Here is a 72,089-nt window from a genome sequence, read left to right on the forward strand (position 1 = left end):
CTATCTGTGCTAAGGAGAAAAATTAGTCTGCTCAATTTTCATTGCAGAATTGCTGGGTTCTGTTTTCCTCCATCCACTATAAGGCATTCAATTTGTGTCCAAGATCTTCCTCATTGTCTTCAATGCCATCACTTCTAGCTTAAGGAAGAATCCAACAAAACAGTGGTGGGAAGTGAGGGTGTGAAATAGAGAAAGCTGCTGAAGTGTTTTGTTTCTGGGTTTTAAATCTCTCTGTTCTTTGCATTTGGGAACATGACAGCGTCAGAACTGTAGAGATGCTGCAGGTTACTCAGAAGAAAAATGTATTTCAGACTAAGCTTCCCCATATAACATTGTGTTTGCCCCCAAGGTGAAGATGAAAAGCTAATCAATGGTACAAAGGTGTATGAACTAAGGCAAATGTGTCTGAAACCCTGGCCCTTAGTTGCCTTGTTCAGAAGCACCTGCACTGAGGGCAGTGAAAACTGGCAGCTATAGCAAAGGCCTGTGTAAATGAGGCTACTTTCTGAGAACAGCATAAAGAGAAAGACTAATGTCAAAGCAAGCAGCTTTTCTCCCACTGTATGTCAGCTTCTGGTTGTCATGGGCTCTGACCTCTTCAACCAGAGAAGGTGTCTTCTTTCCTTATGGTCTGTGAACTTTTCACCCCTGAATATGTCTAGCAGTTTTTGAAGATTAGGTTTTAAACAGGTTAAAAGTACCCTGTGTCAGTGATTATAACTCAATCAAACTACATTTCCTTATGTCCAGAACCTGGCCCTGATTGGCTTGAACACCATGCACAATGCGGAGCAGGAGCAGAGGCCTATTACTCACTTTACATAAGAGCCTTCCTCTGAATTCGACATTAAAATCATGTTCCATCCTCTTTGAGCCCAGCTGTGCACTGAGATCTGCAAGCATCTTAGTAGCTTTGACACCTACAATTGCTCTGTATCTGCTTTTGGCAATTAGTGGTGCATCAGCTGCAGTTACAGGGTGACATTTTGCTGGCACCCATAGAGACAGATGTTATCCAGTCTCTTGGTGAAGACTGGATTCAGGTCTATACCCACACACAACTCAGAAGAAGGAGAGATAGGATGGTTGCTCTCAAACCATCCTATTTGGCTTAATTTTTCTGAGAATTTAGCTTAATTTTTCTGAGCTCACCAGAAGTCCATTGTAATCACCATCAAGAGACAAGGAGTCGAACTGACACTGAAGGCTTTGGCAGAGCAAACTTAGGCAGAGCTGAGGCAGAGCCTATTTCTGAATCGTTACAGCTCACAGCATCATCTCCTTTTTTTGGCAGATCCCAGTAGTGAATACTCATAAGACAAGAAGTACTACCAGGCGTACTTCTCAAGTAATATTGAATCAAAATAGCAAGTAGCAATTTTGCATATTTGGCTGTCTGATATGGAGAGAGATGGCACACATTTGGGAACATCAAGTCCTAAGTGTCTCACAGAAAACAAGTGAGTTGGGCACAAGGCAGATTTGACACAGAAAGATTGCCAGCTGTTTTATTAGATCACCACTCCTAATAGTATGCTTATCTCACCACTGCCAGCTTCTGAAATCTAGACAGCTCACAAAGGAAAAAGCACTAGTTGCAGTCTCCATTTTGTTGGATGAGTACTCTTTTACCCTGCAAGACAGAAAGGCTTGTCTGTGACCACAAATAAGGAGATAAGCTTTATATTCATTACAATAAATTCAAATCCTTTATCCCCTGGTATATCCTTAATAGCGTTTTGGAAACAGATTTAGTTTTTAATTGGAATCTCAGGAATTTAAAATTGCATTGCTGTCAATGGAGCCAAGCAGCTGTCTCTCTCAAGAAAGAAAAGAATCAAAGAAAGTTGTCCTAGCTTTGTTACAGATACACTAAGTAGCCACAGTTCTGCAGATGCCTTCTCTGAAAAGCAGCAATATTAGGTGGGGTGGTTGCTGACTTTGAATAGTTCTCAAATAGTCAAGGGCTTTGAAGCAGGATGAAATGTCTTGTGAGAAATCAAAGACATCAACAGAATGGCATTTGGCATAACTTTAAACAATGAGGCTTAGCCTCAGCTAATCTGCCTGGGACCAGGAAAATTAGGTCCTGCTTTCTCCCCCATAACCCACACGAGCAACAAAAGGTGTCTCCTTCCCTGCCTCAGGTTTCACATCCATTGATGTTGGTCCTAATAAGTGTTCACACTTTGAGATGCAGAATCATGGTGTTTTCCTACAGCAACCTCTTGAAGTGGTATTTTTAGAGGAGGCTGAACTGCTCCAATTCTGTTCTTACTGCAGTCGGCCAGAATTTTACTGGTAGAACTGTTAGCAGTCGGGCAAACCAGAACTTGATTGCAGCTGTCAGAGAGTGAAGTTAGGCCAGTGCTGTGAGGCTTTAAAATGCAACCCATGGTATCATAAGAGAAGACAAAAGCAAGAGGGGAGGAGGGAAGTAACACACAAGCAATCCAGCCACATGTCTGTTCTCCTACATGGAGTTCATAACATGGGCAGCAGCAAAATAATTAATTTATTACGGATGTATCATTCACAGGAATAGGGTAAATTTGATAAATTTAATAGTGGACCCTCAACACTTCCTCTCTTTTCTTTCTTCTTCTAGGACCCTGCCATATCTAAGAACTCTTGTTATAGGAGTTGTTTTCAAACTATGGTTTCTGACTGTTGTATGGCCCCTGAAGACTGTGAGAGTCACATCTGCCAACTCTGGAAAATAGAAAAGGGAAAAACAAGGAGTTTTGCTAGTTATATCAGACCTCTCTAATTTTCCCTCTCCTCAGTGGTACAATCTGAGTACTGAAATCTGTGGTCACCTCTTCATTGTCCTCTCCCAGATTAAAGGAATCTGTTCTGGCTCAGGAGAAGCTTTGAATCTATGAGCAGGAATCCTGCTGTGGTAGTAGTGGATCTCTGCTGAGACATCTTCACTGCAGTTCTGTGTATGAGCCTGATGCTCCAGTGAAGACAGCTCTGTCTCCAGTCCTGAGCAGCACAGTGTCCTTATCCAGAGTAGATTTAAACTGAACAAAAGCAAGAGTGGAAGGAGGAGGGGAAATACATATAAAAACCTGTTATTGACTCTTCTGGTAGAAACAAGTCTCACTCCTGCTGGCACTTAAACTCATGCCCGCTTCTTTCATAGTTTCAGCTTTCAAAATCTTTAAGTCCACAGGACCTAGAAATCAGTTCTTCCCAAGTGCTACACCTTGTCAATCGTGAAAGGCCAGAAAGACCTTAGAGAGGGCAAAGAACAAGAAACATGGTCAAGTAGAGCTACACATCTACTTTTCTAATGCTCAGCTAAGCTCTAGTCCCTCAGAAAGGTCTGACACATCAGCATAGCTGAAGTGCAGACTACTGGTAATGCATGTGGAAATATGTTTTCTTTCACTTATTGCTCCTCTCAGGAAGCATACCTCCATGTACTCCAGGCAGGTATGGGAAACGAATCCCTTTTTAAACAAAGATGATATGAAACTACAATACAATTTTTCTGCACCAGACTAAGAACTCTGGATCTTTCAGTCTGCTGAACCACTAGCAGTTTCCTCTTTAGTCCAGTTCAACCCTTTAGATGCCTGTGCATGGATATGAAGCATGAAAAGAAAGGCTTCCTTGTAAAATGCCTTATTTCCTACTGAAGCAGAGAACTAAATTTTCAGACCAAGGAAGGAATGAAAAGAGGGATATTCGGCACTGCTCAAAATTTTATTCAAGTGCCCCCTCCTGTGGATGTAGAGCTACAAGCAACCAAATAACAGTTTTAGAGGCAATTTAGAATTTTACTTGGGGTTAACCTAACGAAGAAGAAGAAACAGAAATATTTTGGTGAAGGAAGTTGAACTTGGTCCTGTGAATGGGTCAGATTAGTCTGTCTTACACCACAGCTTTGGCTTTGAAAATACCTTTTGTTTTAAGAATAAGTGTTGGCTCTTGGATGTACTCCATGTAGCACCTCCTTTGAAAATCATGGTTTACAGAAACGGTTATGCAAACTCAGTCCAACTCTTGACAGTAGTGTCAATGATAAGAGGAACAGTGACAGTCAGCAATTGTCTCTGGACCTGATCAAATGAGCAAAAGTGCAAAACAAAAGCATTATGTGGGGGAAGAATAACGAAAAATGAGCTACTATTGATTGCTTTCTATTGCAGAATTATCTAGAAACAGAAATCCTGACAAAACACTCCGTAGCTGAATCAGGGGAAACTTAATGGAAACATATTCAGTATTCTTCCAGCCCATCTATAGTCACTAGAGAGTAAGAGATACTGATGGTGTCTTCTAAACATGACCTTGGTCTCAAAAACCATTCGCTTACAAATTTACCCAAAGGATCTGCTACCAATTTCCCTCTGCAGGATCTGCTCTTCACAAGCCAAAAATCTTTAATAGGCTGTTCCTCTAAAGAGGACAGAAGTGACAAAGCCAGGCCATGTGTGGCTGCCTGCTTTCCCTCACTCTCCCAGGAAGAGGCCTCTGTCATAGACCAGCTTTGGGCAGAGCAGGAACACGTCTGTGTTCATCAAAGTTCTTACTGAGCTTGACCAGACTTACAGAATTGAATTCATGACCTGCACCATTCGTGAATCTAGGATCACCACTTTGGCCAGATGTCTGGTGTAACTCACGCTATCTCTGCACCTGGGATCTCACTGAACATGATCAGACTTACAGTGCCTAACCGTTTACAATCAGAAATGAAGCCTAGATGCACCCAGTCCCTCTGATCTCTCAGGACCAACTGGATGCCAGAGTTTATCTTCTGCCAAATGTCTGTACTCTTAATTCAACACCTATACACAGGAGAGAGGACATGGGAGGGACAGTGCCTCTCAAGGAGCTGCCCTGGCCGTGTCCTGGGAGGGTGTGCCCAGCAGGGACTCAAGAGATACAAAGTGCCTGTGTGTCACTGACAGTTCTGGGAGCCATGACACATGGCAGCAGCTGAAAAGCTTTATAGCCATGACACATGGCAGCAGCTGCCGTGGGGCTTGTGCAACAGCCCTAAGAGTCCCTGGCGAAGCACACGGCCACACCTTAGCACAGCAGCTGCAGGTGGAAAGGAGAGATAGATCTTAAAGGTCATCCAGTTTAAACTCACCCACCATGGTCAGGGAACTCCTTCCACTAGCCAGGTTGCTCAGGGCCACATCTAGCCTGGCCTTAAACACTGCCAGGGATGAAGCATCCACAGCTTCCCTGAGCAACCTGTTCTGGTGCTTCACTACCCTCACAGTAAAGAATTTCTCCTAATATCTAATTTAAACCTACTCTCTTTCAGTTTCAAGCCATTTCCCCCTTTCCTATTGATGCCATGATGATTTTTTGCCTTTTCTTTTATAACCCTGTTATACCTTTTTACAACTTCTGTATTCTTAGTGCTTTTTGCCTGCATTCTTGGACTTGTTTATCCAGCTGGGAGACTAAACATTTTAGAAGCTTCGTAACTAAGAGTTAGTGTGCCCCAGACCCCAAGGTCCTCTCCAGAACACATTCTGTAAACTAAGATAGAACCATCCAAGGGAAGGTTCCTTGAGGAGGGCGGCTCATTCAAGCCTCTCATTGGGGAATTTTTGATAGGTATGCTAATTAGTAAGACCTATTATGTTGTACCTGATCTTTTGGGGGGGGGGCACTACGGTGTGCATTTCGGTGCATTTGACCTGGATATGTGCACCTAAGGATCCTTAAAATAAATACCAAGGTAAAATCCCTTTTTCCCTTCTAACTGTGTTTGAGTCTTGATTTTAAGACCAGGAAAAGGCATCACTATCACTTCATGCTCTTGTAAAAACTCCCTCTCCATACTTCTTGTAGGTTCCCTTCAGGCACTGAAAGGCTTCTATAGCATTACCCTAAGGCCTTCTCTTCTCCAGGTGAACAATCCCAGCACTCTCAGCCTTTCCTCATAGGAAAGGTGCTCCATCCATTTGATCATCTTTGTGGCCTACTCTGGATTTACTCTAAAAATTCTGCATCCTTTTCATGCTGGGGCCCACAGAGTAGTAAATAGTACTCTAGGTGGTGTCACAAGAGTGGAGTAGAGAGCAAGAGTCACCTGCCTCCAGCTGCCACACTTCTTTTACAAAATTGAAGGGAGTCATGTTAATGATGGTGACTCCTCTTGCTTCTATGAGGATCTCCTTGACATCTTTGTGTTAGATGCTAACATGCATTTAGTTCTTTGCCTCTTCTGTTCATCAGCTCCTTTCTTCAGGATGGAGATTAAATTTGGTTATCATTCATGCTACTTAAGTTCTGTGACATTTTTGCACACACCTCAGGAGCCTGGACTCTCTTAGCTGTACCGCACCTTCTCTGCTTGTGTGACAGTGCCCAGCCACCAGGTCGTACTGCTCACCTAAACACAGCAGTATGGCACTGCCCCTGTACACTCCATCCCCTTTTACTGCAACTTTGCAGTGCAGCCTTTCTGTTCTGGTGTCCCAGGTGCTGTGCGTAGAGGGCTGCTGCTTGTCTGCGTCTTCCCAGTTCAGCTTATTTGGATGAACTGGCTTATTTGTGCAGGTTCTGCCACAATACGGAAGTGTTTGGGAAACTTTGGCTCCACCCTGGATTTTGCTTATAGGAGTGCTTTAAGCGTTTTTCCATCTACACCTCAGAAGTCTATTTTTAAAAATATCAGTTTGCAAGGTCAGAGCATGAGGTGTCTCAGTGCACATGCAACACTAGATATGGAAGCAAAGAAGAACCTGGGAGATGCGAGAACATGTCAGCTCAGCTGCTCAGAACAAAGCACCAACCTTTCCCATGCAGACATCAGTTGCTTCAGTTTACATGATGCTGTGCAGACAGAACTTAACCAGTATCTACTGCAGGTCACAACAGCTAATGTACCACCACCCACAGAAACACACACACCCACACTCACACCTTTTAGAGCTGCTGCTGATTAGAAACAGCGTGTTTATTACTTAGAGAAATTTAGACCATGTTTAGTTTACTTCTGCAGATATGAGAACTTTAAAATACATTTGCATAGCCCAGAAAGGGTCAATTTGACATTTTTCAAATTTGAGGGGATAGAAACTGGAAGGATTCTTTTCCATAGAGAGAGCATATTTCTGGCAGTGGAATAGATCTTTCAAAGCAAGAATTGAAGAGGACCACACCATAGCTAAGTAACACTTGATTCATAAAAAGTCTCCCCTTTTGTATATAGTTGGCTTTGTAAAAAGACAGCCATGTGAGTCAACAGCTCCATAGAACTGAACTGTTCCCCCTGCTCCTCAAAAATCATAAAGAGTGTACAATCTTTATTTTCATTAACTTGACAAAGAGCCACAACAGTTTCTCAGGAATCAAAAGTATGTAAGTACAAGCCCTTTGGACAAAATCCTGTTTCGATTGTAAGTGTCCACTGAAAGGACACGGTCAAAAAATGAAGAGAAAATCAAGTGGAAAAACATACTAGCTAGAAGAAGAATGATGTTAAGATTGCTCTGGGCAACCAAATCCCGTGGCTTTGTGCTGTGTAGCTATATACCACATCAAACATAGCTTCAGTAGCTACTGGGATAGACTGTGTTCAGGTACTTTGAATGTCACACAGAACACAGTACTCTCAAAGGCATTGGATACCAGCAAGCTAGAGTTCAGGCTGATTGCAGAATGATGCGGTCCTTGCAAAATCAAAAACAACTAGCAGAGTTTATTTAAAATTAGGTTATGGTATTCTCAGAAGAACGGATATTTTAAAAAACTCGATATTCCACTGCGATCTATTTCTCTAAACCAAATCAATGCTTGATGATGTTTTGGCCATGTGTGCCTGTTAAAAATCTCAGTATTTTGTTTTCACACACAAGTACCAAGTCTCTTTCAAAAAAAAAATTAGACACTTCTCTCAAATTTGCTGTCTGTATTAGTGTCTAGTTTTAATAAGAACAAGCTTGTAGCATCTCTGAAGTCATGAACTAAGAGCACACAGCTTAAGATTTCTTGAATTCCCTAATGTCTGGTTTTGGATGCAACTAAATGGTAGTGAAACAGACATTGTGAACTTTCATGTAGTTTGGTGCCTAGATGTGTATCTGCTGTGTAGAAAGACACATCTAAACAGACACCAGAAAATGGTGCCCTGTGTGTTCAGACTTTTCTAATATTAGTTGTGTATATATAGTCTGAAATTCCTTTCTGAAAGCCGGTGCATTGCAAACTGGTTTCTCACAAAGTGATTCTGACCTGCCTTTAATCTGCTGAAAGTCTGAGGGAACAGAGCAGGGAAGAACAGTACTTCTAATCCAGAATTCTGAAAATAGTTTAAAAGAATCAAGCACTTGGCGTCCAGTTACCTTAATCAAATTGATATTTCTGTTCCTGGCCTTTCAGACTGAGTACCCCAACCTCATCTTTCACTTAGCAGAGCTGCAGAGCTAAGCAAAGACGGGCCATCCCCTGCAGACTACTCTGTTGGCTAGCTGTTGTCAGAGGCATGTTGGCATTGCGGCCAGGTGCTGTGCAGTTGCACCCAGACCACTACCCTGCCAGTATGATAAGCATGAAAGAGGGGTTTCGCTCACTATTCTCCCTTGTGCTTCCTCCTGGGTCCATATCTCAGGGCCCACTCCTTGCTTGTGTCCTTGCACTAAGAGGACTTGGACTACTGGCCAGCTCTGGCTTGCCCCACAAAAGCAAATCAAACTGGCATTAGCAGTCTGAAGAGCCATCTCCCTGAAAAGCTGCTTAGGTTACAAAATCAAACACAACCTAGAGCATAAAAGAAGGGGTATTAGCTTGTTCAAGGCATCAGCACCTAGCAGCTAAAGAGGGGCTAGGAGGACAAATGCACCCAAAATCCTGCTGGGTCAGCACTACAGAGCTTGAGATGGAACCTGTAAAAAAATTATTTCTGCTGCAGCTATTGAGATTCACATCCATGCCCAGTTTGCGTGTACCACCACACTGGCTGCACTGAGTGCATCAAGCACACATAAAACCTGCTAATTCTGTATTTGTGGCTCAAGCCTTCAGCCAGCATAATAAAAAGTGATTAGTGGCTGTTGGGGAAGATGAAACAGGAAAGCCTTATAAATATGATTGCCTGACAAAAGATTTTGGGAATATGAAAACTACAGGCAACATCGAAATGAAAGCCACTTTTGAAATACCAAGTCTTAGTTACTGAACAACTGGAAAACAATGGTATGGCCGACTGAAGGTAATCCCCTCTTGATTGAGCAATACCCTCTGCTTGCAGGCAGGTCCAAGGGTCAGAGCAGACCCTACTAGCTCAGCAGAAGGGGTCCAAAGAGTAGTTTTTAGAAGTTAAGATGTAACACTCTATGGTAATATAAGAACTCTTATAGGCTGTATGTAAATGCTATAGGATTTGTATCTTGTATTAGATTGGTTAGTGACAATTAGAATATTCAGTACAGAAGATGATTTATTGTATTGTAACCAGGACTTCACCATTCTATTCTATTCTATTCCTTTCCATTCCTCTCTTACTACTTCTTCTTCACTCTCTTTGCTCTTACACTCTCTCTCTCTCTCTCTTACCCGCTTACTCTCTTGCTCTCTTGGGCCTGCTCCGAGCTGAATCTGGCAGCTCTGAGCAGTGCCCCTATACCCACGCCCTTTGCAATAAACCGCATGTTCCAAGATCTGCTTATAGAGATCTCCCGACCGTAACCTACAGTCTGGCGCCCATCGTGATTGCCGAACCCACACCCAGCACCTGCAGTCTGGCGCACAACGTGATTGAACGCCCGGTTCAGCTTTCTCCATCTGTGGGAGACTTCTCCATGGACGGTAACTAAAAGACCAGTTATAGCCACCTAGAACGTGTCGTGAGCACGGCATAATGTTGCTGCGCATCATAAAAGCTGTAGCTCTATAATTCTGCCGGGGCAGCCTTCGAGCATGGGGATTACCTGGAGCTCTTGGAGGGAATTGCCTGGCAGTCCTCGAGCACAGGCGGCCATTGCTGCGCAGCGGCCCCCTGGAGCTCTTTGAGGAAGTCTGCCGTATCACCCCTCAAGCACGGACACGCTGCCAAGCAGTGCTGACTGGAGCTCTACGGAGGGACCCTGCCGCGCGCCCCGAGCACAGGTGAGTAGTGCTCAGCACCGCCTGCGTTGGAGCTCTCAGTGCGGACCCACCTGTGAGGTCCTGAGCACGGAAAGCCATTGCCACGCAACGCCTAAAACCGGAGCTCTGAGAAAGGACCCAAAAGCAGCGTCCTGAGTGCTGAGTGGAGTGCCTGGCCAGCCCCGCACGACGGACATCTGACTAAGGACACTGCTCCTGCGACATCATCTAAGTGAGTATCATACTGGTCTAAAAAATGGGACAAACCCACTCTGCCCATGACAGAGATCTCTATAAGCAACTTAAGCATTTACTTATAAGCTCTGGTTCAAGACAAGTACCTAAACAGGAGCTAAAAAACCTCTTAGAATGGACTCTGATTAATTTCCCAAATGCTGACCGTTCAGCAGTCTACACCAGAGACTTTTGGGACTCAGTGGGAATCAAATTATTTAATGCCATATCACGCTGGGACAAGAGTACCGCAGAACTCATCCCGGCTTGTGCAGCGTTAATGGAACTATTCGCCGCGCCCCCCCCACCGCCGCGCAGCTCCGCCCCGCCCCCTCGCCCGCCGCCGCCTCAATCGGCCGTGCCGGAGTCACTGAGCCAGTCCCCCGCGGCCCCGCCGCCTCCTCGCCCGCCGCCACCGAGATCGGCTGCGCCACTCCCGAGCTCTGCTGCACCACTCCCGAGCTCTGCTGTGTCATCATCGCCCATGCCGGGTCCTATCCCCGCTCTGCCGCAACCGCCCCTGCCGGGCCCCATCCCCACGCCGCAGACGCCCCCGCCGGGGTCCCCCGACACCGCGCAGCCGTATCCCTCCGCGCAGCGCAGCCTCGCCTCAGAAGCCGCGAGCAGGGGGGGAACGGAGGGCAATGATGCAACTCCAGTGGCAGGGGAGACGGAGAGCCCCTCTGCCGGAGCTGATGCTTTAAATCTAACACAAGTAAACTCTGAAAAGCAGCCAGATTTGTTTGCAATGAGCCCCAGAGTCCCGCCAGCGAGCGACGGGGATCTCGCAACCCAGAAAGAGAAAACGAGTTCTGAGAGTTTGTCAGCGCTACCTTCTGAATCAAAAAATCCTCCAAAGTGCTCAGATTATTCTCAATTAACAGATTGCCATGAAATAAGACCCCAAATCTATAAAGATGAAAGTCTTAGTCTATTAACTAAGCCTGTGATAGCTAGCCAACAGCCTGACAGTCCTAAAACGTGGGCTCCCATCCCCACTCTCGAAATTAAAGAACTAAAAAGTGCTGTAAGATACAGTGGCATTTGCTCACCGTATCTTAAACAACTGCTAAAAAGTACCCTAAAAGGAACACATCAAACTTTAAAACGCATTTTAAATCAACAGAAAAGGGGAAAAGCCCAGGCTACACCTCAAAGAAGGTTGAATAAAGCCTTGTATGTTTTTAATTTCTTGAACAGCTCTGCAGAAGAGCCTGATCCCCCCATTTTCAGACATTTCTTAAACAACAAAAAAGCAAAACTGAAGGAGCACCCCATAGTTTTAATTAAGAATTTAGCATCAGGAAAAATAGAAAGACCTTATGATCTTATAATGTGGGGAAAGGGATTTGCATGTCTCTCCACAGGTGAAGGAACCAAGTGGATTCCAGCAAAGAACGTGAAGCTGTACCACACATCAAAGCCCGTTGTCAGTTCCACTTCAGCCAGTCACCCCGTGAGTGGAAGCCGAGAAGCCAGCACTGAAATGTGAACTAGGCAGAACCACTGAGAGAAGATTGTCTGCCAGAAACAGCTCAAGAAAAGAATGGAATTTTAGCATTATTTGTGTAGATGCATGTTGCTTTTAACCTTTTGTTTTTGTTTTTGCAGTGAAGCTTTACCTGTAAATCAACCAAAGACAAATGTTTGGGTTGCTTTAGCCAAATCTGCAGGCTCCGATACCATCTGTCTATCTGACACAAGCCCTGACAAACCTTTTTCAACCTGTTTAGTTGGAATACCTTTTCCAGAAGGTTTTGGTAATGTTACTCTTGATAAGTACTGGTCATACGACGATCATCAAGTATCTCCAACTACCAGCCATAAACACCAAACTTATATTGATAATTCTAAAATTGATAAATCTGACCTTCAAGAGCTAGAAATCCTAGGCTCGTTAACTATGGATACCTGCTATTTCTTTCACTTTCTAGGAGAAAACGGTCCTCATTTAAACGTTACACCATATCACCCAGCTTATAGCAATGTAACTTCTTGGTGCAATCAAGCTAAGCTTCTTATATATGATGAACCTCATGCAGATCGTTTTAACAAACTTCCTATTCGATTCCCTAGAGGAATTTGGCTCATCTGTGGAGACAGAGCCTGGCAAGGTATACCTTCAAAAATAGATGGTGGCCCTTGTGCTCTAGGACAACTTACAATTATTGCTCCCAGTGTCAAAGAAGTAATCAAAAAGAAAAACAGAAAGATTAGATCTTCCTGGGGACATCAGTATGAGAGCGACTGTGATAGTGACTTTCATCCTTGGAACTCTGAAAAATCAATTGTTGCGAGCATTTTTCTTCCTCAGTTAAGTTCCTCAATTGCATTAAAACAGTTAAACAAGTTGGGATGTTGGCTCAGCAAGGAGGTAAATGCCACCTCTACTATGATCAGTGACTTGTTAACCGAAGAAGAGGCAGTCAGACATGCCACTTTACAAAATAGAGCTGCCATTGATTATCTTTTATTAGCACATGGGCATGGCTGTGAAGATTTTGAAGGATTATGCTGTATGAACTTATCCGATCATTCTGTTTCCATTCACAAACAGTTACAAAACCTAAGGGACCTAGCTAACCAAATTACAACAGATAACTCGTCTTGGCTAGACAGTTTGTTTGATGGTTGGAGCTTTGCACCCTGGCTAAGGGAACTCTGTAAAATAGGCTTGATTATTCTAGTAGTAATAATTATAGTTTTAGTAGCAGTACCTTGTATACTTCAGTGTGTGCAAAAAATGACGAGTAGGACTATGTCTAATATCTTAATTGTTCATCAGAAAGGGGGAGATGTTGGGGAAGATGAAACAGGAAAGCCTTATAAATATGATTGCCTGACAAAAGATTTTGGGAATATGAAAACTACAGGCAACATCGAAATGAAAGCCACTTTTGAAATACCAAGTCTTAGTTACTGAACAACTGGAAAACAATGGTATGGCCGACTGAAGGTAATCCCCTCTTGATTGAACAGTACCCTCTGCTTGCAGGCAGGTCCAAGGGTCAGAGCAGACCCTACTAGCTCAGCAGAAGGGGTCCAAAGAGTAGTTTTTAGAAGTTAAGATGTAACACTCTATGGTAATATAAGAACTCTTATAGGCTGTATGTAAATGCTATAGGATTTGTATCTTGTATTAGATTGGTTAGTGACAATTAGAATATTCAGTACAGAAGATGATTTATTGTATTGTAACCAGGACTTCACCATTCTATTCTATTCTATTCTATTCCTTTCCATTCCTCTCTTACTACTTCTTCTTCACTCTCTTTGCTCTTACACTCTCTCTCTCTCTCTCTCTTACCCGCTTACTCTCTTGCTCTCTTGGGCCTGCTCCGAGCTGAATCTGGCAGCTCTGAGCAGTGCCCCTATACCCACGCCCTTTGCAATAAACCGCATGTTCCAAGATCTGCTTATAGAGATCTCCCGTCCGTCCATAACCGACAAGTGGCATTTTCACTACAAACAAATCTGAATGCCTCACTGGAGTACATCTTCAGAGACAGATAAGAAGCTTTAAGGTCAGATATCTAAAAATACCTTAAGATGCTGGGTATTTTGGTTTCTGAAAACATTGTGCTATAGTTTGTGTGCTTTCAGAATGGGAAATCTTCAGAAGCCATGGGCATTGAGATGGCTGGATAATCAGTGAACTTTGTCTGATGCTGCCAGTACCTAAGACAATTGTATGCTTTGGCAGATCCTTTGAAATTACTCTGTAACCAGTACCAGTGACATAGCTTACAACAATTAAGGCTCCTTATCTTCTTCACCCGCCAGTGTGATAGGACAGCATGCACTTCCAACAAGTTTGAGGCTCCATACACACCCCTGTGGAGATTTACAGTGAGCATTTATTGTTAGCTGTAAGCGGTCCCAAAGCGGGGGCAGTAAGTGAGGGGAGAAGAATCTACAAGAGCTGAGGCAACCAGTCTTACATGTGTCCAAACAAATAACCTAAATTCAGTGTCCCGGACAATTTTTTAGAACTCCTAAAATCAAAGGGTGAGGCTTCTTAGAATGTGTTTGTGAGCAGGAGAGTAACCTCAGTGCCATCCAGTGGCCACCGGATGTTAGAAAAGAGGAAAACTGCAGAAAGTCCATCCGTTAGCTCCGATTTCCCAGCTCCCTAATGGCGCATTGAAAAGGCAGTCTGCCTGTGACAGAGCTAAACAGAGCTGCCAGTTCCTAACGCCAGCATATTTATAATTTTCACAGCTGCTATGGACTTGCTAATAGCGTTTGGGACCTGACTTAACGGGTGAGAATAGTCGATTGTGGCTTCTCGGGGCTACCAAAGAGGCTGGCCAAACATGAGTAGTTTGCTTGAATCTAGATAATCAAGCATGAATTCAGATTTCTGGCCAGTCTTAGCCAAATATTCGCCTTGAATGGTCAGGGCTCTTTCCATCTGGTGAGTAACTGAACTGCAGTCATCACAGAGCTTTACCAGCCATTATGGCTATTTCCTGAATAAAACTGAGAGGAAAGTAAGAGAAATCATTTATCCAGTTGTAAATTAAGAATTTTGTAAAATGCAATTTGTTAAAGTAACCAGACAAAAAAATTGTTCAGTAATAGTGCTTGCCTTTCAACTGCAAGATTAAAGATGTGGTCACCTAGAGACTGCTTGTTCTCGGGAGAATCACAGCATGGCAAGCCACTTCATCTGCTCCACAATGCAAGGGAGCAATGCAAGCAATTTCCCTGTCCCCTTACCTTAGGATGGGCTGCTCAGAGAAGTTACTCAAAACCATACTGTGATCCAAGATCTCAACAGCAGGTTTCACGCAGCATTCCACACTAGGAAGTCCATCTCAGCACTTCAAGCAGCTGTGACAGAAACAGAAGAGAGATTATAACCTCTTGCATCATGTATGTCTGAAAAGACTGTATTAAAGCTGCAAGTACACTATGTTGTAGCATATTCAGATATTACATACCTATATATGGCTTCTTGACTCTTCTGATCTAGGAAACTGCATTAGTAATGCTTATTTTTTAAGAATATGCTTTAGTTGAAATTTAAATTATGGCATTTCAAGTTATATGTACATATATAGTAGCTCTTCTGGTTGCAAATCAACCATCTCATGATCTTAGGAAATGCAAAAATATGACACTACTTGCTAAAGAAACCATAGCAAAGCAAGATTAAACGTAGTTCTGGCCACGGTTCACTCTACTTTGGCCCAGCAGGTTATGTTAATGTATGTATTAGACAACAATCAAAGAGGAAGGAAGGACAAAATCTTTGCCTCCAACTTTGTGCCACAGCACTTGCTTAACCAAATGAGTAAACTGGGCAATGCTGACTGTGGGTAACTTAAACTTCCAACCTCCGTAATCCTGTAACTGATAGTCAAATGAGCTGATCGAACAGCCCTGTTTATCTGCAGACTGGTTTGGATTCCACTGGTGTCCAACAACTGAGGAAAAGCATTTTGTTGTTTAGTTTCAGACAATTCTGAAACCCGAGCTGATCACATACCCCAGTAACACCACTTGACATCAGACTTAGTGAAGAGTGAAAAATAAGTTTTCCGGATGTGAGTAGGTTTGAGAAGTCTTTCACAACTAAAAATACACAGTAGTAGCCAAGAAAGAGGCAAAAAGGCTCTTTTCTTCTTTTTTTTTTTTTTTAATTAGAAACATCAACATCAGGTTTGTTTTTTATCTCCAAGGGCACAGAAGCAGATAAAGCGTGATAATACTGCACCATAAAGACTGTAGTACCAGACAGCAGGAATTCCTCCCTGCACTTGTGGTAGACACAAAAACTATTGCACTCCCATCAGTTATTGGCTGCTCGGTAATAGTCATGTATATGATCAAAGGCATCTCCAGCAAGGAAGAAATGCATGTTGCTATTAACATTGCTAATGACAACGAAAAGGCTTTTCCCTCTCATTTGTTGCTTAATGACTCTACTCCCACGACACTCCTTACCCATCCTTCTCTTGTAGTAAAATAATTCAAAAGCCCCATTTTATGTAATCTCACAAGATCATCCAAATAGCAGTCTTCATGCAAAATGCAGACATTCCTCTGGGGCATTCTCCTTCCAGGCTAAAGACTGCTGCATACTTCCCTCATGTTCCTATTTTATCTTTGGTGAGATAAATGCTAATGCTCAGAAGTTGCCTCAAACCTGTGGAGGTAAAGTTAAATGAATTTTAGGCTGAGGCATGGAAATTCTTGCAGGTTCCCTCCTGCCTGCCAGTACTTCAGTGTTTCAAGTTTTCGTGCTGCTCTGCCAGGCAGTGCTAAGACGAAGTTACTCTGCACTCTGCTCACTTTTTTCTTCCGCCTACATCTTTGTAGCCTCTTGAGGCCCTTGTGCGTAAAACCTACTTGGCCTGTATCTCAGGCTTGTGTCTCAGATGCCTTTTTTTAAAAGCAAGTATTTCTATCTCTGTCCAGTCTCAAAAGACCAAATCCTGCAGTATTTGTTAGGGGACTGTTCCAAACTCTTTATGCCTTTGGGCAATGGTTTTTCCCATGAAGTCATGCAAGTGGTGTAGTATGTTTGTTATGCTTATGACAAACCACCACAGTTCAATGAGCAGTTGTTCTCTTTTGTACTCTGTTTTCATAGAGAGTTTTTAAGTCTAGAGACAGCTTAAGGATGAATGCTGAACAGCTTTCTCACAGGCAGCAGAGCTGTCAGCAAAGGAGAGAAACTGGAAGAACCAGGTAAAAGCAAGGACTGATTTTAGATTGCTTTGCTATCAGCTTTTTCTGGTTGTGCTCTGGCAGCTCGTTTTCTCAAGTGCCTTTGACATGTTTAGTATGAGGATGAACATATCCTAGACAAGGCTTCTGCTGCCAATATTCTCTAGTATTGCTCTAAATATAACTCTTTTCCCCTTGCCAAGCCCTTTCCCATCACAGTTTGTGGGAAAGTATGTTCTGCATCAAGCAATGCTGCACCTTCATTTTCCTTTCCATTCCCTCCCCCCAGAAAACTACCACCTGAAGAAATAAGTCTTAAAACAACATAGTCTTGCTAGAAATTTGTGCTAGACCTTGAAGAGGTTTATTTAAATTTAATTTGGGTTAATAGTGGTTTAGCACTTTAAAAAAATTAAAGGGAGTTTGAGAGATGGAAGATAATGGACATCCATACTGTAGATATCTGGTGTGTTTTTTGACATTGTGCTGGATGGTGTTCTCCATCAAAGCTAGATTTAACCTGTCATGTTAGCCACCAAATGGATAAAGACCTAGTTGATACCCCTAAAAATGTAATTGTAAGGAGCAACTCGTCTTCCACTGGAACAAGGACAATTCCCTGTGCTGTTAGGTATGTTCCAAAGGACTTGAAAGAGCAAAACTACCAGTAGAAAGAAATCAAACAGTGCATGGCTTTTGCATCTAGTAGACAGAGGTAAAAGGAGGTCCCATAGTGAAGCTAAGCAAAATCTAACGTTAAATTATGTACATTGAAGTGTTAAACTAAACTTTATGACAAATCTTAAGCGCTGCCATTCAGGCAGGCTGAAACACACCAGCTCAGGAAGAAAGAATGGGGAATACATATAGCCTGCCTTTCTGGGAAGGCAGATTGGTTGATCACAAAGATCTAAACCTTCAGAGAACAGATGAGGAAGGATGGGAGACTGAAGGAAAGTTGTTCTTCTGTCACAAGGACACGTATTGCACTGAACCTTGCCGCTACAAATACTGTGGCCTCCACCATGCACCTTAACAGTAAGTCATGCTATGAATCTGTATTTGTCAGAAAAGAATATTCCATGTGTTCTGAGGAGTTCATCAAAAGCACATGGGAGATGACTGGGTTGTGATGAAGGCTTTCCCCCGTCTCTGGAAGATGTCACTAAAAGTCTTGCATTTACCTCTTCAGACACATCATGATCACTCCATGTATTTGGAAAAGTGTTGGGAATCATCCCTTCCTCTTTTGATAAACAGATATTTACAACAAAGGGTTAAGTCTGAATTTCTGAGATTGAGACATCATCAATCAAACTCATCGAACTCATCTTGCTTCCTCTTGGTCTTTGGAAAGGAAAAAAAGACAAAAAATTGCACAAAATACGTGTTTGGCCTGTGGGCATGGGGGGATTTGGCTGTGGCTTTCAAAACTTCAGGTAAGTTTTAGTGTCCATTTGACATACATATAATTGAATGACATTCTCATGACGAGGCAGTTTAGAAAACAATGCATGCATTCTTTGGGAGAGGTGTGAGCTTGTTTCAATGTGAATTGCCTCCTGCCCAAAGTAAAGGAGACCCACAGATTTCTGAACCCTGCCTACTGCAACATCTGTTTCTTTTGATTCTGGAGAGGGGGAGAGCATAATCTGACCAGCTTCTTTGTAGTTCTGAGACCAGAAATAGTGAATATAAAAGCAGAATTCTTTTTTTCTTTTTTTCATTGGTTATATTTAGGTTCTCCAGCTTCTCTCAAAAGATTTTACTTTCAAAGTGGATGAATAGTTTTCCCTGCTGTGCTCTTAAACACAAGGACTTCCAGAGCTGGAAAGACAGTCAGTACTTCCACCACAACAGATGAGCATTTTGGATCTTCCTGTGTGGCATCCCTGGCTGAGTCTGAGTCAAAGGACTGGGGAGAGCTGGGAAACTGAAAGAGGGCAAAGTAAAAGATGTGTCTAGTTTCCCAACTGGCTACTTGCTCTTCTTGCTCTGTTCCAGGCCAAGGTTCTTGTCCCTCCAGCAATGAAGCCATACAGTGCACCAACTCTCAGATCAGGCCCTGGGCTGGAGTGCTTTCAGAGGACTGGCAGTGTCTGTAGTTCTCCTTCCCTTAATAGCCAGTTCCCTTAGAGCTAACTGTCATTTTAACCAGAAAAAAAAACAATTCAGAGGGAAACAGGTCTTAAAACTATCAGGTGGTTATTCCTAACTCTTGCTTTCCTATGGAGTCTGGCAAGTCTATCCATCCTAGGGATTTCTCAGGTTAGAGTTCTTCCTCTGTTTCATCCACTTCCAGATACAGTTGACTCTTGCTATTTGGTGAAGAGCCTTTGAATCCAGCTCAGACTTTTGATTTGTCTTTATGTAAGATAAGTTAACTTTTGCTCACACTAATTCAATCCGTTAACTCATAGTGTCAAAAAAATTACATATCAAATCTGTGAGTAAAGGAATGGACATAGGAACTTCAGTTTTGCCTGGTGCATGATGAAAACCTCCCCAGAATTAATGCTTTTTAATGTAAAATAATCTGGTATGATATTTATCAGCACAGTTTCAGTGTCCAGTAAAGAGTTTGTTGGAATCCCTGCTCTGCATATTCAACCTTTTTTCCAGCTCACCAGAGGCCATGACTGGGGGAAAGGGAGCCATAACAGCAGGCAATCATCAACAGTCATGTAAGAAAGGAATTTGGGTTTGTTTCCTTTCCTGTACCTTGCCAGTCAGTTTTTGGAATATGAGCGTCATTTAGTCTCTAAGTAAACCAAGAAACCAAGTGGTGTTTATCTGCTGCGTTAGTTTATTGTGCTACCTGGCTCCCAGGGAAATGGGTGAATGGCAGAAGGGAAATGAAGCACTTTCTGTATCACATACCTTCAGTAACGTCATAACTCCTATGTGGAAGACCTGTTGCTCTGAGTTATAAAAGGATCATGCTACTTTCAGAGTGACTCATGGTCCAATCTGTTCCTTTCTGCAGAGAAACAGCTTACAGAGCTCTGGCTCATCACAGTATAAAGCAGTTTCCTCCTACTGATATAGAATGCTCTTAATTTTAAGGCTCTTCCTCCTTTCTATGCAATTAAACAGTCAATGCTTCTCTTCCCATCACTCCACTTGGGCTCTGAAGGTCACACCGAGTCCTTTACCTTCCGGCAAAGGACTAAACAGGGTCAAAATGTGACATAAACATGACAAATTTCCAGTAGGACTTGCAAGGCAAGGCAGTTTGGTTGTCCATCTCTGGAACAAACTGCTGATCAGAGTCCTAAATCCTCCAGTGTGGTGTTGAATTGCATGTGACATGTGGGGGTGTAGTTTTAACGGTGACAGCTCTGCTTATCAGCTCTTGCAGACTTGGAGCATGCTCCTCCTGCTGCACTTACACTGAAGCTTATGCTCATGCAACGTGATACAGAAAATTAGAAATCAAGCACCTGCTGACCTACATGTCACTGGTTCTCTGTGTGGGGTGTACTCTCCATCCTGCATCCTGCCACCTTCTACTGCCAAATCCACAGGGACATGTGGCAAGAAATGACACCTTTGGCTGTAATGAGAAAAATCCCTCAAATACAGGATTGGACCCATCAGCCTCTGTTTGCCTGTGCTTCAGTGGGACCACCTAATGTGGCTCTGACCCTCCTGTCAAGGAGCAGAAATTGAACCAGTGCATCACTTAACAAAAGCAAAGACATACGCTAGTTAATGAAAGATATATTAGTGCTTTGCAGAAATCCTTTCTGACTGAAAACCTGAGATAAGAAACCCAAATTAAGAGGTTTTGCACTAAAGGAATATTAACAGAATCGGCATCAGGGGAAACATCAGAGAAATTTAAGCTGCCTGTGTTTTGGATTGTTGGTGTTGGTAGTTATGGTACAGACCAGCCAGATCACTGGTATATCCATGCACAACGAACAGCCTTGTTTGCCACTAGGCAGAATACAGCTTTGCTCTTTCACCCAAGGAATCCAATCTGGGCTCAAGGCTTGGGTAAGAGCTGCCTTGCAATGCAACAGTCAACTTGACACCAGACAAAAGGTTTCTCACTAAAAAACGCACATGTGCTTTTCTCCAACACTGCATGCCATTATCTGTGTTGGGAGCTATGGGTTGTTGTAGGCATTCTGCTCTCTAAGTAGCTACTTTTGCACCCCAGCAGACCATTTGGACAGCTAACTTCCCAGCCATGGATGGATGGAGCTTGGAGATTTGGTCACAGACACAAGCCAGTAGTTCTTACGTGTGCTTTCTTTGCAGGCATGGCTTCTTTCTCTGGTAGCAGGGGATCAAGGAGTTGTGCCTTCAAACTTTTAGCCACTGACAGCATCCACATGGTATCCTGTCTGAAAGAGATGTTAGATACAGAACGGACAGGTGAACAGCAGGGAATTATCTTTGTGAGAGACCAAAGACAGTGGGACAGCTGTGGGCAGAGGGAAGTTGCGCCTCACTGTGGCAGCTGGAACACATGGCCTGGATCTTAGTCAAGGAAAGAAGGATAATTTCTAGCTACCAGCCTCCATCTAACCACACTTCTCTGTGACTGGTGCAAACCACCTCCAGTGCGGCAGATACTGACCTGCCATGGAGTTTGGTCTGACCAGCTCATGCATACAGAAATGCTGTGTTCAAAAGGCCTCTTCTGAGGAGTGATGTTCACAAGCTGAATGGAAGGCAAAAGAATGAGCAGAAGCCTTTTGAACAGCTTAATGAATAGGTTTACCTATTGATACCTGAATGATAGTCTTCCCTTTTAGATTTTTTTTTTCTTTTGGTGATACGGAAAAACAAAGGCTTGACCACATCCTAGCTCCATACCCTATGATTCCAGCTAAGTTTTTCCCTTAAAGGAAGTTCTTGCCAGTGCTTTACAAGCCTAGAAGTGGAAATGCATTGAGAAGTGGAAGGAAATATTACACAAAGGGCAATTCACTCATGTCAAAACCTAACAAAGAAGTCCGTGTTATGAGACCTACATACCATTTGGGCAGATTCTCTTTCTTGTGCACACTTTTTCCTTGGCAAATACTAGTGATATTTAGAATCGCAGAATATCTTACTATGTTAATTTACCTCTTTGGACTATTTTCTCATTGACTGCTGTTTAAAAACACACGCTAATTTTGCAGCAAACTCAGTCTGGGATGCTTTCCTCTGTGATTGTTTGTCACATCTCCTGCTAGATAGCCAGAGGACATGGATGTTCTGTGTCAGAGGGGTCAGTGCTCAGACACCTGAGCAGCACTGCAGTCACAGAGACATCCTATTTTCTTAGCAGACAATATGGGATCTGCAGAAAACTTTTCTGGTTTTTCGTCACCAGATGGTGCTCCAGCGCTGGGCTAGTGCTGCCTTGGTCACTTGCTGAAGCACCAGATTCTCCTGAAGCTTTGGGCCGCCTGTTCTGCAAGATCAATTTCATTATTCTGGTTTGCAATTCTGATTGCCACTATCTTGGGCCTTTCTTCAGCAAGGGTGAGTGAGCCCTCCACCTGCTTCTCAGTAGCAGTTTTCTCATTGAGTTGGTTAGCTCATAGGATTTGTCCAAAACAGTATGTCTGTGACCTCTTGTATTGCTCCCACAACAGGCACTGTAATTGGATCTGGCCATACTTCAGGCTTCTTCTGCTCATCAGATCTCTTTTTGGAGCATAGCACACTCCTATCATGATTAGTTGCTTCTTCATTAAAGATACCAAAGCTTGTTCGTTGTCTGAAGTTTTGCTTGAGCACCAGCTAGACTGAAGACCAATCAGGTAGACAACATGTTTGACATACTTGGAGTGACTTCCTTCAGGATGCTTTTGTTTCCATATGGAGAGTATGATCTTGGAGGGGAATCAAGCTCCTGTGAGTTCACAGAGCTGGGCAAGGGCTGCAAGGAAGTGCAGGAATGCTGGGGCCAGGAAGCCTAGAGCTGGGGAGCAAAACATCAGGGTGCATGTCTACAGAGTGGTGTGTGTGCCAAATAAGTCAACTCCTGAGACAAAAGAGATGTCAAGCTATAGCCTGTAAAGCCAGAACATCTACTGCTGCCACCAGACTGCTTCTGAGTGTCCAAAAGAAATCTTCATAGGTTACCAGGCAGTGCCCATAGACACACTGGATCACTGAGAGCACAATGAATGGAGCCAGATGTGTTTTGACCAGATTGCAGTTGAAGTTTCTCACCTCACACTTGAGAGCAATAGAAGCTCACTCCACCCAGTCTGGGAACAATAAAGTCATTTCCACACAGCAGACCTGTTCGGTACAAGGGAAATACGCCCCACACATTCTCATAGCAATGGGAGCCGCATGGTCCCAAAGAGATTTGGGAAACCTGCCTTTTAAGCTCAGATATTTTGGTAAATGACATCCTTCAATCTTCATGAGTGGGGATCCTGCAACACGCATATAGCAACATTCATGGACTTGGCTTTGTCCAGGGGAAGGTGAGCAAGCAACTCTTGTGGTTGCCTGGTGCTGGGCTAGTGTAACCATGACAGTATCCTTGGATTGCATTAGAATAAGCAGAGCTCTGAAATCCACCCTCCCAAACTAAGTGTTGAACACCTCAGACACTTGCTTTGACACTGAGTGAGGAACTCCACCTCAGAACTAAAAAATATTTCCAATAGAAGTATGTGGTGAACAACAGGAAACTCATCAGGAAACATTTTTGGTAAAAATACGCTAGTTTTGAAATTTGGCATTCTAGACAAGACCTGCTTACGCATCATACTGCCTCAAATCTAGTAGGTCAGGTAACAAAAGGCACTTCTTTTTACCACTAAAGACCTGGATTATATCCCTCAAAGTGCACATCACAGAGAATTTATTACAAATAACCTACTTTGGGATATGTACTGCAGGTCAGAAAAAATATGCAGCCTGTGCTAGCCTTTTCCTGGTGTTTGTCTCTGGCCTTGTTTTTCAGCGTGTTGATTACTCCAAGATGGTAACCTTGGAGTAGCAAGACGTGTCTCTGGACCCCAGGACAGCCTACGAGAGAGCAGTTTCTTCTCCTCATGCTAAGGAGGAATACTGCACAGAGGCCCTCTGTTTTATGACATGATTAAACATCATGGTATGAATGCAATTTCTTGCTCTAGGTAATGTGTTTGTATGACACTGGTAGCAGTGTCAAGACATTTATCTGTCTGCAGGCAGCCTGAAAAAATAGCTGATTTCGCTGACAACTACTCTGTTCCTTTTAGAGGTGTGCTAATTCTGATGTCCATCTTTATGACTGCCTATCAACTCAAGTAAATGAAGCTATACTGAGGGAATTAAATAAGATCCTATTTGACCATGGAAAATCAAATTAAAAATCAGAGCGTTGAGCAAAATTTAGAAAAGTACTTTCCTTATTTCACTTTGCTTTCTAATTTGATGTGTGAAACGTAAGATATCCCTTGGCAGTGGATATTGTCCACTATATCACACTAAACCAACATTTGTATCAAAAGATACAATATACATGCAGCATTTTTACTTCTGTGCATCTGATTCAAAGCCTGTCTGTGGAAAGAGTATCATAAATAGAGCCTAAAAACTGACTTAAGATTATGAAACAAATAAAGAAGAACATTTCTTTACCTTCTCACTTTTTCTTACAAATCCAGATTCTTGGAGCTGGCACAGCTAAAAAAAAAGCAACTATAATAAAAAGAGCAACTCACATTTGATAAAGGAATAATTGCAACTGCTGTTTCATAAGAAAATCATGGAATCATAGAGTGTTTTGTTTTATTTGGAAGGAACCATCTAGTTCCAACCTCCCTGCCAGCTCCCACTAGAACAAGTTGTTCAGAGCTCCATTCAGCCTGGCCTGGAACACTGCCAGAGATGGGGCATCCACAGCTTCTCTGAGCAACCTCTTCCAGTGCCTCAACAACCTCAGAGCAAAGAATTTCTTCCTAAGCTGTAATCTAAACCTACTCTATTTCAGTGTAGACCCATTCCCCCTTGCTCTGTCACTACATATTCTTGTAAAAACTCCCTCTCCATCTCTTTTGTAGGCCCCCTTCACGTGCTGATGGGCAACAATAAGGTCACCCTGGAACCTTCCCTTCTCTGAATAATTCAAATTCTCTCAGCCTTTACTCATAGGACAGGTGCTGCAACCCTTTGATCATCTCTGTGACTCTCCTCTGCACCCACTCCTACAGGTCCCTGTCCTTCCTGTGCTAGGACCCCAGAGCTGGATGCAGTGTTCCAGGTGGGGTCTCACCAGAGTAGAGCAGAGGGGCAGAATCCCCTCCCTCCCCTGCTGCCCACGCTGCTTTGGATGCAGCCCAGGGCACGTTTGGCTCTCTGGGCTGTGAGTGCACATGGCTGGGTCATGTCCATCCTCTCATCCCCCAGCACCCCCAGGACCTTCTCACAGGGCTGCTCTCAATCTATTCATCCCCCAGCCTGTGCTGATACTGGGGGTTGCCATAGGCCAGGTGCAGCACCTTGAACTTGGTCTTGTTAAAAATCATGAGACTCAAATGAACAGGCAAATTTCTCAGGCCTGTCCAGGTCCCTTTGGATGGCACCCTGTCCTCAGGTGTGCCACGAAATACAGGTTTTGTGATACCTTTCTTGTCAGAACAAAAGGTTCTTCTTATTTTATTTCCCTGGAATAGAAATGGCATCTACTATATTTTTGTTCGCTTTTTTCTGAATTAAGGAAAACCCAAGGAAGATGGAAACTAAACATAATGAGATGAAACAAGGTTCAGCATTTGGTTTTCATCATGAACTCTCTGGGATGAAAGTTTTGTTAGAAAAGCAAAATATTTTTGGAAATAGAATTATGGGGGATGACCCTTGTATAATCAGTAAAGAGATTTAGATTTCATAATAGATTTGCTAAGTTTTTAACTTTGTTTTATTATCAGTGAGACAATAAAAAACAGTAAACAAGTAGTAAATAATAATAAATATTAATAATTAATAATAAAAATTAATATTAAATAATAGTAAATAATAAATAGCAAGCAAAACTTTCCAATGGCATCCATTTTTCAGAAAGACATGAGCAAACTAAGTAGAGATGCTGGCACTTGTTAGCGTTGCCAAAGATATCCAAAGGAGATGGCCAGACACTCCTCCTAAAGAGCTCATTATGTGCTCCTGATCAAACCTTGAGCCCATGCAGCTGCATTCTAGCATGGAAGAGACATACTTGGACTTAAAGCTACACAAGGAGGAGCACTGGAGGTTTTCCAGTTCGTATTTCAGTAACCTTCCTAAAAAAGTTTATTCTCTAACAGCTGCTAAATTATTTTATTTCTGAACTCCCAAATTAGCCATGCTACAGCTACACACATGTCCACAGCTGCCTCAGTCTTGCAGAGATTAATACCTCAGCCTGCCTGCCTGGAATTCAAGGAGAGTTTCCTTCACCCAAGGCCCTCACAAACACACACCTCCTTTGCAGCATGCCAAACACCTGGGGACAGACAGAGCCCTGCCGTGAATGGCACAGCAGTGCAGTTGCATGGCTTTCTTATGCATCGAACACAAAAGATCCTACATTTCCCACACAGTCACAGGTCGGTTGTGTGTGATAGGGCCAAAACCTGGTATAGGACTGTGCTAGGGCAAGAGTCATTTCCTAGGCATTTCTGCTCCCAGCACAGAAGGACAGAATACAGATGTTGTAGGGAGACAGAGTCCTTTTGCAGCTTTTCCAATAGTAAACCAGTATCTGTCTTGCACACATAGCAGAAAGGCTAGCATTTAGATAACACTTCTGCATTGTATGCAATAGCCTACTATTGAAATATACAGCATCCTGGAACAGCTTACCTCCCCAGTCATTCAAAACAACTTAAGATGAAACATGCTGTTATATAGCTGAAAGAACAACCAGGAGCATACCAGAGAGACTGAGGCAGACTGCTGTTTTCATGACAACACATTATTACAGAACACTATAACCAGAGCTTGAAAGTAGGCATGAAAAAAGCACAGAAGCAAAACTACTTTCCTGTGGTATGCTTCTTCCATCATGTTTCTAAGCTGGAAGCTAAATGCCTAACAGAACTTAGGTCAGAATGCTCCTGAAGACTAGTGGAAGATGAAAGGGTATATGCGGCGAGGTCAGTAGACTGAGACAAAACCATCAGGTTTTGTTTCAAGTATTCTAAATCTGACTTTGGCTTTTCTTGTTTTGTTTTGTGGGGTTTTTTTCCCTGCTTCCACAGTCTTTGTTTACAGACAAGGAAATGCAGGGCCTGCCCTCCCTCTCTGTCTCCCTTCCTGCTTAATTTTTTGAGTTGGTGACTCAGGGCAATTTGTCCTCATGGTTCTGCAGACCTCTCTGCTCAAAGCTCAAGGATCTCATGTAGTCCAAGGAGACAAACTTCTACAGGATCAAAAGTATCTAAAAGACCACCTTACACCAGTTTTGTGGTCTGTGTTAAAACCTGTGTATTTACACTTTAAAAATGCCTTTGTGGTGGAGTAAATAATGGGATTCCTGCTCCTACAGTCAAAGTAGTGCACATGGCTCAGGTCATAGCTCCCATGAATTTAACTTGAAGCAATGATAGATTGTGTCTCAGAGTGGTACAGGATGTGCCAAGGACTCAGTCTGGAATGCTGAGCATCTTCCAGGTGCTTCTTGCAGCAGAGACTTGTTACATCTTTGGACACCAGGCAGTGGGGGTATTGGCCCTTTTTAGTTCCCTGGCCTGTCACAGACTTCTGTGGGGAAAACTTTGACTTGGATCATTTCGGCTGTAGTGCTGCTAAAATGCATACCACTGCATGAACACTTGTATTTTTCATCAGTATAAGGCCAACTGCATTGGCTTCTTGTACATACTTACACTAAAACTGACACTCGGTGAAGTAGCCACAGTTACGTTTCTGCTAGCACAGCTCTCTCAGTCCATGCCCATCCCCATGAGAGCAGCAGTCTACAGAGGCCCACTGACACCAGATAAATGACAGAGCTCAAAAAAGTTGCCTGTGCCATCCACACTGCTTAAATTCTAACAAACACAGAATGACCCAGATCTTGTGCTCCTGATGGCTGTCAAATCCCAGCTTCCTCACAGGAGAAAAGTAAATGTGCTATGCAAATGAGACATTGGTTGTGGGCTTTTCAAATATGGCCCAAGCTTTTCTCCAATGGCTGCTTCAAACATCACTAAATCTCTGGGAACCCTCTGCAGCATAGATACCAGAGGATACATTCAAACTTTTTATTAAGAACAACCTGCAGACATCCCTCCATGCCCCTTCCTATCCCTTGGGAGTACTGTAGGGCAATGAGAGTTGTTAGCTGTTCAGGTGCCATGAAAGTCAATCAATAGAGTGCCACAAACAGGAGGTCTCATTGAAAGGAGGGCACCAATTATTAAAGAAAAGCTATATTATCATTTCTTTATTCTGTCTTTGGGGCTGGGTGTGCTCCATAATACCAATGAGTGGGTGAGAGCAAAGGCTCTTCTTGGGCGATCCTTTCCTAAATGCTTCTACAAATGATGCTTTTTTAAATCTCCCTGAAAAAGGGCAGAATGGGAAAGGCGAGGTAAAGCCAAACAAAATTTTTATCACAGATTATGGTCAACAGGAAAAAGCAAGCAATGTCAGCCACAAATAGAAAAGGCATCTGCCACTCTACAAACAGCCAAGTTTACCTTTAACAGAGGAAATTCATTGAACTCATGACATCCAGATGGTCCTAGCAGATGATCTTTGCTGGAAGGCACTAAAAAAAAAAAAAAAAAATACAGAAGTCCCTGGTATATTGTTCTAGAAGAAATCTCCTTTCTGACCCACTGGAAGCAGCTGGCTTAACCTTTTATATTTAGGCAAAGAGTACAGCAGGAGGATTAATTCCTGTGGATTCACATCAATCTTCATGGCACCAGCTCTGATATTTTTGGGGTTTTTTGTTGATTTTATAAAAGAAATAATATTGTTTCTGGGTTTCAGGCCCTCACTGCCCTCCAAGATGCCACATGCAGTATTGACATAAAGTTTGAAAAGAGTCTATAGCTCTAATTAATAAGTCAAAATTATAGTGTGGTCCCAGGGGCAGTGAACTAAGTGTGCAGTGCTGGTCTTGCACAATGGGGAGGATGAGATGACTCCTGAAACCCTAGGCTGTGACTCGGACCAGGAGTGCTGGCCTGTCTGGGGGATTTCTGCAGGAGCATCTCCTCTCTGTGTTATGCCACATAATAGGAGCACAAGTGCTTTTACAAAGCAGGCCAGCACCGGCAGGTGTTAGATGAGTCACTGCCTTACCTTAGGTACTGCATGTTTCCTTGGGTGATGAGTCTTTGAGGGGGGCAGTGTGGCTCTTCAGACAAGGACACAGAACCTAAAAGGCAAGAGGGAGAGAACCAGTATGGATACGATTAATAGAGTCAAGGAGCAGTGCTGAAGTGGAACACAGAATATCCAGTAGAAGACAGTAAGGAGCAAATTAGTGCTCTGACTTGTGCAAAGTGGTACTGTCTGTGTCTTTAAAGCTGCTGTAATAGGCTGTCTGGCTTTATACCACACTTGCAGGAGCACTAACTGCATGATACATTCATTTTTACACCCACTCTTTAATACTTTTTAAGCTCTGTGTACCTCGCTACCACGACATTCCTTCTGAAAAGCTTTATCCTTTGCTGTTCTCCTCTTCTGCCGAATTTGATCCTTTCTGCTCTCTCCATAAGGAACTGGTGTACGGGACCTTGCTATCATTTAGCTCCTCTCTGAGGGAAGCCTTCAGAGCAATAAACGGTAAGAACATCCCAGACTCCTCATTTCTTTCCCCAAATTTGTTGGACATTACTGGTCACAGAAGAGCTCCAACAAGGCACGTATTTTTAATAAATCTTAACTTGCAAAAGTGGTGTATGTTGATGACATTACAGGACTGAGCTCCTGAAAAACAGAAGCATGATGAACCTCCATAATCCGTCTACAATATCCCCTAGTGGCTCTTTCTCTCTCTGGAAGTGGGTGGAGAAAAATAATTACATATCGGAAGTATATTCCTCCTTTCCAGAACACGACCAAAGAGATCAGCGATAGCCCAAAACCTGGAGTTCCCACCCCTTTTTGTTTTCATTTTTCTTACTTCTTATCACTTACCTGCCAGCACTTGATCCAGTCTCTTTGAATTTTGACTTGTACATCTATGAGCATGAAAGAACTCCCCCACAATGAGCAGGTGTGATAACCAGACAGACTGCTGTAAGACTGACCAAGCGCTCTGAAAAATGTTAGATGAGAAGAAATACTCAGGAGAGAAGCTCAAGTTACACAATTGTTACATATTTTTTTATTGATCTCATGCACGTGGTTTAGAAATGCTTGAGTGATGTTCAAATGTGTTATGAAAAGCTGCAGAAGTGTAAAGCCCTTGTGTAATCAGGGAGCGTACTATGACCATTGCTTGCTACAACCTAGACCTATGAAACAACTTTAGACATATGAAACAACCCAATAAGGAGTTCCCAAGGAGCTCCCAATAACAGAGTTGCCAGTATGGTTGCATTCGACATATGTATCACTACCTTTTTACACACTATCCTGGGGCAGATGCACCAAAGCCTTGTTCTGCCGCTTTCAGACAGGCTGAGGAGAGCTTCTCCAACCTTGCTTGCAGGTGAGAATGGTTTGACTGGGGTGGAAAAATTGGGCCTCTGTTATTTCTTGGTGTCCTCTCCCCATCCCTGCTCTCTTTATTCCCTTTTGCTTTATTATTAACAGGTTCCTCATCTTGGAGTAGATCTCCTTAGCCAATGTGTCATTCAGAGGAAACACTTGTATGGTACAGAAGCAGGGCTCTTCATGGTTCTTAGAAGACCTTTACACTCTACATAAATAACTTTTAAACCTGCATCATGTGAGAGTACAAAGTAAGATACACAGTCACTTATTTTTGGACTTTCAGAGGCATTGGACTATAAAAATGAAAGGTACAAGGCTCCTAGGGGGAAATTGAATTCCTTCAGCCCTGGCAGTGGTGCATGTTTCCTCAAGAATCTCTCTGCTTCATCCTGCTGGATGTATAGAGCTGCTTGGCACAGACCAGTCAGAGAGTGTGTCCTGTGGCCATGTCAGATACACCATCAGTGCCTGCCCTCTCCTGCAATCAGTGAACACTTGGTTCTTGAAATGGAAAATGGCCCTCAAATAGGGACATCAGGCTTGAAGGAAAAAATTACCATCTGATGTGATTTTTAAAGGTAATGATTATGAATCCTTTCTGATCATTTTCCAAGACCTAAGTATCCATTTGGAAAGAGAAGAAGTTTTTCATTTATCACACCTGCTTCTTCCACGACCAGACCACAAGACTTCAATTCTTATTCACATTTGTCCCCTGCATCCTGCTTACATAGGGTACAAAAGTCTTACAGCAAGAACAACGTTTGTGATCTAACATAATGTGTATTAGCAACGTCTACAAAAAAAGGTGTATTGCACCATTTGTTTAGAAAAAAAGATGATGAAGCCAGCCTTTGGTTGTGAATGAAAGAAGACTCTGAATACCCAGAACAGTGTCACTGATTCAAAAAGTCCAGGTTTTGTCTTGTTTTATGATCTCCTAGAACCAGATGTCCCTTCTAATATGACTCAACTGCATTTCTTCAGAGCTCCCTATGTCAAGTGTTGCAGGGACTTCCTGACATACAGACAGTAGGGCATGAGCCATGCAAGACAAGTCTCATGCCACTGAATGAAATTGTGGTTTGGGGGGAAAACTGAATGAAAAATGTAATCTGGCAAAAATCTTGAAGCAAATTTTAAAACAAATTTTGCTAGACAGAGAAACCCAGTGGACATTACTGAACAAGAGGGTAACATAAGGGTCTGAACCATGGCATTGAATACAACGGCCTCTCAACTCAAGCTCAATTTCACCTGCAGCAATGTCCACTGAAAGGACAGTTGTCTGAGGGTGAGCAAAATTGAAATAAACTTACCCTTTAGCATCCTGCATATGATAGAGGAAACAGCTGAGGGTAAACCTAGATAAAACAAAAAAGAATAATCAGTGAATTAAGCTGATGCAGCTGAGTAAAAGCAGAAAAAATTGGAGAGTAAGACATGGGAAATACATAGTTGGTTGCTGCAGGGGTTGTTGTGCTTTCCTTTGCTGGATTAATTGACATGCAGCTGGGTACATCAAGAGCAAAGAGAATATTTTGATGGTTTTAGCAAGTATTCAATACCATGAATACTGGAAACAATGACAAGGACTCTGCTTTTGGAGGCACAGACAGGTACAGACGGTCACGTCTGCTTGACTTGTGTGCCTACTGCTGGCAGCAGGCCAGAACCATTTAAATGCATTAGCTCAGAGCTGTACATATGCTGAATGAGACTATTCAGTTCCTGGAAAAGAGCTGGTTTGCGTCTTGCCATTAGCAAGGGCAGACATAGCAAAGATGTATCTGCCTACACCATTTGTGTAGGTGCAGCTGAAAACAGCATTGAGGCCCTTGAAGAGAATTTATGGCTTGGTTTTACAAATAGATTTTTTTACACAGATGGATTTTTTTACTTTTTCTGACTGTTTCTGCCACAAATTAAGTCTCCTCAGCCAACTCTTGGTTCTGACAGAGAATATGATAATTTAGTCCACTCAAGAGTAGCCACAAAAATTTGGTACAAACAGAATTATGTTACAGTACCTACCAAAGCTATGCAATAAATCTGTATTCTACTTGGAACTCAAATGCCCTGAGTATTGTGGTGATAATAGCTACATTTGTTTAGAAAAAACCAGTCAGTGTACATACTTGAACAAGACTAAGACTTGCTGAGCAGAAAGAGAATCAACTAAGAGACAGCAAGAGCAAGAAATGTTAAATGGCATACTTCATCTGTGGAATGCATTTGGCCTAGCTAAAAAATGTATCTATATGAAGGGAGCATTTTAGCTACCTAATGTCCCATCAAACCATCTCCTGCTCTTTGTACATTTTCAGTGGCAAAGAAAGTAAGGAAAAAAACAAGGCATGGTTTGTGGGGGGAAAAGAATGATAATATCTGTTACTAGAGCAACTGATAAAGTTGGAAAAATATATAAGCTTTCAAGCACACTAGGACTTTTTCAACATTTGCATTATTATATTTCCTGAAATAAACCTATATGGTAACAGAGTTTATTTCAAGGCTGATAGCACAGAGATAGATAAAATTATGCTATGACATTTTGTCTGAAGTACTACCCTCTATAGACAAAAATCTCGGACTTCACAGGGATGGGAGTTTTGCAGCTCAACCTTTATCTGTAGAATATAGGTCTGGTCTTACACTGGAAAAGAACAAAACCTGAACAGCCTTCAAAGTTGTCAGTGGGTTTCTGTTAAATAAGACAGCCTGAAATCTATCCATGCTCTTCTTGCAGAGCCAAATTTATAAGTCAAATGAGCACAAGCTACTCTAGTTGAAAATCTCAGAGGATATATTCTGTCCTGACTTGCATGATGATGACCTCTGGCAAAAGAATGCCATTACTTCCATTGATATTCATTACACTTTCTCCAGATTGAACTGAACCATGAAGGGTAAAGATGCAGAGATAAACAACGAGACCACCCTACCATGTCCAGCTGTGGTAAGAATTTGGCCACTACCATTCCTGATAGAAATAAACACTGTCTTGTTTCAGTGAGTCAAAGTGCAGGAATGGGTCTGGCAAAATATCTGTAGCACACAAGCTGTCCAGAGACTTGTAGAGCCACAAGAAAAGACCCATTTCAGTGGACCTGCATAAATGAAAATTGCCTGTTGTTTACTTTTGGCAGCTGGCAGCTGTTGCCAGACTTTTGAAAGTTCTTGGTGCTGCCCCTGTAGGTATGGTAGCTGTGCTTCAATGCACTGGGCTGGGGCTTTCTTGGGCAGCAGCAATGGGTTTTGTGCTTGCAGCCTAAGCTGATGGGGTCAAAGTGGCTTCTGATGGGATGGCAATGGTGTAGGATAAATGGGCATTGTGTATACTGCAAGGAAAAGATACAATAGTTATTAAACTGTGTAAAAAAATATTATCTTTCTGCTGCTATCATGATACCAATTTTGTCACAGAATGAAAAATGATAGATAAGGAAAGTAATCTGACCTGCTTCGCCTGAGGTGATGCTAATACCACCTCTTGCATTTCTCACAGTGCCCTGGCAGCAAGTCTGTTCCATTCATAACCTTTACTATCAAATCCAGTGCTGCAACATGCTCTTCAAAGTACCTGGAAAATTGTTGCCACTTTTCAAATAAGCAATGTGGAGTGGTCACTGCCTCAGTACTGTCTGTGTGAAAGAGAATCCCTCCACCATGATGATGGGCAAAAGTCAAGCTTAGATTTGGAGCTTAGGTTTAAAAGACAAGCTTAGGTATGAAGCCTGGGCTTTGTATCTGGATGCTTACCTACTAGTGGTGTCAGTTCATTTTAGGATGGCTAAATGATTTGCAACGGCATTGCTAGATCTCTGTGGCAGAGCAGGCATTCTTTCCTCAACATCAGATCTCCATACATGGGCTACTTACCTTCCCAATGTTAGTTTTCAACAATGCTTAATAATGATTACTGCTGCCATGTATTTTGACAACAGACTCCACTTGACTTTTACTGAAAACTTCTGTTATTCAGCTGTACCCTGGGGATAAGCTGTTATATGACCTGGTGGACCTCCCTAGAAAACACATTCATATGGGACTCTTCATTTGAGAACATGGAGTTTGCTTCTCGTGTCAGCAGCTTTGTCACCCAAATATTATAGAATCATAGAACCATAAAATTATTTGAGTTGGAAGAGAGCTTAAAGATCACCTAGTTTCAACTCCACTGCCACAAGTAGGGACATCTTCCACTACACCAGGTTTCTCAAAACCCCTGGCCTTGAACACTGCCAGAGATGGGGCATCCACAGATTCCTGGGCAACCTGTTACAGTGCCTCACCTCCCCCACAGTAAAGGATGTTTTCCTAATATCTAATCTAAACCTACACTCTTTCAGTTTAAAACCATTCTCCCTTGTAAAAAATCCTTCTCCTGTTTTCCTGTCAGCCCATTTCAGGTACTGGAAGGCTGCTCTAAAGTGCCCCTGGAGCCTTCTGTTCACCAGGCTGAACAGCCCCACCACTCTCAGCCTGTCATTGTGGGAGAGAAGAGGTGCTCCAGCATTCTGGTCATTCATCCTGGTGGCCTCCTCTGGACTTGCTCCAGCAGGTCCATGTCCTTCCTGTGCAGGGACCCCAGAGCTGGATGCAGTGTTCCAGGTGGGGTCTCACCAGAGCAGAGCAGAGGGGCAGAATCCCCTCCCTCCCCTGCTGCCCACGCTGCTTTGGATGCAGCCCAGGACACGTTTGGCTCTCTGGGCTGGGAGTGCCCATGGCTGGGTCATGTCCAGCCTCTCACCCACCAGCACCTCCAAAGTCCTTCTCACAGGGTTGCTCTCAATCTATTTATCCCCCAGCCTGCAATATAAAAATATGAAGACAAGAGATTATCTCTGTTTTCAAAGGAAATTGAAGTGACAGTAACTGTCCTGGTCAAGTTGTCAGAGGAAGCTTGAGGTCAAGTAGGAGCTTTCAACCATCTAGATCATGGTTAAAGTCCTTAAAAACATGGATAGATTTTTATCAAAGTGTTTGCCTTCTTAAGGTCTGCTGTGTAAAAGACAGAACTGTTTGGGGGTTTTGGTTTTTTTTTTCCTGAATACCTAAAGACATTATGTACATGACTCTGTCAAGACACAAGATGCTATTTTGCATCGTGGCCTGTTTTCAGTAGTGTCTACCATCAGCTACAGCAGCAACTAAGTGTTATTACCTGTTCTGGTAAGCACTATTAGAATGAAAAGCTAGGACATCTACGGAGAAAGGTTTTATTTTTTTAATCTATGTGGTTTTTTAATTCATGTGTTATTGCAAACATAAGAATATAGAATTCAAATTAGTACTTTAAATCCTCAGACCTTTTTTATAAATATGCACATATGATAAATAATATGTTATTTGAAAATAGGGGAATAACTACTTGCAGAAGCATGTTTGTATTCTGTCATCCACATTATCTCATCTTTTGAGAAACAAACAAAATTATCATAATTGTTCATTCCTTTCATACCTTACCCTTGTCATTACCATCACCACCACTATTCACCTTAATGTTAGTGGTCTTGTCTGGTTTTGGCTCATTGCAAGCCTCCTCTGGTTGAAAATAAAATCTACTCTTCAGAATTTTTCAAACTCCTCTGCCTGAAATGTCATTTTCTGCTGCTCAGCATCATGCAAATAATATTGGAGATCTTCTCATACAGTGGATTATGCAGGCTTGTCACATTGCAAGAGTCTCAGTGAGAGGGAAAGTTTGCCTTAAGAACAAGGAGAAAATATTTGTCTTGATGGAAGGAGACAAAAGGACAGTTTATTTAAGAAAAGCTTTGTCTGAAAGGTTTCTTAATGAAGCTAGTTTTGTACAAATATAGCCAGGACAAAAATAAAGTAAAACAGTTTGTCATGTCCTTATCTATTCACAGTTCTTGATGAATATTATCACAGCTTTCATTTGGGCAATTCATGAATCATGGCCTAAGTGAATATCCTTGCATGTTATTCATTGTATTTGCCTTCTGAATAAAACCAGTTTAAAATATCCTGGGACTTTTTTCAACAGCAAAATCTGTTTTCCTGAGAATGTGACATTAGAGTCAGCCAGAGTGGATATTTTTTGTTTATTTTGCTTTTTGTGGTAATCAGGAGTTCCCGTCTTGCATATTTGCTGTTTTGAGAGGCCTGGCTGGCCCTGCTGAGCTGCCATTGAAGCGAGTGGGAATGCTAGAAGAAACTTGCACTCCTTGATGAATATACCATGGCAGCTCTATGGAACAGAGGCTTCCAGTAATGGAAGCCAGAGCTGATATTGATACAAAAACTGCAACTGTATGTGCTGGTTACAGAGAAAAGGCGGTGGAGCTTTTAGAGCTGTTTAATTCCATACCACCTATATCGTCGGTGGGGACAAGGTTTCATCAGGAAGAGCCAAGTGCCAGAAATTCACCATCTTGCCTGGCTCTCTCCAGAGAGAAGGTGCTGGGATCAGCTGGCAGCCCCAGCTCCCTCTTTGGCACCACTCCTCCCTCCATTCCTTCAAGCCCATCAAAGTGTGTGCTCCCAGGACTGAGTCAAGCTGGGTGAGCATGGCTGAACACAGCCGAGCACACCGGTCCAGAAAAATAGCAGGCAGCACAACACAGATAATCTGGCTCCCAAGGGGGTTGCTTTGTTCCGTTTCTTCATGGTGTGTTTTGGGGTTTTTTCAGACTTGGGGTCGAGGAAGGATGTTAAGCCATGTGAGCTCTTCTCGCCATATTGCCTTTTTCTGGAGACCACGTGGGCAATGCTGCTTTTGGGAAGTCTTTTTTTTTTTTTGTTACGAGTGGTGAATAACTTTTTGTGGGTCCCTCTCTCTTTTATATACTTTTTTTCCATTAATACTGCACTGGCTATCATGAATTTAGTAAGTTTTTATTCCAATTTGTATTTTCTCCTCATTGTTCCTCCGTTATTGGAATGGGTGAGGTAAAAGAGAGGGGAATGTTTGGAGTTTAGTTCCCTGCTGGTTGTTAAAACCAGCACACCACAGTAAGTAAGTGCTGCAAGGAAATTAAGGGTAAATCCAGCATCCCACTTTACACAAGTACCATCTGTTAAGACTGGGATATCTTCAAAACAGCATTATTGTCAACCTCTCAGAGTATACCGTGGTGATCATTAGCAACTTGTAATTTAACTGATCAGGTGAGGATCTTAAGATGGCAAGATGGAACTGCCTCAAGAACAATGTCATTCTGGTTTGCCTCATTAAAAAGTTTAAATATCAAGTTTGATTCTGGTGACTTTTTTTCCTTCTTGGCCCCTTATATGTAATAACTTGGTTTAATAAGTTGGATGAAGGTTTCTGTCACTGGGTCTAGTTAGTATCACCTTGTTGAAATACACAGACCACAGTAAGGCTTGTCAGGCAAGGAATAACTCTATTTTCTCAACCTACAGGCATTTCCTAAAAGATCATCAGGTAATTCATCCAGAAGCAAGTGAGCTGCTCTGACATGAGAGGATACGAGGGGCTAACATGAGTAGATGCAATGCAAAAACATCAAAATACAGAAACAAAACTTTCAAAGAGGGAAATGCAAGTTTAACCATCAAATTTCAAAGTTACACTTTAATGCACAAATTCTTTTCTTCCAAATGAGTTGTATTTCAGATTATTACACAGCTAATTGAGAGGAAAGTATTATCCTGCTATTCTCCACTCATTTTTTTAACAGTCAAAGAAGTTGTGAAAGGTTTGAACTGAGTTGTCAAGATTCTGACCACCCTTACTTCTGAGGCTTTGCTCTGCATTTTAAGGACTACATCATATTGAACCATGATAGGCAAGAGGTGACAAATCACAGTAGGGAAGATATTACCTGCTACAATACTTATCCTTTTTTCATTTGCAGCTGCTACCTTATTATTCAAGAAGTGATCATGCATGGCTGGAAGGGAGGATACACACCTCAAGGCTTACAGTTGCCATTCCCTGTGGCCTAGCACACTGAAGGTACATCTGCAAGCAGACAGAACATATATGAGAGCCCTCTTGAGTAGGGAATAATACCCACAGACATGCAAAAAAAACAAGCTAGGGGAAATACACTAAATGTGCCTAGGATTATCATACGTACTGATATACTACCAACTTCAATATAACATTAAGAACAATGATTTTTCTCCTGTGCTTTACATTTCCCTGATGAGACCCAGGTTGTGAAAGGAGTCCTGCTGCTGTTATCACACAAATTATTCCTGGTGTACAGAATTTTAGAGTTGGTCTGTGGGGTATGCCCAGCCCCTGCCCTGGAGGGATCTCTGCTGAAATAAGAGATTTTTCACTCGCCCAGCAGGACTCCCTGGAAAGGCAACCACTTTGGTCACGGTGAGAAAAGACAGACCCACAATCCTTTGGGAGACCCTATGCAAATCATTCTGTAACCCATTGGTCTGTTCCCATCCCAGATCCTCTGTAACCCATTGGTCCTCACCCATCCCCTGTATCCCTATAAAAGCAAGCTCTCTGGGCCCTGGAGGGAGAGGGTTCTCGTCCCTGGCTTTCCCCTTTGCTGGAGGGGACCCACAATAAAGCTCCCTTCGTGCGGAACCAGCCACACGAGCCTCTCGTCTCTCTCTCTGGTCTGGCTTGGCCTGGAGGCTGCCCTGCAGAGCTGAGCTGGAATCACGAGCTGATATCACTAAAGAGCTGACAGCCTCTGCAAGGGCCCTCCTGCCAGCAGCTGAGGGAAGACACCGGGCCTCGGGAAGGCGATTCCTTTCGGGACCATCTCCCCGGACCGGTCATCTCTTCCTGGGTCAGAGCCGCTGACCCCCCTCACCAGCTGTAATATTGGTCAATCTCTCCTGATGGCATCAGCTTTAAATGGACACCACAGTTAGGTCTGTACACCTATATGGGAGTCACTTACATTAGCCAATATGTGGGAAATCAAGCCTGTGATTTAAGAGAAATGAAGATTTCTGCTTCATTCTCTAGCTCAGCAGGCAGATGATCACTTGGTTTGACAGACCAAGGAGCTGAGCTGCAGTGAATTACTAGCACCTCTTCCAGCAGGAGCTCATTGTTAGGTGAGCTTGGCTCAAGTACAAAGCCATGCTCTTCAGCTGTGGGTATAGCCTGTTCCCCCATTGTCCTAATTTTGGCCAGGAGTTGGAGGTTATTCTACACCTCCTCGGGTCATTGCTGGGGCAGAGGAAAGGGACTCTCTGGACTTCTGAGAAGAAGTGTGTGGGTTTCAGTTGAACAAACTTGGTAGGCTGAGGGAAGCCTTCTTTGTTTCATTGTCTCGGGATCCCTGGTGGGCATTTTTGCATGTGAATCACCTTCTCTTTTGTAGGCTCTTTTTATTACTTTTATTGCTGTTATTTTTTGCTTTCTCGTCTCATTGCTGTTTCCAGTAAATTGTTCTTACTTAAACCTGTTATCTTCACCTTTTTACCTCCAATTCTCTTCTCTATCTTGCTGGAGTAGAAAGGGGGAAGGGAAGCAAGTGAGAAGTATGTGAATCCTTGTTGAAGATGCCATAGCTCAGGAGGAAAGTTCTACCATCTCCTTATGGTTTCCATGCTGGAGCTACAATTTCAGGTGGTGAGAACAGAGGAGACAAGAGGATAGAAACAGAATGAGTCTAAACAAACACAAAAATATTTTTGTAAAGGACTCTCCTCTTTTAAAATATTTCATCACAGAATCACAGAATAGGCTGAGTTGGAAGGGGCCCTCAAGGATCATCAACTCCTGGCTCTGCAGAGAGCACCATCCCCAAGATTCACATCATGTGCCCAAGAGTACTGTCCAAACGCTTCTTGAACTCTATCGGGCTTGGCACTGTGACCGCTTCCCTGCGTAGCCTGTTCCAATGCCCAACCACCCTCTGGCTGTGTTTTGGCCACACAAATTTTCTCCCTACAGCAGTGAGCAGCATATCTGTCTTCTTCCCATGTCACCTGAACTTGCTTCCACTGGGCATACTCCTTCCTTTTTTGCCTTATCCAAGACACTGGATCACTTTTCTTTATGAAGAAAGTAATTCACAGTCCAGTTCTGAATCTTAGTCTTGGGAAACTCAGCTTCTCCTGTTGGTATTTTACACAAGTTTCTTCATTATGCAATGAAGACCAAAAAAAAAAAAAAATTATGTTTTTTAATTAGAGGCGGCATTTAATTCTATTTACAGTTTTTGACACTGACTCAAACACTTTCAAGGAAACAATGGTCTATTTACTGACAGAAAGAAGGGCTTTTATCCGAGCAACATTTCTCCAATTAATATAAAAGCGTGCTCAAACTTTTAGTCCAGTATCATTAAAATGAGATTTGCAAATGTTAAAGACACTTAACTGGAGATTGGTGTTATTTTCCTCTGTGCAATTCTTGTGTTTGTCTCCTCAGGGCTGTGTGCATGTATGTGAGCATTTGTCTTTCCAAAAGAAAGAGTTCAAAAATATAAACAACAGGGCCTAAGGATATTTGTGTTTAGAACAAAAGGGTTTGTGGCACAGTTTCTACTTACGTAACTCAGCAGCTGGCAGGAGTTCAGCAATAAGATGAATTTCCAGTTCTCTTTGAAATCACTTGCTTTTTCAGGTAAGGTACCTTACTGGAATTGGACCTGAATCCAATAACCACTCCATATGGTTTTATCATAAAGATTTGACAATGTTCGATAATAAAGCACATAAGTATTACACTGTTTTACCCAGGATCTCATTAATCTGAATGGGAACTATATATTTAAATATCTTTGGACATCTGAACCTGGAGCACGAGCCTCCATTGTAATATGTTGTTCTAAGTGTTCAGTCACAGAGAGATGGCTGCATTTTCGTAAATCATGTTCTCCAGGGGCTTACAGGGCTTGTTTTATCAATTTTAAAACTAATTACAGTTCCTCTGACAAATTTCAGGTTCCATTCAATACCTGTAAAACAAAGAACATCTGTGTGAAGCATGGGACTGGTTAGACATCATTTTTGCAGTCCCTGAAGGTGGCAGCTTGTCTTCCCTATAGTGTATAGGAGAAAGATCTAACTACAGCCATTTTCTAGCAGCAGCTTAGCATCATCAGCCCACTTCCTATGCATCTCAGCAAGCCCTAGGAAATACATAACCATCACCCCTTTGGACAAGGCAAATATGGTAATACAGCAACTTTCCTTATTCTCTCCAGGAGACTGGACAACCATTTCTTAAAGTGGGAAGGTACTGACCTCTCTCAGAAGGAGCACAGTGTCTGTTTGTATTCTGTGGGGACCCAAATTCACCATTCCTTCCCACCTGGAAAAGAACCTGATGGTCCATGATTACCATTTGAACACAGACACCTGAAAAGGGGAAGTTAAGCAAAGACATGGTGAACAGATGAAGCCAGGACTGCTCCTCTAATGGCATCAGCAACACCATTCTCATTCTGGCAGCTTTTCTGGAGGCTGGCAGGATGGACTGGACGAAGTTCACCAGCTGTGCCATAAGGATTTGGTAGCTGGTGTGCTGGTAGCATGCCCTGCTCATGACCCAGGAGGGGTCCTGCCTGGCCATGAAGGAATGATGTGCCTTGATATCCAAGTATAACAAGTCCAGCAAGGATCTGTGAAGCTTGTTAATGGAAAAAGAGACACAGTTGATAAGCAGAGGGCCTGGGATTCCGACAAAGCTGTACTGCTGCTGTTCAACAAATTATATGCTACCTGGACAGTTGAAAAGGAATTGTGTGCATTTCTGGCATGCACAAGAGGGGGTTAAAATAAACCAAATTATATCAAGTTTTCAGAGGGCATGCTTACCCCTTCACTAATCATGGCCTAGTGCCTGTTGCACCATTGTCATCTACAGTTGCACCACGATAGACTTTAGCACTTAGGAACACAGCTGCCTTCAGAAGAATTTATCTGTGAGTTTTTGGGAAGTGCTCCTGACATTTCTTCTGGATGCACATTACTTTCCCAGGTACAGGATAGCACCAGATAACCTGAGATAAGTAGAGATACTTCTGGAATCTGTGCCCCTGTCAGTATGAAATATATATGTAAGAGACCATCTGAGCTTAGAAACAACCAGAAAAACAAAAACAAGCCAGTCAAACCATGCAAGGGAAAGCCCTTGCACAGGTAAAGGAATGAAAATCACTGGATTGAAGACCAAAATTAATATTGCAGATTTCAGTGGTCATAATTCCTTAATTTAATACAACAGCAAAACTGCCAGGAAATGCAGTCATATTTTGGCACTGAACCAGTCTCTCACACACTATTTCATATGCTGTCAGTACAGAAAGAACTACTCTGAGTCAAAGGGCTAATTGCAAGCAAAAGCTGACAAGAGAAGGGAGAGGGTAGCACTAAGCAGTAGATTTCTGGCTGAAAGAAGACAAGTTATGATATTCTCCTGTTTGCTCTCTTTCAACAGAAAGGAGCTGGAATGCTTTGAAGAGGATAGAAAGGCAACTGGTCTAAAAGTGATAGGAAAAGAAGTGTCTCCCCATACTGCACTTTGTTAACCTGTGGAATTAGCTGCTGAAACATCTCCCCGAGGCTGACCAGAAAGACAGATTAAATACCATAAAAAATCTGAAATATTTCTACATATAATTTTAAAAAAATCCACAAACAACCACATGTAATTACATGAGAGATGACAAAGACTACTTAAGAGAAGAATAAAACCACATCTGCCTTGGAATATAAACTGACATTCTAAGTTGGAGACAGAAATTTCTTTTCATATTTGGTCATTGTTTACTGTGAGGTTTCTTGCACTTTTAGCTGAAGCAACATCTCTAGTCACAGTCAGACATGAAAATTTCGCCTAAAAATAATATTAATATCAGCAATTCAGTCTGATCTTCATCTGTTTCACTGAATTTATCCTCCAGTACAAAAATTCTAAAAAGTAAAAATACTGCTCACATTTTCCTCAAGGCTAAACATTCTTCCCTAAAAAAACAATCAAGCATAGTCAGCTCAAGTCAGCATTAGGGCAGTAGTTGTTTTTTTTTTTATTATAGTCACCTTAAATCTTATAGAAGAAGAGAATGGTATCATAATGTTTCCTTAAAAGATATATGAAGCCCTAAAATAAGGATCTTAGCCTCAGTGCCTACATGAAAAACTGAAGTCATTTAACTGAGTAAGTTTGATCTTGCTATATCTGTACCAGTTCTTATTGTGCTTGCAGAGGCCGTCAATTAGCTGAACTTTGTTTACTAAATAAACAAGAATAATTAATACGATTACAAACCTAACATTAAATCAGTTTTGGTTACCTGCTGATATTAACACCTGCACAGTTTTATCTTCTCAGCTGAGATGTTGTTGAACTGAGTCAGCCAACATATATTTTCTTTGCCTTTTGCAGTTTGAGGTAACGTGTCAATATATGACTGCAGTCATGAGCCATTTCAATCATGAAGTAAAAAGCACATGGTTCAGCCAAAACATGATTTCAGGGCTTCAGGTTTCAGAACAGCTTCTTTTCAATTAGCTCTGTCTAACAGGGGAATAAAGTTTTCCTGTGATACATTGATAAACAACTCAAGCATAAGATAGGGATGAACGTTTTCTTCTTTAGAATGAGAAGATTGTGGAAAAGATGCTTGCCTTAATATGCTAGCTATTGTCTTTTGAGGCAGCCTAGGCACAGTTAGGTCTCCTTGTTGCAAGGGCACACAGCAGGCTCATGTCCAGCTTACTGTCCACCTGGCCCCTGCTGGTGCTAATTCTGCTTGGTAAGCACATGAGTGTATTACTCTAAACTAAGCATTCTTACCCATAGTCCCATTCGGGCAACTAAATTGACGATCATCTGTGTCACCAAAAAAAAAAGAGGTTGAGGACAGCAGGAAAAATGAAAAGGTGATACACTGCAATAGCTGGCAAATTCAGTCAGTAATTCTACAACATGGAGTTCAGACAGACCAACGACAGTTTAGGCAATTGCCATGCAAGTTCTTATCCCTGGACAAATTGTAGAGATTTCCTTCTTATTCTGGAAAGCAGAATGATAGATGGGAGGATGCATTTCATTTCAGCCCAATTGCAAGAGAACTATAGAAAGATGTGGGATCACCCAAGGAAATACAGTCTCCTGCTAGTCTGGAATGTCATATTGCAGAAAAGCTAAGTTGGTCAGAGGAATTGTGCCCTGTTTCTATCTGGAAAGGAAGATTAGACAAATAGGTCAAGGTGGCCATTTTGTTTCTCCTCACTTATTTTTCTTGGGATAAGTTGAACACAACCAGGTGAGGTAGAGCTGCTGGCCCAGTCCAACTGGGAGGATCTCAGAAGCAGCCCTGAGATCTTCTGGTACCCTTTATATAGGTATGAAATGCCTCCCCTTCCCTTTCTTCTCCAACACATCTGAACACGCAGCAGCAGCTGCATGTTCAACTCACTCCCTGCAGCTGGCAGGACTTGTGTCCCTGTCCCTTTTTCTGCAGTGTCCCTGAGCTGTGGAAAGGGAGACAAGAAAGTACCTAACATTAAGAAGCAAATTTGCATGAGCATAAATCTGCGTGCTACATTTGGGCTACCTTTCATGTGGTAGTAAAGATCCATAAGGGAAAACTGGGTTTGTACTATCTTTGGGTTACTGCTGAGGATGAAAAAGCAAGGCCAGTACTTCTTCCCAGTGCAGATTCCAGAGGTCCACTGCTTAAAAGAAAACAAGATACCTATCACCATTTTGCACAACACAATCTTAATTGCCTTCATGCTAGTCATACCCATGAACACATCTAATTTATCTAATTTTTCTTTGATCTTATGTAGATTTCATGCGTGATTTTTGATTGGAGATTGGATCACAAAGTCTTTATAGTCTTCAGATTAGATTAGATTTTACCAGTTTTCCTTATATTCAATAAATATCTTTAGGTCATAGATTCACTAGGGTTGGGGACCTCTGGAGCTCATCTAGAATGGGTTCCACAGGATCATGTCCAGACAAGTCTTGAACATGTCTAGAGGAGGAGACTCCAAACCTCTCTGGACAACTTCTTCCAGTGCTCTGTCACCTTCAAAGTGAAGACGTTCTCCCTCATAAAGGTGAAACTTTGTGTGGAAGTTTGTGTTCATTGTCCCTTGTTCTGTCAGTTGGCACCAGTGGAAAGAGCCTGGCTCCATCCTCTTCAGATACTTGCATGCATTGATAAGGTCTCTTCTCAGTCGTCTCCTCTTGAGGCTGAACAGGCCCAGCTCCCTCAGCCTTTCCTCTTTAGAGAGATGCTCCAGTCACCTCATCATCTTTTTTGCCCTCCACTGGCCGTGCTCCAGGAACTCACGTGTGTCTTCTACTGAAGAGCCCAGACCTGGACACAGGACTCCAGATGTGCCTCACCAGGGCTGAGTAGAGGGTCAGGATCCCCTCACTCAGCCTCCTAGCAGTGCTCTTCCTCATGTACACCAGGATCCCATCGGCCTTCTTGGCCCCCTTCTTGGCCTGCTGGCTCACAGACAGCTTGTTGTCCACCAGGACCCCCAGGTCCTTCTCCCCAGAGCTGCTTTCCAGCAGGTCAGCCCCCAGCCTGTGCTGGTGCCTGGGGTTATTCCTCCCCAGGTGCAGGACCCTGCGCTTGCCTCTGTTGAATTTCAGGTGTTTCTTCTCTGCCCAACTCTCCAGCCTGTCCAGGTCTCACCGAATGGCAGCACAGCCCTCTGGGGTGTTGGTCACTCCTCCCGGCTTTGTGTTGTCAGGGAACTCACTGAGGGTACACTCTGTTCCTGCCTCCAGGTCATTGATGAGTAAGTTGAACAAGACTGAACCCAGCACTGACCCCTGAGGAATGCCACCAGCTACAAGCCTCCAGCTACCCCCTGTGCCACTGGTCACAGCCCTCTGAACTCTGTCATGCAGCCAGTTCTCAATTCACCTCACTGTCCTCTCAGCTAACCCACACTTCCTGAGATACCTATGAGTATGTAGGGGAAACAGTGTCAAAAGCCTTGCTGAAGTCAACATGTCTCCACTCTTCACTTCTCCCCACTCCATGAAAACCTATGTAGTTTTGACAAAGCCTTCATTCAGAGACATTTTCTTGGTTTGATACCAAATTAGAAAAAACTCATAAGAAACATATGGAATTGTTTGGTAGCTGCTTTTGTACTGCACATTTCTATTCCTGTCCAGCTCTATACTGCTCCAAAGGATTTCTCATGCCTTGATCTGTACAGATATTCAGGTCACAAGCTATGTCCTTCTTTTGCCATTCACTGTTGTGAAATACTTCTCTTTCCTGGAGAAAATGACATTCAGATAGTGCCACCATACCTACCTTAGTGAAATTAACCTATCAACATATTGGTGGTGGTGGTGGTGGTGGTATGTCTGATGATTTATAGTTCTTACAATTATAATTAATAACAATAACTAATTGCTACTAACAGCTGCTTACCAAGTTGGTTCACTTTGGATTTGCATGGAAGGGAGATCTGAACCCATGCCTAGTCCTTGATTATAAATTTTCATTTTAGTCTCTAGCATGATAAGCCACCACTTGCAAGGTGGAAGCTTTCTGGCTGGCAAGTGAGAAACTGGGCTAGAAGGACATGCTACACTTGTGAGAGGAATACACAGCCTGCTCACACAACCGTAGCCAAAACCTCATGAGTTCAAAATGAATTAGTGCATGGGGAGTTGTTGATTCCTGTCCCCAAACTACAGTTGACTAAGGGCTTCCACAATCCCAAATTGCATTCCAGAGTAAAAAAACCTGCACATAGTATCTATGTCTGCTGGGCAATGTTACACAAAGCACTATACTTCTGCAGCAGCTACACAATCTGAAAGCAGGCATTTGCAAACCCCACTGCTTTATATGTTCCTCATAAGTGGGAAAGAAAAAATACATAACCATTTCAAACAGCTTAATATTTTTAGACAATCAAGTTTTTCTTTCAAGGTTCAATTGGAATTCTACTCCTGTACGTTACAGCAGCTTCTTTCTGACACTTCTGTTAAAATCCAAAGACAGCTCCTATACAAGAATAATTTCAGCTTCTGAGTTACAGATATTTTCTCTATGCAGTAGAGCAATGAATCAAAGTATTTAAATTCAGACTGCTGTAATATTTCACAGTCCTGCCAGAGACAGAAACACAGTAGCCAAACTGTAAACAGCCCTGTTTCCTTGCAGTCCTGTCAAACGTCATGCAAGCTCTTACATCTTTCTTTAGCACTGAAGCCCATTGAACATACCACAAATGTAAACCTAAGTTGTGCATACGCATTTTCAGGACTGAAACTTGGCAATTTAACTTCAAAAGTGCATGTATTTTAGCTGAGTTCTTGAGCATCATGGCGTAGCAATTCTCTATTTTTTTTTTCCTTCAAAGGAAAACAAAGATCCATTTTATTTTTCCTTTTTTTTTTTTTCTTTTTTTAAGTTACACAAAGAAGATGTAGCAACACCAGGCTATCTGGAAATCTGGGCCAGGAAAATCTATTGGACAGTTTAACTGATTTCTGAATTGCACTCCTTCAGATTATTACTATTAATATTATTGCTATTATTATTATTATTATTATTATATTAGTTTCTCTAGGCAGGTAGCCAAATGGGGATATTCACAAGTTTATTTTCAGATATTCTCAAGAGCACAGATATCTCGTGGAATATTTTTAACCTGGAAATGAAAACTCTTACTGATAGATTTTACCTCACTGTAACACTAGTTACAGAAAAAATATGACAGAAAACTTTGCCTGATAAACTTAATTATAGGCTTTGTCTGAGAAGAAAATCTTTTTTGTATCACCTCCCTGAATTTTTGCTACTGCTCACAGGAAGGGCTACCCCAGTGTGCCTTACCCATGGATAGAAACAAATCTCTGTGTAACAGAATATGGCTTGATTAAACTCTACTTACCTGCAGCTAAGTAGTTATGTCTTCCTACAAGCAGTCTTCAATCTCTGACTTGATAACTGTGTGAAAAATAACAATATTATTCTTCCTCTCATCTGTGCTTTCAGAAAAGTATAGCCTATTATTACTTCCAGCACTATTCATCCCTGCAGCAATTGACTTCCACACTCCAGTCTCAGGCAGTACCAGGTTATGTCTGAATCACATGTGTTTACTTACAAAGAACTCCAGATGCTTGCATTGTCAAGAGCACTATCCCCAATTTAAGCTCTGCACTACAGACCAGCCAGAAATTATTTAGGTTTTGCCCACTCTTCAGTGTTTCATCAGTTGCATTATCAGTCATACACACGTCATTATGACTCAAAAGTGTCTCCCACTCAGAACCAAAACTCCTTTAGAAGAAACACAGGAAAACAAACATGATCTAAACAAATCTGAACAAGGATCTCTCTGCATGTATTAGGGAAAACCATGAAGAAAGGGTATGTCACACTTTCATGTGAAAGCTGAGCAAAACACATTCTAGCAAAACTTCCAGCACGGGTACACATTATATGTTAGGAATCCTTTTCATCTCAATGAAACAGGCTGATTTTGCAGGTAGTGTTTTCAGCTGACATTTTTCCCACTCAAGATGTAAAAACAAGTTACATTATTTTGCTACAGTGGCTGTCAACATCAGAATATTTTCTCACTTTTGTTCTGAATTCTCCCGAAATTTTGAATGCTTTTAACTAGAAAGTGCCGGTCCTTTTTTAAGTTATAACCTGGTCTTTATCATTCTCTAAATTGGCCTTTTCATGGAGTTTTGCAGAACTATAGAGAGAATGACATAAGAGCTTGACAGGTCAGTATAATTAGTTTATGTGGATCAGCTTAAATTGGATTTCCCCATTGCCATTGTTGGTCCAGTAATATTCATGGGAAGAGATTCTTTGTACTAGACTCAATTCAGACTGACCAGCATCCTGAGCACTGTGGCTGCATTCAAACACCTGAAAAATAGGCATCAACATTAAACTAAGAGTGAAGGCTCTGGACTTCCTTGCTAAGGGACATGATTAGAGGGCCATGTTGCTTTTATGGTTTTTCTCAAATCCCTTAAAGCCCCATGAGTGGACCACAGTACAAAAGCACCCAGGCAGATATCTAGCCATGCCAGTGTCATCATGGTCACACTCTCACATGGCTCTGCTGTTTGCAGAATTACAGGGTTGTGAGTTAGTGCCTCTGCACTGTTTATCCTCCTTGAAGAGACGGCGTGATGCGGAAGCACAGTCTTGGTGTACTCTGGAGGTATGCCTCTGCCAAGGGATCACCCCTCACATCAAGAAGTATGGAACAGGTTAAGTGACCGCATTTTCACCCTCAAATACTCTTTGTAGGAGATAGGATCATAGAATCACAGAGTGATTTGGATTTGAAGGGACCTTAAAGATCATCTAGTTCCAACCCTCCTGCCAGGGGCAGGGACACCTTCCATCAGATCAAGTTGGTCAGTTTTTATTCCATCCTGTGCCAAAATGGTTTGACCAAAGCACAGACTAATCTGTCATGAAGAGCAGAATTGCTAGCATCAGATCTGTGTGGAAAAAAAGTGGAAAGCAGTGCTTTATTTGGAGAGTGTAAGAGGAAGTGATTAAACAAAACGTCTCTTGAATGTAATGTAAAATTACCCTGCAGTCTTGGCCAGGACATTTGGTCTGTTTAGTAAAATAGAATCAGATTCTTTTCACTTTGTTCAAGTGTGGATGAGCTGCCTTCTCTCTTCAAAAAGCCCAGTGCATCCTAGGAGCTAGGATTTGTTCCCCTCCCTGTGGACAGTGATGGACACTGCACCTATTATTTTTGCAGGGCAGAAATGTGTCTTTTGGTGAATAACAAACCCAAAAAGAATCCCATCTGTTCATTTTTTTAAATCCATCACTTTATTAATAGCACTATATAGAAAACATTTTTCCCGTGGTTAAGAAAAGAGATTTAAAACTTGACAAGGAATACAAAATAGCTCCATTTCATTTTCCAGGAAACAGAAAGTATTTCAAGTTCTAAGTTCACTGGGATTGTCAGTCATCTCTTTTTTGCTCTTTGAGTCTGCATGCATTGACATGGACAGCATCATCTCCCTCTTAGTCTTCTCTTCTTTGTCTCTCTAATGTGCCAAAGGTTGACAGGAGCCAGAAAACAGGGTTCAAGAATGCAACCTGGTCCTTTGGTGCCAGCACAGCTCTGAAAATATAGAAGAAGACCCCGATGCAAGTGTCTTACTCTGTATAGCATATGTATTGCCAAGGAAACAGTCAAGTCCCATGGGAATAACTATGAACAAGAACAGAGTCTGGCCTAGTTTATGTCAATCTGTGCATGAATGTTTTGTTCCTAGAATAACAAGGGGAAGATGACAAATCTTTCCAGCAGTTATACCAATTCCTTGCAATAATCTGGAGATCTGAATGCTGTGGTTACAACACAACAGCCCAACAGTAAACTACTAGACCCATGCCCCGTTAAGGAACAGGCTTTCCTGACTAATACACATCTCTCTGGGGCAAGATAAAGAGAGACGGCACTTTTAATTCACCAAGTCAGCTATCCCCTTGGAAACACTAGGACACACTACTATCACAGATGGAAGACTCACCCCGAAAATGCAGGATGAGGACATTGGTGCTCTCTGCTGCTGCAAAGATGAGGTGTATGAGCTCAATCCCATGAAAATCCTTATCACCACTAAGAGAGGCAGCCACATCTCATGCTGCAGCCTACAGCAATTCAGTAGACTTTCCTTGTGCTGAGTGAAGGATACATGCAGGTTTACAATAGCTCGAGTCTGACGGATTTTAAGTATGTTTTTTTAATGATATATTTCAGCTGATATGTTCTTAGACCTGGCTGACTGTTTTGTTGCATAAATGTTTATGCCAGCAGAAGCAGAAGAGTGGGAACTGGAATACTGGGGTGGGACTTTCCTTTTGATCACCAGTGCAGGCATACAAAATTTTAAAGTGACAGAAAATCACCAGGGGTTTTTTAGGGAAAGCAACACACAGAAAAGAAAATATCTTCTTAATATATATAACCTTGAAAATCAGACCATGCCCCTGAGATTCCTAAATGTAAGCTAAGTTCTTCAGAAAACCACTTCCCTTTTCTTTTCCATTCTCTACCCTCTAGTGAGCTTTACAACAGAACAAAGCAAGATCAAAATTGAGTCCTTGGCAGTTGGGCAATATTACAACAGAACACAAAACTGAGTAACACAAATTCCAGCTTTCTTGTCTCTATGACTGTGATCCTTGTTTGTGGCTTAAGAATCTGGATGCCAGATTTCTGAGGGTTTTTAAGATAAACAATGAAGTGCAGCAAAGAAGTAAACATGCAACAAGGAAGAGCTGTTATGCATAAAATCTTACTGGACAAATTAGCATAATTAAGAAAATTTGCCCCTATCCCTCCTGAAAACAGATTTTTATAAGTATACAATCATTCTGCACTGCTGCCTGTCAAAAAAGTATCAGAATAAGGCAGCTGGGATGTGCCTGCCTAAGGGAAAGAAATTCTACTGTAAATCTTCCCTTCTTCTTTGGGTAATTGCAGAGTCTGGCTCTTTCCTGTAACATACTAACATGACTTTGCAAGCTCATTCCCCCAAATCCTTAAGCAAAAATTTATGGTTCCAAGTTTCCTTACTCAACAGTGCATGTGAGCAGTTGTTGCTGGCAATGTGGTCTGTATGGGCTCTCAATGAAAAGTTCATGAAGTGCTTTTTGGATAGAGATGGATTAATGGACTCACTCCAAAGGTGAGTACAGATAATAGAGTCCCTGCATTTAGCAAAATCCTTCTTTTAAATAAATTCTCATTCACAGTTTTCCCTTTGGGTCCCACCCAGCTTTTAAGTGCAGGAGAAAGTGATCACATGTACTTCTTGAGCTTCTCATTCTTCAAGCCCCCTAAACCTCAGCTTCACTCTTTGCTGGAGTACCTGTCCAGTTTAGCCTTTCCAGAAAGCTTTATCTATCAATGAATCCCAGAGCAGACCTCTGCAGTTCCCTGACCCATCAGAATGAAACAGCTCCCAATCCACTTACCAATATAGTGTTACCTTCAGTTTCTTGTTAGAAGAAGTGTTTGATACAATCAGAAAACATTACAAAGTGGCAAAAGGCTCTAGCTCATGGAATATAGAGAAAATAGAGTTTATCTGTAAATGCATCTGTGAACCATTCTTCACTTTTCATGGCTGGCACACATTTTGTATAAAACCTACAGGTCTATGCTTTGTCACAGGGATGTAAGCACACTGGACGTTGCAGGGTTATTTTCTGGACTTCACAGTGTAACTATTCTGTTCAATGCACAGCGTCTGCACTCTTCACAGCTGGTGGAAAATACCAAGGTTTCATCCACTTTAAAATATCTCCAGCCACTGAGAGCAGACAGCTTGAGATCATCAGAAAGTAACATTCTTGTATAAAGGCTTGACAATCTCAACTGCTCATGACAGAAATCTGCAAATCAATGACAGCCTTAGACATCATTACATATATATTTTCTTTTTCTCAGTAATTCACTAAGTCCAGAGGGCTTTCTTGAACCAGTCTGAAGACTGGGTCAACTCAGGGGAAGCTCACTCTTATTTTCAAGGGATTTTTTTTTTCCCATTATGAAACAGACATGTCCAAATATTGCCCTTCCATTTTCAATATTTTTGGATCCATTCAATTGAGCTATCCTGAGCTGCCCTTGTGTACACATATGGGGAAATAATTACATTTCCAGCACCTTCAGTTGTCAACATTTGTTAAGGTTTTCTTTAGTTCTGCTATGAGAAGCTGACTTTGTTTGAATGCCATCAGACTTATGCTGAGATCAACAACCACTTTTATATGGATATCCTCCCCCAGAGCTCATTTGTTCTTCTTGAAAAAAACAATTCAAAGACTGCAATATAAAGCACGTAAGAAGAATCAAACTGGATCACACCAAAGGCCCATGTGGTCCTGAATCCCATCAACATACAAAACCAGATACTTAAGAATCCATGTAAGGTCAGGATAGAGCTGCAATTATGCTACTCCAGAATATTTTCACAGTTGTTAACAGTTTTGTGGCTCTGGAAACATCATAAGCCACAAGCATTTCTCTATGAATTAACCACCTTCCAGGTGGAACAGGATGAATTGTTTTCCGTGAATTTGTCCTGTCTCCTTCTGAATCCAGGCAAAATTAAACCTGCAATATTTTTGCAGGAAGGAGGCCCATGGCTCACCTACATATTATGTGAAGAGCCATGTCCTTTCCTTTGTTATGAATATGCTACCCCTTGGTCTAATTTGACATCCCCTAATTCTTTTAGTATGAAAAACTTTAATTACCTTATTTACTTTCTCCATATCTCTCAGGGTAGACCTCAACTGTATTCCTGTCAGTCGTCTCTCTGCTTAAACAATCCTGCTTTGTTCCACACCATCAAAATCCCAGTGTTACATACATGCAAAGAACCACAGGGCCCTAACACCAGTTGTAGACTCTGAAAGCTACCATAGCACAAATACAACAGGTAGAAAAATTGACAAAAATCAAAAGGAAATCTGACAAAATAAAATCTAACATCATTAAAGTAGTATTACAAATAACTGAAGGAAACAAAAAATATGAAGAGCATGCATTTCTACAACCGTCCCTTCAGTGCAAGGAAAAGATCACACAGTTTCCATTTGCATTTCAGAAGACTTACTTTCAGAGAACTGTGTGGGCATGGCTGCACATCGGAGAAGACATTAATGGTCTTCTGCTTCACCAAAACCTTTGGTCATTGTGACAAAAAATAACCTATGTACAGCTAAGATTCAATAGAAAAGCTGACACTGTTCTAGGCTGAACGCGTCAGCCTTAAGTGTCCCACTTTTCCCTCTAGTATACTATGTGGGATTTGAAGCACCTTGGAAACAGCAAAAAGTGAATCTCATTAATCATAAAATCCTCTTATGACTGGACTGACAGCTACTGTGAGAAATGTCAGCTCCAAGTGACACAGAGAAGAAGCTTGTAATGGAAAACTGCCTCATCTGTAACTAGAACATCATGAATTAGAGGCAATAATTGGCCTTACAAGCAGAGAATAATGTCATCATTACTCTTACTACTTGTCGCTTTAAATCTTGGTATTAGATGATGCCTGTAAGATGTTCACAGCTAAAAACTTCTGGCTTCAGTCCACGTGAACACGTTATCCCCTGTCTATTTGAAGAGGAAACTACAAATAGCCACCCCTATGTAAGACCCCTATCTGGAGTGTAATTTCACTGTGAGAAACTGGCATGCTCTAACTATAGCTAAGCATACTATGAAGTCAACATGAATCTCTGTGCACTACGAGTTTTTGATCTTTGAAAGGATAATAACCTTCATTTTCCAGTTAGATTTTTACAAACTGAGAATAGTCCCTATTACCTGGAAGAACAGAAAATCTGTTTCCCAATCGTTCAACATTTTCTTTGTACAAGACCAACACTTCAAATAACTCAAATTCCTAAGATGAAAAAAGGAAAAGTGAAGAAGTGTTTCAATTAAACTTTATTAGCATCTCCAGTATTTCTGCTATGTGAAGTCTTCTACATCTGCTGCACCTGAACTGCTCCAAACTCTGTAAATTGAAAAAGCTCATGTTATATATGTTACAAGTTCTTAAAGGGAAACTGTTAGCCACTGGAACAGGGATAACATGACATGACATGACATGACGTAATGTTTCTAATAGCAATTTTTTCATTTCATTAGAACATGCACAAGTGATACAGGAACTGCTGAGTGAACTCACAAGGCCTGTTTACATCAGCATTCATATTACATGAGCATACATTTCCTCTTGCTTGGAAATCTGCCCTCTGATTTGGTGCAGCAAAGACTTCAGCATAGATAAGAAACACCAGAAAATATCTACTTTTGGCAGATGTACTGAACAAAAGGCAGGATCTCTAGGGTAAACATCACTCACTTTGCAGAAAATGGCTTAAACTCCTGATATTAACTAAGAATTTGGCTACAAACACCAATCAAATTTTGGCTTCTTGTACAATACTGGACTTCGAGCTGATATCATCCTCACTTTAAAATAAACTTTTCTAAACTCTCTGGCTATGCCTCTCAAATAAGTGTCATTTTTCTTTGGTGAAAGAAACTATCCAAATGCAATTTTCATCCTGAGAAGAGTCCAGACCTGCACAGGTACAGCCAGGATACATCTAAATTTGCCTGCAAAAAATTTAATGGGAGTTAGCAATGTAATCTGACCAGGACAACGGGAAGTTAATTTAGAGTAAACTTAGGTGGTCAGGACTAAGGTACCACTTACCAAATGCTTGCCGTGATACTTGGATAAAACATTTATTTGTCCAGTGGGTGCAAACTTTTTTATCTCTATCCCTCTCACCATCTTGTGTTTGGCCTGGCCCAAATCACTTCAGTTCTGGGTTACTGGTGGTTTTATTTTTTAACCATTTCCTGCCCTGTCAGTTTTTGAGTACTTTGGAAATAGATGTCATGTCTTTGTAAGAGGACTATGTCTATCATCTTCCTTAGAATCGAAAGCCAGTGAACTGAATCATCACAGTTTTCCGGGAATTGCCAGGTACAGAGGAGGTAGATAATTCCTTGAACCACCTGCAGGAAACTTGCAGTGTGAATTTTCAAACCAAGATGATGAGGAACATATTAACACTCTCTAGTCTCATCAAACTAGAGATAATAAATTAAGATAATAGAGAAAACTGTCTTCCACCCTCATCTGATAGTGTCATTCTTTTTTTTTCTGACAGGAAATAATACCCATTTTTACCAAATGGACTATTAACTTGACAATCTACATTCGGTAGTCCAGATGAAGTTTTCCTGTGTCCTGCACGAGGCCAAACAGTACCCATTTTCAAACTGTGACCTCCTTTCAGTAGTGCAGTAGCTGAAATCCAAAAAAGTTTGTACATAAAGAACTGAGAATGTAACGTAAAAGTAGGTGAGGGGATTTAGTAACAGCCAGTACCACAGTTACCAAAGAATGACTTCCTTTAGCATCTAATTGTATTCCACAAATAATAGGGAATCAAAAGCGGTTTTGTGTAACTTTCTTGCTTTTTTATTTTGATGGTTTTCCTCACTGAAAAAAAGGACTCCCAATCTGATGAAATTTAATTAACCACAAGGAAAACGTGTTCTTTCAAATTCCAGAGAGTTGCAATTTAAGAGGCAAAGGAAAAGAGTTCTGGCTAGCATTATAATGAATTTCATTAGAATCAAATCAAGACAGAGCTGCACTGCACTGTGCTAGAGACCTCATCTCCAAGAAGGGCTTTGGCCTAGCCAGCAACCAATGCAGTTAATAGGTTTTTTCTGGGAGAAAGAGAAAATTCCGTTGTCCTGGCAGGCTTGTTAAAGCAATCTAAGAGGAGACAGTGGCAGGACAGGCAGCACCATGGTATTTCAGTCTGCTCCACCATGCAACTTCTCTTAAGAATTTTACAAAACAGTGACTTAAATCCACAGCACATCTTCCTGTAGTGATGGTTGGTGTGTACCCTAGAAAAGAGACAAAAAAGGTATTAAAAAAGTAAATTTTTGGTTGTGTTTCCTTTTATCTGAACAGTGTCTACAGTGGTCAGACACTATCTAAATTAGGCCTGCAAACATATATTTCTTTCACCCTGGAGAACTTGTGGTATGATAAGAAGACGAGAGTTGGAGCACCTAGTTTTTGTAGGCTCCTTTTGAAGCCAAGATTGTCAAACCCGAATTCCTGAGATAGCATTATTATCTATATAGCTAAAAGAAGAATAGTTTGTCCCATTTCTGAAAGTCTTGCCATTTCAGATTACATAGCTGCAAACTGGAAAAATAAATCTATTTCCCAGATGAAAAGGCATTCTCCAAATTCCTTACTGAACGCACTTCCCTTCCTGAAAGTGTATTTTATGGCCAAAGTATAAACATCATTTCAAACAGAGGAAACAAAGCTGGAAGGTTTGGTCCCTGAAAGTACAGTCTATAACGTAAGAACCAAGGTAATGCCAAAATCCAGTCTGCCTCTGTACCTTAAGTAAACAGCCCACCTGGAGAAAAATTACACTTCAGGATGTAGGGTGAGACGTGAGGAAGCTGAAATACAGACTCACAGCATGAGCTAAATGTAGCCATGGACAGAGGGATAGCGCCAGTTCAACATCAGAGGGTTTTCCTTCTATAAGCTTTTACCTGTTTTTCTCACCTGAAAGCGTTCCAACTAGGGTGACAGGTAACATAAGTAAAAGAGGTGCTTTTTATAATGGCTGCCTTCACATTATGCTGCTTTGCCAGTGATTCTGTAAAAGGCTGAGGATATTCTGCGATAATGCCCTTGTCAGAAAAGCTGTGGGAAACCCAGTCATGGACAGCACAGTGGTTTGTGGAAAATAGAGCTCTTTGCTAGCATTGTTGAAAGAACATACACATTACTGTCACTGAAAATAGTCTACTTTTTTCTTCACCTTCCACTGTGGGCTCCCATCTCTTTGTAAAGCTAAATATAAGCTGCCTGGCTTTGCTTTTGGACACCTCTCAAAGCCTGCTCATGCCCTAACCTTTACCTCATGGAGTACCTCAGGAGCTGTAGCAGCTTCTCAGGACCCTTAAAAAACTCATTGTAGCGGGATTTCTAAGGATTATTAAGACTGAGACTAGTCAGATGAGGACATTCGTCCCGCCTGCAGTCATTAACATGTACATAACTACCACACTGATCTCAAACTCCGTTTTGCTGAGATGCTTCCCAAGCTGAGCTGCAGGGATAACACAGCAATATTTGCCACACTAATGAATGTTGTCTCCTTGTTTTGTGTCATCTTCTGACTTGTCTCTCTGTCCCTTGGGCTTAACATTTTAAACTGGATGCCTTCTGGAGCAGGATGCTTTATTTTGGACTGTCCATAGACAACCGCACAGCAACAACATAGGCAAGGTTCTTAACCACAAAATCCAGCAACTCTATAATAGCAGGTCTGAATTTCAAATGTGGTAGGTCTGATTCTCTTCGGGCCTGAGAACCTTGATATCAAATGGGGTGTGGAAATGTGGATAAAGGGTCTCAAAAAACTACACACATGCACACGCACATCTGTCTATTGATGCCATGCTAAAGGCAGGTAGCTAATAACCGTAAATGTGCAATGGATCTACTTCCTGTCTCACTCTTCCATCATCCAGCGCTTATATCCCTGTGAGACTCTGGGTAAATATTTCTAAGCAAACTCTCCCCTCCCCTTCCCTTATCCTTTCCTCTGAGCTTGGCTAGTGCTCTGAACCACTATTCCCAGGTGCTGCCAGAGCACATCTGCTTGCAGCTAAAGAGGGGTCAGCAGGCACAGCTAGGCAGGGGCAGCACACCCTGCTTTCTCCTCCCGTGTCCAACAGCAGAGATGAGTCCTGCTGTTTGCAAGGAGAGACATGGCAGCAGGTAAGGAAGTGTCCTAAGATCCACTCCTGTTCATCACAAACAAGGTAGCAAGGATATTCTGCAGGCTGTGGGCTTCCACTGGTTTTGAAGTTCTGTTTCTTATCCGTGTGGACACAGCCCCAGGCAGGGATTCGTGGTGAGGCAAAAGGATCATTTTGCTCTGGGTGGACTGAGAACCACAACAACAGCCACCAAGGGACAAACGGTCCCTTAAGCCAGGCCACAACTTCAGAAGTAGCTGGAGCAGTCAGAGAGTGCTGTAGGAAAGTATTACAAATCGCCAAGACCTGTGGAAAGTTCACATGACCAAATATGGATAAGGATAAGGAGGCCAAACCTGAGTTTCAAGTGTTTTGTAGCATGGATGACGGTGTCTGTGGAGAGAAGACCCTGATGGTGGCCAAGCCTCCCTGCTGTTGGAAGTCAGGCAAGGCAGACTTCTCCCAGGCTTTCAACCCAGACCCCAGTGGATTTTTTAGGTCATTTTAATTGTGCTTTCTACTCTGGAGACAAAAGTGCAAGAAAGAAGCAGATGCATGTGACACGGGTGATTTAAAGTCCCTTGAGAAGAATTGAAACACACAAATTAAATTTTTCTAATCTGGACAAAACACTCAACAATCTAACATTGTCTCTTGACAGTCTGTGGAAAGGAATCAAGATATTCACAGTTCTCTGAAAAGTTGGAGCCAGTTAATAATGGGCTCAGAATTGTTTTGGTTGGTGGGTTGACTTGCGGTTGTTTACCCTTTTTCTGTTACTGGTTTTGTATGTGGCATGGTGTGCCCACCCTGCCCTGCTGAGTCAGAGAGAGTCTTACATTTGTGGTGAAGATTGCCACTAGAAAATGTTCTAGTGAACCCTTCTCGTGCTATGAGGCTAAAGTCTCCAGGCTCTGTTTTCTTTTGAAAAGCTTCTTCAAACTATTGTGGCTATTTTCCAATTTCTGGCTTTTCTCCAGAAGCATGATTGAGTTTTGATTTTTAAGACTTCTGAATTCCTCACAAAGGCATGCTTTGATATCAAAAAGTATAAAAGCTGTAATATTACCAGTAATGAATGGAAATGCTTGAATAAGCACAGGAAGTCAAACTGGCTTTTTTAATGTCTGAGCAAATCTGCAGTCAAGGGCAGACTTCCTGCTTTGTCTTTGTTAATTTTGATAGAGAAAGTTATAGCCGAGGGTGTAATTAATAAAGTAGAGTTCTGCAAGTGCAATCAGTGTTCCTGCTGCAGATAGAGAACACTTGGGGTTTTATTAGCAATAATACAAAAGCTGAACAAAAAAGAGATGGAGGTTTGGTTACAGAAAATACTGATGACCATGCAAAGTCTGCATTTAAAAGATCAAAGGTACAAATTTATGAATACTTTTGGAGATTTATTTTCATGCAACTAAGCAGGTGCATAAAAGAAACTAAAGTCTTCCTTGCAATAGAGATAAATGATGAACATTCTGCATTTTTCCAGATTTGCCTTACTAAACAAGCAATGGTTATTTTCTGGCCTCACTGGTATTGCTTATTTCACATAGTTAAACAGACTTGTCTTAACACTGTCAAGACAATAGTGATAGTAAGTAATAGAAAGTTTGCTAGCAATATCTTGATGTTGTAATTACAGTGTATATTTTCATTACCAGAGTAAATTCCTTCAGGTGTACAATAACAGTATGATGAATTCGGCATTAGAAAAACGTGTAAGAAAGAGATTTTGGCCTTTTACCACATATCATTTACAAAGCTGGTTCTGATTTTACATTACCTTTGCCCCGTGTCTTGGCTTATGGAGCTACAGAGCTGGTGGAGTGGTTAGACTGATATTACAGGCCCATGGCTGACTTTCAGCACATAGCTAGGTAGTTGTTAGGGATGTTACACTGCTTCAATAGAGTGCAGATACCATTTCGCAAGAGAAATCTGTGCATTAATGAAAGAGGAAGTCAAACAGGAAGGACAGAAGGATGATATGTGATCTCAGAATTTGGAGATGCAAAGCAAGCAGAACACATTGGACTTCTGTGTAGTAACACTAGGGTGCATCACTATGCCCTAAACATAGTAAGAACGGCTACATGCTAGCTGGAAATTTACCCAGTAACCTATGCCACTACTAGTAGTACAGTGGTAAATCTAAAAAAAAAAAGCTTACGGACATAGGACATATGAAATAATTCAGTCTAATGGTAGCTCTCATTTAAGAAACAAAACAATGAAGCTATGGACAACTACAACATGGACTTCGGCTGGTATAACAAATCCTCTCTTATCTCCAAGTCTCAAAGACACTAAAGCAACGTCTTTAATCACCAACAATTTTATATTAAATTAAAATTTCCTAGGATGTAACAAAAACTCTGCTCATAAAGAAAAATAATTATGTAAAGATATATAATATATTATATATATTACACATATAATATCATATATAATAATATAATATATAATAATGTAAACAAGCAGTTCCAACTTAATAAATAAATGGATGTAACCTTGAGTAATAGTTAAAAAAACTGCCTGAACAGTCACAATTTAAGCCAAACTGTAATAACTTAATAGCTTTGACAGATATTTATACTTTATTTTACAGACTGAGCCTTTGTAGAACAACTTGAAAAGAGGCAATTGGTGATAAAAATTAGTTTCAGTAACATTACTCTGTAAATAACAGAAAGAATGCAAAAAAAAAGTATCAAGAAGGTTAAAAGTTGGAAACAAAGGGAAAACCTGTTAAGTGCTACTAGTCTTAAGCAGTCAGAAGTTGAAAAAGTTGTGAGTTTAAAAGTGTACATGAAAACTTCGAAAGTTGTAGTGAAATAGGAGCACTTTATTGTTATAGTCCAGCACACAAAGACCTGCAGAGTGTTCCAGAGAATGTTATTTGTGATGCAAGTAACTTCCCAATGTGTATCATTAGACAACTGAGATTATGGAGCTGTAAAGCAAGTGTTGTTTAGTGTTCTAGCCTGTAGAGCTGGCGTTGCTCAAATGGTTAGACCATTGTCAGAGGCCCATAGTCTGACCTTCATCGTGTTGCTAGGTAGTTGTTAGGGAGGTACCACTGCTTAGATAAAGCACAATTAGGCAGGTCTTACGAAAAAAACCCCATAGCTATTGGCAGAAAAAGCACATCTAAACTGGTTCTAGAATATTTACTCCATGACTCACTACACTCATCATTGAACAGTATCTCAGAGAGGTCCATGGGCCAAGAAAATGCAAACAGCTGGAAGAGGTCCCTCATCCCACCTCCTCCCAAGAGGGAGAAGGGCAAGTGCTCTGGGGGACCTTTGGCTATGGAGGACCTGCAGGGACACCTGGGACCAAGTTCTCATGGCCAGAGCCACCGCATTCAGCACCCTGCTCCTCTTGCCTGCTGAGAGCTCTGCTCCTTCCTTCCTGCAGGAAAAGTGAAGTACAGATAACTGCTTCTACCTGCTTTGTAGTGTTCTTAGCTACTGTTTCACAGAGGCAGCAAACACCCGAACTGCTTTTCCAATTATAGAGGAGTAATGAGAGTGTGCACTTCATCCATCCTATCCATGACACTACTTTTGAAATATCTTATACAGGAGTAACACTGTTGTATGGAGCAGCAGATGTAAAGATAATCACAATCTTGTTTCTTGGTTAATGTAGATAAAACTGTGTTGATGCATAGAACTACATAAACTGTAGGACACTGCTCAATGTTATAATTTACAATGCACTTTTCCTAATATCTATAATTTCTGGATTTTTGTTTTTTACAGTTTGGATTTACATGGCCTCAACTTTGAATCTGAGAAGCACACAAAGCAGTCAGGTGGGATGAGTATTTAAAACCTTATCTTTTATCTCTAGGTATGAAGGCAAAGACTATTCAAGTGATTTATCCAGGGTCACAGAGGCAGTCTATGAAACTGATGCTCAGTCTCCTGAAACACTGCACTGGTTCCTAGGTTGCTTCTGAATCCTCTTTTTTCCACATCCTTCATGTTCTACTTTCTTGCAATGAATCGTTTCATGAAACTGTGTCACAAAACTGGTCTAGCTGGGGCAGGATCTGTCACTGCTCTAACATCTTAACTTGCAGATTATTCATCACAACTTAACTTTCAAAGCCAAAACGAATGAGAGATACTAAATCCACATTTACATTTTGGGCCTTTGTGTTTAACAAAGCAACTAGAATGCAGACAGACTGTTGTGGCTCTCATATTTATTATTGTTTCAGTTGCCTTGAAAAAACACGTATATGTTGTTTCACAAATAGTTGGAAAGGTCATTTAGACAATGCAAACCTCTGCATCTTCTGTTCACTAGCTATTTTTAACTTCCTTGGACCACTTACCTCTACAAATAATTGCATTTTTAAAAATGTGGGAAGGTAATTTAAATATATCTCTATGTATGTGTATATGCATGTCTGACAGATATACCATAATTTGGTATTGTCTCTCCATCCTCATGTGTAAAATGACTCAACGATTCTTCACGTATCTTTCTGAAGGCATTATGCTTAAACCTATCCATGGAGAAGGCCAAGGCACAACATGTTTTAATTGCAGCAGGAAGTTTCAGGTGACTCCAAGTGGAAGCTGTAGCCCTGTCTCCTCTGGTCTCTTTTGAAGAGCCCAGCCTAAAAGGTTCTATCTAAATCAGTCTGCTGTAATACAAAATCCTTCCAAGAATATTTCTATTCCTCCCAGCTAGGCATTTGCTGTCTTCTTTCTCTGTGCAAGTTAGCTGGTCACTTCTACCTTCACATGTGTTTGGTTTGGAAATCAGACAACTTAATCCCATGGCTTTTCCCACTGAGATTTCTGGACAGATATTGCTAAGACAAGAAACCTTAATTCTTCACAGCTGGTCTTCACGGTGTTCCTACTGTGATCAGATTCTCAAGTAAAAGTAGCAAATAAAGTTATATCTCATATATAAGGTGTGCAGCATTTCCATAGTGCTGAATACTGCTTAAGAAAGAAAGCATCCTGCAATATGAATATGAAACAAACTATTTTCCAAAACTAAGTTCCTCTAAATCAATATTAATGAATAAATAGTGAGTAACAAGACTTGGGGACACAATAACTCCATACAAATAAATTCTGTACATGTGATTGCCCTTGTCTTTGACTTTGACCGCAGCCTAATCCCTTTTCTGTGCCTTGATTTCATTTTATCGCTCATGTTTAGCTGCTGAGCCTTGCAGTGGAGGGATGCACAACATCTAAGCACAGCAGGGTCAGGATCACTCTATGGAATTCTCAGTTTTTTCAATAATGATGTTTTCTTCCTTTCTAGTGGCAGAATTGTGTAAATTGCGGCTGGGTTAAACTTGAAACTTTAGGGTTTTGTCCTCTGTTGCCATTGATAGTCCTCAAAAAGCCCTGCTAGCTTTTTTCTGTGTAGCTGATACTGTTTTGTTTTTATTGCATATGTATGGACAGTGGAATTCATAAGCAGATTTATCCCACTGTCAGCCAGTATCTGTAAAGAAAATGGAACCCGGACTCAGCAGAACGTGGAATGATGTGTACATTATTGCTTCACTCCTCTAGGGGGAACTCTTAGTTTAAATCTGTTCACGCATTTCTCTAAATGCAGTGGGCTGACCAAGATGAGGGAAGACCTACAGCCTCTTTTGCCAGAATGAAACTTGGCAGAAACCAGCAGTGGTTGTCTTCAGGTACAATGATTTTCAGTTTCACCAGAGCTCCTTTCTTAGCATGGCCTGGCACTTCCTTCTCTGAGAAACATGCTAAGGATGCTCCAGAGAGCTGGATTAGGGTCTTTTCCAGTCCTGGCACTGCGTGTGCTACATCAGTCCTTCAGGCTGAGAGGAGAAACTGGAATTCTCCTCTTTGTGCATTGGCCTCAGAAAACAGAAAACTTTGTCCTGTGGGTTTAACATAAGAGATTGCCTGGGGGAGCAGGGGGAGGACTGGGGAGAGTGCAGAGTACAGCAACCGTACCACAACCACTTCTAACCCACACCGTCCGTCTGTGAAGCTGCCCGGTTAGCTGCAAAAGCTGAGGCAAATTTCCAGGCCTGAATAGGTTTCAAGGTCCATGGCTGACAAATACAGAGAAGAGGACTTCTCTGTGGGAGGAACAACTTCTGCATTTAGAGGAGTGTGGAGAGTAGTCTTGTGGTTATCATGAGGTCTCTGTTTTGGGCTGAGCTGCTCACAGTGGATGAGTGCTCTTCTGTCACAGGATCTCAGGAGAGTGACTGGATAATAGGGCAGGCTTCCTCCCACTACCCGCTCCACTTCTGTGCCTTTCCCAAAGACCAGTGTCAATCTGCCAGCTTCTCTGATTACCCTTATATGGAGAAGTAATAAATCACCACTTCTGTTCGTATTGCATTGGTGCAGTGCCAGCCTTCCTACACTCCCCAGATGTCTTGGTAGGGAACAAGCCATGGCAGAATGCAGATGTAAACCCATCAGTGCAGCATTGACTTGTTTACCTCTAGGAAAAGAGACAGCCATGGATATAGAAGAATTTCGGTCAGACTCAGCATCCTCAACAGCTGGAAATTATAAGAAAGAAGATGGAGGAAAGTGGGTAACTAAGTCTGTTGGCACAGCATGCCCTGTTTGCATTTTTCAGAATTCTCCAGTCCACTAACTTGGCTCTCTGGTGTGAACTACTTCCAAAATTCTCCAAGAAACAAAGCACATGCCTGCTCATAACTTCAGTTATGAGAAGTTCAACGTCCCCTACTTGGCTGGATAGCTCAGGTGTGCTGGAATCAGAAAGGAAAATACTAATAAAACCACAGTGTTTTGTTTTTTCATGTCTTTTAGGTGAGAAAAGGTTTGCTATAGGCAGGCACTTCTGATTTACCAGCTATGGTCCATTAGGGAATGGCATCAAAACAAGTTAGCCAGACAAGAAAGATATAACAGATCAAAGAAAAATTACCCATGTTCCTTGTTGTTAGGCACCTGTGAGGACTGACTCATGCTGGTGCTGCCAGGGGTCTAGGTATGTGATAAATTCAATTGTAACAACAAAAGTAATTGCAGGAACTAATCTGATTCCATGAACCCTTCAGTTGAATAAAGTGAATGATCGAGGAGTGGGTAAGGCTTATTCTATGCCTAACATCTCACATTTTCTACCTTCTGATTCCCAGCTTCTGTCTCATTTGTTTCTGCTATATGGGTCCCATGAGGATCTTGTGCAAGTATCAGAGGGTGCTTGGCTCTTTCTCAGTGCTGAACCCACCACCCTTCTACTCTGCTTCATTGCTCTGAGGGAATCCATGAGAGATAAATAAATGCCAGAGGAGTATGGTCTTCTCAGGGAGCAAAAATGGATTAACAGAACAGAGGTGTACCATAAAATTGATGGCCCATGGGAAAAGCTGCTTTTACTACTTCCCTTCTTCTACCTTAAACTGGTTCTGTTCATACTGCCTTTACAAACAAGGATAGGACATGAACTCCAAACCAATCCCTAGCTGGTGTAGACTCAGTACTTTTTGTGTGGAATAGTTTCATTTGCAATATATATTGAGACCTTATCCTCGGGGCTTTTCAAGCAATCGTTTTGTTATTTCAACTGTATTTGTTCTGGGACAGTCATTCCTTTTCTGTGGCAAGAAAGCCCTTTTTGCAGATCACCATGACAATGCCGTGCTGCTGAGTAAGTACACTTGAGGGGGACCAAGAGGAATTTGATCATGCAAGCCCTGCTGAGACAAAGCTGAAGGCTCTCAGGTATGTGCAGTAGAGTACAATGCAGAATACACAATTTAGAACAAACTGTGCTCTCAACAGCTTATTTTCAGAGAGAAGTCCAGAAGCTACACCACATGAATGCAACATGATCAGTGAGGGCTTGAGCCCAGGAGTGAAATGGGGACAGATCCAGCAGAGCAGTTGAGTACACACAAACTGCTAAACAGGCACTAATGTACATTTGCTTTTCTATGCCAGAGGGCAGCTGGCTCGGCTTTTTGCAATTGCAGTTTCTCTGGAAGGCCTTGCAGAAGCAGGTGACACAGTGAAGTACATGTTTTGCAGCAGTATACACATATATGCCATTTCTGGTTTGGTACAGTTACAATTACAGTTCTGCCTGTGCTTGCATGGATGCTCTTTCCTGAAGTTTACAGCCTGCCTCTATTCATGGTCCTTTAATGAGGACTGCCAGTCATAAGCATGGCTGGCTGTGGTCCTTTCCTAGTCAGGAGAGAAACAGAGGGGAAAGTCCTGTTATTCTTCTGTTTGGGCAACCCCATGCAACTTGCAGAGTAAAGAAAATTTGTGCTCCCAGAATTTACATTTTTCTGACACAACATCATATCCATCATCAAAGCACCTTCCTGCTCTAGCACAGGGAAGGAAGAAACCAGAAACACAGAATAATCTGCAAAAGCTGAGGAAATAGAAAGATGCTGGATTATGAATCCCTAGTGGCCTGCTACTAGGCTGCTCTATACAGGACATTACCCCTACACCTTCACAGGGCCCAGCAGCTCTGCCTGCTGGAATTAGAGGGGAAGAGAGCATCTCTCCCATGGTAACATCTGTTACTTGGCACTAAGGAGAAGTCTAAATGTACAGCCTTTGGAACATAGTGATCGGTCTTCCAGAAATACAGTGTCATTGCCTCAGGAGCAATATTCCCTCAGCATGGAGCAAATGAGAAAAGTTTTTTCATGAGCTGAGAAACCATTAAACCAAAACCCACCAAGTGTGAAGACATTCCTAAACTGCTAATTAGCCTCTGTCTGTCTCATCCCTGTCTTGTAATCTGAGATCCTATAAATACTTGTTTACCCAGAAAGATACTTGGGATGTGTCTACACTGTAAGACAGAGTGGCTCTCAAAGGGCATCTAGGTACAGTGAATTGCATTGTAGGACCAAGAGAGAGAAAACCAGGAAAGATCCATTGAAAAGCCTTAGCTTAAAATCTAACTCGCTCAACATGTTAACAAGTGACCTTTCAAGGACTGTGTACCTTGGCCTTCAGTATAAACAGTTTAGCAATAGATGGTATCATTTGACATACTTTGTACCTACATACATGTTGATGTATACACTTAGATTCAAAAATTTTACTTTGCAGTTTATCCAGAAGCCTTCATTTTTTCAGCTGAAATCCTCACTGTCACTACTCAGAATTATGAGATTCTGTTTGAGCAGAAAGTATTTAACTTGCTAGAACAGAAAATCAAAGATATTATTTGTGTATCTACCCTCTGGGAAATTTCAGGTTTTCAACAAAGAGAAGAAAAAAATATCAAAGGGCTCATACCATACTCTTCTAAGCCCAATGAGCAGAGAAAATTTACACATTTTGATTTTAACCAACTCCTTAGGGTAAACCTAAGAACCAAGACATTAAATAAACCTTGCTTAAGTGTACTAGAATTGCTCTAATTTGAAAGGTGAGTAATATGTAAATAGGACTATCGGCTAGAATACATGAGAATGTCTAGACCAGGCTACAGTTTTACCAGTTGGTAATCCTTCTCTGACAGTGACTAAGACCAAGCATCTGCAGAACAAAGAAAATGTAGCCGAGATTCTACAAGATGATTTCCCAGCCTCCAGTCGTATGATGCCCGGATATTTCCAGTACTACAGGCAGTATTGCTGTGCATGACAGCCCTAGACAGACTTTTCTTCAGAAGTGATACCTGATCATTTCTAAGCCACATAGTCTTTTGGCATCTAAAATTGTTGTGTCAAGGTGACCCACCTTTAAACTATGTTTTCTCTGAAATACATCCCTTATTCTGTCTTGAAATTTTGGTTCTATCACAGATACGTAGATGTCACCATCTGGACTGTAGTTGTGAGAAGGGAAAGTTCCCTCAGGTATCCTCAGCACACCAGGTATGTTCCAGACTGCTGCTTTGGTGAACCTGCTGGGTTTGTTGGCCACATGGCATAGATATTGTGTATTGTAAAAAGTAGGATCAGAATAATAAATCTCTTTTTCTTGAGAGTGTGCTGAAAGGTTTTCCAGACAGGAGCTCCTCACATAGCAGCAGCATGGCTGGGAATGACACTCTGTGACAAGACAAACATAAAGAACTTGCAGAACCTTTTCTCTACCCCTAGGACTGCTGTGGCAGTCTTGAGATCCAAGGTCTCACGGCAGAGCTGTTGATCTGGAACAGTGGAGCAAGGACTGGGAAGAAACAGGAAGAAGACTCCCTGTCACCAGTGAGATAACCAAAGCACCTGCCCCAGGGTTAAGCCTAAACTTCATTCAGAAATTACCTTAAGATGCTGTAGATATGCTCGTATGCTCTCCTCAACACTGCAGGGTTCAGACTTTCAGTCCCCATGCTGATGACTCTAGGAAACGAAGGAGTCACCCAGAGTGAAAAAAATGGGAAAGAAAGGTTTGTCAAACAAGGGTACTTCTCTGTTCCTTTCTCTTTTGTAGGACTCAACTTGCTCTTGAAAGTGAGCTGGTTTTTACCATTGTACCTTTTTACAGTGATCCCAGGTTTTGACACACTTGGATCTGAGGTGACTGCAAAATTCTTTTCTCCTCTTAATTACATTTGAAGAGCCAGACAAGAAAGAGGCTCATGAAAGAATGTTTGTGAACACTGAGAAACCTGCTTACAAATGCTGAACCATCCATGGTCTCTCTTTAATCTACCCCACTATCTTTGTCCTGCATTTCTTAAACATACTCTATTGAGAATAAAACTCCTTAACAATTGTTGGAGATGCAAGCTTCAGGAAGGTGTGGGCCCACAAGAGCCTAGAGAACAAAGTGGGGGATAAAAAAGGAAATAATATGCCAGTCCAAACCCATGCTAACTGGCAGTATCTTAGAAAAAAAAGGAGTCTTTAAGCTTTGTCAAACACTATTCTCTCAGCTTGCCTGTGTCCATGCCCAAGGCAACTCTTTCAGAAGTGTTACTTCTGAAGTCAAGTGTTCAAAACAGCCTAGCATCTTCCCTCAGCGCCAAACCTTGTGTTCACCCCTGCACAAGGAGCTGTCACATGCAAATAGCCATCCTGGTGCTGCAGCAGGAATTTGTCCGAAAGTAACCTTTCTCCATTGTTTAATTCCCTTTTCATGTTAGTCTCATGGTGGGCTGCTTTACAGTGGCTGTCAGGCAGCAGCTGTAACAAGTGGAAAGCTAAGCAGGGAAAGGAGTTTAGACTAGTCAGTATGCAAATATGTATAAATATATATATGTATATTCTTATGGATTATATGTGTATGCAGTGATTTTAGATGGGGTAGTACTGGAGGCTCCTAATCTCAGAGACTTCAAGCCTTGTTTTCTCCTGGAAGCAAAGGAAGGTTTAATTTCCATGTGGGAAGAGATTGTCATAGGTGCTTTGATGTGTATTTGTAGACCTTACTCTTTACTCCTCTCTGGTTTTCCCCATGTGCCTCATTCTGGGAAAGCTTCTACAGAAAAGAAACAGCTAGCCAGAAGATATAAGTGGGTTGGATTGGGATCACAAAGGACAGAGAGGTCAGGAAGGCACTGGAAAGAGCTAAGCATTTATTTGTGTGCTAGGGGCAGGGAACAAGATGTATTTGGGAAGGTGGGTAACATGACAAGGATACAGTGAGTAACTCCTCACGGCCCACTCAGTCCATTTGCATACCATTTTTCCTAGCCTGTACTGCTTTCAGGTTGCTGTCTCTTCCAAAGCCATAGGTTCCCTAGTCTGCCTGCTGGTGCTAGCTGCTGCATGCCTACCCACACCGGAAGGGGAAGGGCATATCTGCAGAGGCTGTGGTTTTCCCAGTGTTGGCAGGTACCACTGTCACTGTTAAAAAGAGCAACTGGCACTTTAGCTACTTTTACAGCTGTCAGACATCTGTTCTTCAAGAATTTTCCCCCCTTCTAGCTCTCACCAACTTATCTCCTCACCATGGGGCCTCTGAAAGAGACAAACAAGTCTCCCAGGAACTGATAATGTGTAAGGGCCATTTTCAACATGTGGTCAGAGGGAGACATGAAGCCTACCCACAGCTCTGTGGAAATACCCCAGGCTCCGGGCCTCTTTTCTTCCTGTGGGAAAAGTAAAAAGGAGATATCTTCTAGGGAGCAGTAGTCAAGGATTGGTCTCTCCAGGAGAAGCAAAGGCTTCTAAACCCGTCCACCTGCTTCTGCTGTTTACCAAGACAGCGGACATCTCTCAAAACATCTGAAGCAAACCACTAGCAGTTCTGTACAACATGAAGAGCTTGCGCAGAGGCGCTGCAAGTTTTCTTTGGCCATAGCTGTCATGAAATTAAAAAATATGTGTGTATATGTATGTATGTATGTATGTATGTGTGTACATTACCATACATGCACTGTATAGTAATTGAGGAGAGGGGTAATGACAAGTCCAGCAAAGGAGACTGGCAATCCATTCTTCTCATATCAGCAGGACCTTAAACATCCTCAGGGATTTTACAATACCAGACCACTGGCTCATCTGCGAGGCTGCCCGTGCATATCCCTAGGAGAGTTCTTGGTAATGCTGTAAAAGGACATTTTCACCCTCAGTTTTATTCTGAGGTATTTTTGAGTCAAAGATAAAAGCCCTCTTAGGAACACTGCCTGTCAATTGAAATTTGTGAAAAAAAAAAAAGAAGAGAAAAGGATCTGATTCCTGAGTTTACTGTTCTATTGTCCATGCTTTTAAAGAAAATGGAGTTTTCCTCATGCTTCCTGGGGGAGAAGAAGATGATCTGGGGTTAGTAGCAATCCAAGACAATATGTCTGGTAAGGGATTTGGTAAGAAGTTGAGGAACTCTGACCTAGCTGTGCTGTGACTGAGTAAGAAGGACGCTGCTGCTGCTGCTTCACAAGGTTGGGAGGGTGAGTATGCATGGTATCCCTGTACTGCACTGCAGTGACTAGCTTATCTTCAGCATTCAGTCTTCAGGGTAGTAACTTACTAGGAAAGCTTTCTTCCCCGCCCCCTTCTCTCCCTTTCTCGCACTGTTTTTCAACAAATGTGAAAGGTGCTGATAAATACTGCAAGTGAATGATACAGTATTTACTTGTTTATGCTCCCTTTCGTTTGTGAATTTGTCTCAACATTGTTAAAGAGCAAAGATTTTTCTTTCATTACTTTGTCACAAAACTGTGTCTGAAACCCAAACATTGATCAGGGACATCTTCTCCTCTGTGTTAACTCTTGCTGCTTCCAGCTGCTCAGAGCTTTACAGTGGACTTTTATTTCTTTATGGGAGAGTTCTTCTCAAGTT

The 72,089-nt window shown here is 42.0% G+C and overlaps 1 long non-coding RNA gene across 1 annotated transcript; it reads right to left on the reverse strand.

Annotated features, from left to right (window-relative positions):
* Positions 1-15,027: 15,027 nt before the first annotated feature.
* Positions 15,028-48,704, reverse strand: LOC125320191. The gene is made up of 7 exons (XR_007201042.1): positions 48,628-48,704; positions 48,412-48,467; positions 31,911-31,955; positions 30,070-30,190; positions 29,227-29,302; positions 28,614-28,684; positions 15,028-15,135 (listed from the first exon to the last, which is right to left on the reverse strand). It is a non-coding gene; the product is annotated as an uncharacterized LOC125320191 (long non-coding RNA).
* Between the last annotated feature and the right edge of the window lie 23,385 nt (positions 48,705-72,089).

This window comes from Corvus hawaiiensis, chromosome Z (genome assembly GCF_020740725.1).
Source record: "Corvus hawaiiensis isolate bCorHaw1 chromosome Z, bCorHaw1.pri.cur, whole genome shotgun sequence".
NCBI lineage: Eukaryota > Metazoa > Chordata > Aves > Passeriformes > Corvidae > Corvus > Corvus hawaiiensis.